Here is a 70,289-nt window from a genome sequence, read left to right as displayed (position 1 = left end):
TTCCCCTCCCCAACACCTCTGATGAGATAGGGTTTCACTACCATAGCCCAGGCTGTCCTTGAACTCCTGGGCTCAAGAGATCCTTCTGCTGGGGTTATAAACATGTGCCACCATACTCAGCACTAAATTGTGCATTTTATTTTATCTGGTATTGGAGATTGAACCCAGGGGTGCTTTACCACTGAGTTCCATCCCCAACACTTTATTTTTTATTTATTTAGAGACAGGGTTTTGCTAAGTTGCTTAGGGCCTTGCTAAGTTGCTAAGGCTGGCCTTGAATTTGTGATCCTTCTGCCTCAGCCTCTCGAGTTGCTGGGATTATAGGCATGTGCCATGGCATCCAGCTTTAAATTGCATTTTTAAACACCATGACCTTTTTTGTTTTGTTTTTGAGGCTGGGGATTGACCACAGTATTACCATACATCTACCACTGAGCTACACCCCCAGCCCTGACCTCGATTATTTTGTCCTATGTTCAAAACTAAATCTTGTCTTTCCTCTTTTCCAAGGTTTGTCCTTTTGTAATATTATTTTTATAATTTCATAAATGCAGAAATATAGTGGAATCTAAAAAAACAAAAAGGACAACATGAAAGCAGAAAGGGGATGATCAGGGAAGGGGAACAGGACTAGGGGAGAAGAAAAGAGTGAAAGTGAAATAGAGTGGGTGGATGTGATCAAAGTACATCATGTGCTCGTACGAAACTGACACAATGAAACACAGTTTTGTATAACTAATATGTACTAATAATTGTAGTAAAAAATAAATAACACACACACACATACAACTCCATATATGGCCCTGGTTTCGATCTCTGGCATTGCTGAGAAGAAATGCAGAACATACTTTAATCATTTGAAATACTTGCCAGGCACGACAGTGCACGCCTGTAATTCCAGTAACTCAGGAGGCTGAGGCAGGAGGATCTAAAGTTCAAAGTTAGCCTCATCAACTTAGTGAGTCCCTGTCTCAAAAAACAAAAGGACCTGGAGATGTGGCTCAGTGGTTAAGTGCCCCAGGGTTTAATCCCTGGTACAAAAAAAATTCATGTAATGGCAACTGTCTAGATAATGCTTTGAAGCAATACTGCATGATGCTGGAGTGCATGTAGTTTTCTTTTATTTTTTTTTCGGGTACTGGGCATTGATCAGGGGCACTCGACCACTGAGCCACATCCCTAACCTTATTTTGTATTTTATTTAGAGATAGGGTCTCACTGAGTTGCTTAGCTCCTCGCCATTGGTGAGGCTGGCTCTGAACTCTCAATCCTCCTGCCTCAGCCTCCTGAGCAGCTGGGATTACAGGTGTGCACCACTGTGCCCACACAGCTGCATGTGGTTTTCATAAGGGTGTGGACATAAATCATCAAATCCTTGGGATGAGAAGTGACCTAGATAAGATCTGGGTAAGGGGAGGGAGTGGGCCCTGAGGTGGGCATTTTGAGCCTGCTGGGATTGTAGGATGAGTGAGGAGTAGATCTCTTCCACTGTGGTGGGAATGACTAACCAGGACAGTGGTTTGAACAGGGGCCTGCCTGGATGGGCATCAGGGCCACCAGTGCCCCCTGTGATGCTTCTAGGCCTGGCACCTGTCCTGGATACTCTACTGGGGTTGAGCAAATCCTCAGAACTGGCTCCGAGGGGGCTGTACCTAGTCCTTTCCCTGGAGCCATCCATAAATCTAGGACTCCAATGATTGAAGTTCTAGAAGAAAAACCTAAGTTTTCATGTGCCGAGAGCTCTAGTTGAGGATCTCTCTTTGACCTGTCTTTGATTGGTTCAGAGCTGGGCTCTGCTCCAGGCAAGCCAGCTGGGTCTCTTGGGGAAACTCTGGGGCAGGTTAGGCATCAGCCCTTCCAGTAGGGATTCCTGCCTCTTTCCCTTGCTTTGCCCCAACCTTGCCATAGTCCTGTGGACTTGGATTTCAGGTTCCTTTCCCCAGGCTGAAGCTCCAATTTGGTGGATGTGAATCCCAGTCCTGACCACCCTAACTGACTCTGTGGCTTAATGTCTCTGTGGACTTAGCTATCCCTCTCCTGACAGAAAACCTAATTCATGCCTCCCCAACCCCATCTGCCATCACAATGGCCTGGATTTATGGGTGAATCACATTCAGCTACCAGGCAGCTTCAGGCCCCGTCTGCTCAATGTACCCTTGGTGGTTCCTCAGGCTTCTTTTACCGCGACCCAGTGGCCCTGAGAAAGGGCTTCAAGCTCCATGAAAGTGAGGGGTGGGAGGAGAATGGAGCCACCATCTGGAGATTCAGAAACATGAGACAATTCATTAAGGAATAATAAGACAGCATATACTTAAGAAGGAGACTTTGCAGGAGCTGAGTGGGTGGAGGAGTGGGAGGACAGATGGATGAGTGGGTGGTGCTGGGTGGGAGCAGAGCCTGGTTGGAAACCCCAGGCCTGTATCCTGGCAGAATTCCTTCTGGGCTAGTTTCCCCGCGTTTCCAAGGATTGCCCCCATCCCTCTCTGTGACACAATGGAGGTAGGTAAAACTGCCTTCCTTGCAGTGTGGTCTGAAGCATCAGAGGCCTCAGCTGTGGGAAGAAGGTGCTACTTGAAGCAGAAGAGGACACTCCAGAGTAATTTGGGAAGGGATAGGAGAAATCAAACAGACAAGGCTGGGAGGCCCATAGGTAAAGACAGAGTCCAGGACAGGGCTGAGGAGAGGAAGGAACACAGCAGGCCTAGGAGAGCTTTCTCCAATGAACTGGAAGGCACATGTGCTCCATTTTGGGGAGCAGTTCAGAGCAATTTAGGGGCTGTGATGCCATGGAGGCATTTTTGATGTTTTCCGTGTCCTTTTGAGGGCCAAGCTTGGCCAGGAGCACAGGAAGAGATCTCCTTGCTGACTGCTCATCTGCTTTCTGTGGTTCTTGCTGGAGAAAGGAAAGAAAGACTAAATGGCAGGAGCTACAGAGTCAGGGACTCTGAAAAGTTCAACTTTTGAAGACTCCAGGCTCAGATTCCATTAGTGGCCCTGCAGCCGGGGAGTACTTGGTGGACTACTCGGTGGACTACTCAGTGGTCTGCCCTGTCATTCCTCATTCCAAGGCTGGGAACAGTGTAGCAGATACCAGACCGAAGTCTGCCAAAGGGCTGGATGACAAAGTCCTATGAGTGGTTACATCTCAGAGTCATTTGGATTTGAAATGACAGTATTGATCCCCTGAAGGCACTGAGAAGCAACTGAAGTTGGTCTCAAAGAGCAGTTTCATGCACTCTGAGGGCCACAGCCTTGGACTCTGCACATGTGCACTGCACTGGGGCCTTTGTGGGAGTCAGCCCTTCAGGGTGTCTAGGGTACTAAATCTAGCTGTGGTGCATTTGGCTGTTTGCTGACTGGGAGGTGAGGGAGGTTATTGAAGTCTGGGCTGGATGGTTGGGGACCACATATCTGGAGCAAACTGTGGCGAGCTGGTGGGCCCTGGGATTCCCTTAAAGTCTAACAGCCTACCACTTAAAGCCTCTTGTAGGGAGGGGGCTGCCCAGGCTATATCTCCAAATCAGCCCAGCTCTCCCAAATCACTGGAGCTACCTGGCCATTCCCAGTTCCTTACCAAAACCCTGAGTCTTAGCATCACCCTCCTTTTTGCTGCTGGTTGTTCTTCCTGGATCTTTTCGTAAAAGCATTTTTCTTTTCTTTTTTTTTTTTTTTGGGATTGAACTCAAGGGCACTTGACTATTGAGTCACATACCCAGCCCTTTTTTGTATTTTATTTAGAGACAGGGTCTCACTGAGGCTGGCTTTGAACTCTTGGATCCTCCTGCCTCAGCCTCCAAAAACACTGGGATTACAGGTGTGTGCCACTGCACGCAGCTATAAAAACATTCTTGAAGTATATTCACTGAATTGAGAGAGAGAGAGAATCTTGCCCCTCAGGAACCATTAGTAGTGAAGTCTTCATGGGACTTCCTTCTGGGCTTTTCCTCTTTAGCCCCAGCTGCAAACCTGGCTCCCTACTAAGTAACCCAAGTCTGTTGACTGTGCTTCTGTCCTTGCCCTGCGTGGGAGGTCCTGCTGCAGGCATGCAGCTAGTCCTGGTGGGAGTGGCGAGGGCAGCCCTGCAATACAAAGGGTAGAGTGGCAGGCAGGCAACAGTAATGGAGGCAGAAGAAATGCTTAGTGCTTTGATTTTTCCCCTGAATATTTTAGGAGGTATTATGAAGGCATATAGCCACCTGTGGGTCCAAGTCTGACATGCTGGGATGGTCTCATCCTTGGTAGTGAAGTGCCTATGGCACTTCAGGTTCCTGGAGTCACCAGGTGCTCTTGGGACTCCCCAATGTCCTGGGCCTCAACCTTTTCCCACAACCCTTCTGCTGCTGGTGGGAGTGGTCTTGAAGCCTCGGGGATGAAAAGCAGGCTGGGTTGGCTAAAAGGGATACGTCCCAAGATTTGTAGATGATTCCCCAACACCTCAGGAGCTTTTAAACATACCCTGGATATCCACTATTAATGGTATTAAGAGATGAGAAAAGAAAGCACAACTCAGGAGACAAAGAGTCTCGGAATTCATAGTTTATTGACACTTCAGCATGGTGGGTCCCTGGGAAGAGACCACCCTTCTGGCCTTTTCACCTTGGGACTTGTCCCTAAGACCAGGGGAAACAGTCATTATGTCTTGGAACAAGACTCCCTGTCACACAAGAACACAACTCCCAGGAAGCCCCCTGAGGCGTGCACAGATAAACCCTTGGCAAGGCCCACATGGCACGTGAATGGCAAAGCTCGGCGCATTTGGCAAAGCTGTGGAGTCGGCAAAAGCACAGGACTCCAGGGGCTGCCCCCTTTGGACTACGGAGGCAGAATCAAATCAGAAACAGCTTATTTTACACAGGCCTACCTGGCTTCCATATAGTTTGGGTCAGGACCAGGCCTAGGAAAGGCCAGAGCTGTCCTTCCAGCCCTGGGAATACTGCTGAGGTAGCAGGGATGCCAAAACTTGCCACAGCAGGGGAGAGGGTGAGGACTGGGGCTGCATGCTGACCCCAGGGAGGGCAGGAGGAGCCAGACCATGGTCAATGGCAGGGGCTCATCCAAGGCTGACCTCAAATCTCAGGAAGCCTGTTATTCTCTCAGGGGGCCTGAGACTCCATTGGCTGCCCTGCCCACACTGTGTCCCTATGCTCCCTAAAATATTCCCACTTCCTATCTTGGATTTTGACCAGAACACCCTTGAGAGTGTAGCTGTGGCCTCCTGCCCTTCCTACACCTACAATCCCTGCAGGCCTCAGCTGGGAGTCAGCCTTACCTGTAAAAGCAGGGTTTGGTTTCTCCAGCTTTTGTATTCCATATAAGGCGCTGGCATCTGTAACTCGATTCTTTTCCAACCCACTTAATTTTAAGAATAGACACTAATAATACTTAATCACTGGTTCCTGCTGGCTGTGGGGGAGGGGTCCTCTGCACTGGTATCAGTGCATCTTCCCCAGGCCCACTAGGCTCACCTTGAGTAGCCCCTGAGCTTCCAGGATTCCAAAAGGTTGGAGTCATTCCAGACACTGTGCAACCCTTGTGTCTTACAAAAGGGAAACTGAGGCCCAGAGAGATGCAACAACTTGTTCAGCTCATAGAGTGAGCTGGTGGTAAAGCTGAAACTTGAGAAGGATTTAGATTTTTCAGACTAGCATCCCTCTTGGGACTAAGGCCCAAAAGGAGGTGGCCCAGGAATCTAGGAAGCTAAAGATACCTGGTGACTCCTGGTCCAGCCCCAGTCAAGATGGAAGGGCCTTCCATCGCCTAGGAGTTGGTGTAAGGCCAGTCCCTGACAGGAGAACAAAGCCTCCCTTGGTCCCAAGGTAAGGATGGAGCAGCTCTCAATGCTTACTCCAGACTTCTGCCAGGTAGGGGCTTGGACATTCCCATGGCAGGACAGCCTGGCTCAGGGTAGCAGGAGGTGCTCAGACAATCCTGGGGAAGGGGTTTCCTCTCTGTTGAGCTAAGAGGATATCTGGTAGAGACTCAGACCACAGTATGAATCATACCACCAAATGGTTGTGGTCTAAACCCCTCAAGGGAGAAACTCCACTCTTGGCAAAATGAACAGAATAAGATTATCAAAAGAATAGGGAAAAACAGAAGCAATAGCTCCCTCTTTCTGTCAAGGTCACCGCCAGGGCAGGATGCTAGCATGGATGTGGGATGCTACATCCCAGCATCTTGTTCAGCCTTGAGCTGAGAGGGCACAAGGGATTCTGGTTTCTGGCCCTCAGAAGGCAACAGGGCCTTCATGTTAAGCAATACCTGATCATTGTTGGTGACCAACCATTCTCTGAATAACAATGTTTAAGATGCTTTCTATCAGGGGACCTTGAGCAAGGCACTGACCGCATGGTTTAAGACCTTCATCCCTGCTCTGGGACTAGGGGTGAACACTGAGCTTGCAGCCGCATGCTCTACCAAGGTTGGCTCTCTTCCTTCCTGTGGACAGTAGACCTGTCTTGGGTTGGGTGACTCTTGAACCCATTCTGTGAACTGAGAGAAGGGCCAAGGCAATCTGAGCACAGCTGTGCAGACATTTCTGGGTCCCTGATGTCTTCAGGTGGACACTGATTATCACTGAAGGGACCTCACAGCCAAACCTCCTATTGCCACTTCTATAAGCATTGGCTGAACCATCCATTGCTCCTTGGACCTGCTAGCCTCTGCTGGAGCAGCCCTGCTCATCACTTATTCCTTCCCACTGAGGCTACTTCTGAAGGGCCTAAGTTGTTCAACCCTCTCTGTCCCCCTAGCGTCCCTGTACCCTGGCTTCCTTACCAGTCCTGCCACTTTTGCCCCTACACATACTATGTGAGCTCTTTTAGGCACCTAAGTATCATCACTTATGAGCCTCACTTTCCAGATGTTCTAAGGAATGTGGGAATCTCTCATGGCTGTTCAGGCTATAGGGCAAAGCCCAGCAGGGGAGGGTACCAGTCACAGAAGCCAGATGAGGAGCTATGGCTGGTGCTGTCAGAGTGCCAGCAGCATTCCCACTGCCTTCAGCCAAAGCTGGAGACCCTGGGCTGTCTCCAGGCTTGCTAGACCCTCTTAATTGTTTATACCAAAGAAACCTATGTGATTACAAATACACAAAGATATTCTGGAACATTCCAGTCAAATAGCAATAAGGTTCCTCTGCCTGTGGTTGGGGCCAGGGGGTAAGAGACAGATGTCACCCGGGATCCCCAGAGCCCTGTGGTCTGGGAGTGGTCCCACAGTAGCCGTGGCTCCTGCCAGTCACCTCAGGGAGGCTCCTAAGGGTGCTTGGCATTACAAAGAGGCAAAAGAACTCTTCCAGAAGGATGTCTAGCTGAAAATCATGACTCCCTAACAAAACAAATGCTGCTTTTGTGAGAACTTCAAAACACCTATCAAGATCCATGGCGGGATGAGCAGTTCTCATCTACCCCCAAAGCTGTTTAAGGCACTTGAATGGCTTATTAACACCACCTGGAAAAGTTTCTATTTCAATCCTGATTTAGAAAAAAATTCAGTAATACTGCAACAAAAAAGTTTCCACAAGAAAATGGTTAAAAAAAAAAAGAGTAAATACTTAAGTTTTCTAAGAAGTAAAATAAACACCAATCTCTGCTTAAATTATATGACACTGTGGGTCATCTTGGCACTGAAAAAACAAAGATAAACCTGAAATACTGCTTCTGGATCAGACTTTTCCCTGGAATAAAATCTGAACTTACACAAAAGACAAGTGTGTCATGTCGAAGGTTTTGAACTCCACCTTCTCAGGGTGCTCAAGGGAAGAGAGAGGACCTGGAAGGCCTTAGCACATCACAGGCTGCCTAACGGCTGCTGTGAACCAGAGCCCTGGTGTCCCCTTTCTTTCCAGCAAGGCCACTTTCTCTTCTTTTGGAAGCTGGCATGACCTGTGGGCCTGTCATACCCAGCCACAGCCAAGGCCATAGCCATAGCGAGAAGCCATGAGAAACCTGGGCTGGACACCCTGCCTACTGGGCCTGACCCAGGATGCTTGAAGATGTCTGAGGCTCCTGGATCTGTCTGAGGGTCCCACATGCACAGGTGCAGCCTGCTGTTCCACATACACACCCTGTGTCTTTGATTGGGCTGCCACCAGGTGCTTATGGCCTCTGGTCTTACCCCTGCTCTGATGGGAGGTGGGATAAAGAGCTGGCTCACTTCCAGGGCCATCTTCTCTTTGGTGAGGTCTTTCCCCTATGTTTCCTTCTGAGACATACCAGCTGCCTGATGCAGTTCTATGGGTGCCACCAGGACAGGCTGCAACACGCACCATGAGTGGCTCGGGGTACTGGGGGAAGTGCTGTATGGGTGGGCACCCTCTGCCCACTACCGCCTGTTGGGTCCTAAGGCCTCTAAGGGGGAGAATCACAAGGATGGAGGGGGAGGGATCAGGATGGGATGATGGGGGCCCTAGACCACCTAACTTCTCTGTGGAGTGTTGGTCTCAGGCTCCGAGAAGCCAGAGAGCAAGTTCTGGCTTCTCACATCTGCCAGGGAGTCCCCTGCACCCTGGATCTTGCTCTTCAGCAGCTCTTGGGGGTCCCTGAGGAAGACCACCATGACTGTGATGTTGTCATGGGAGCCTCGCTCCCGGGCTGCAGCCACCAGATCCTCGGCGACATGGAGCCCGCATCCCTGCTGCCTCACCAGGTGGTTGTGGACAAGGCTGGTGACTTCCTGGTGGGAGACGACATCAAAGAAGCCATCACAGGCAAGCAGCAGGTAGTCCTCAGAGCCTGTCAGCTCCCAGGAGGCTGCATCTGCCTCTCCAGACACATAGGGCTTCTGGAAGATATCTCCTGGGCAAGGGAGGAAGAGCTTTTTGTCAGAGGACCTTACTTCTTTCCTTCTGCCTAGGCCCCAACCTTATTATTGGTTACTGCCCCCAAGCCCTGAGAGTACAGAGCCCACCTGCTCTCACAAAATCTGTAGCCCCCACATGCAAACTATCCCAAGTTTTTAGCCCTCCTTGAAATCCCCTGACCATGACCTAGCCCAATCTTCCCAATTTCCACTCAGATAGGGCTTTTGTTGCTTCCTTTACCCCTGCTGGCCCTCTCCTGGTATGTCCAGAGACACAATGGTGTCAGCAGTATGAAGATGGGCTATTACCTCATCTGCCAAGGACAGGACATTTCAGGAGGGTGAGAGGGGCCAGTGGCAAATTCCAGGGAATAAGCTGGGAAGGGAATGATTTTTAAGTACCTGGAAGGGCCAGGTGTGGTCTCCAGACTGAGACCTAGCAGTGATGGGATACTGAGAATATGGGATGAGAAACTGCTGTGTTTTTCAAAAAGATAAACAGGAATCATTAGCATGAATGTGTGTGTGTAACCTCACTTAAGAATTATTTAGAGACCTTGTCTCTAAATAAAATACAAAATAGGACTGGGGATGTGGCTCAGTTGTCGAGTGCCCCTGAGTTCAATCACCAGTTCCAAAAAAAAAAAAAAAGAAATATTTAAAGGTTTCCTACTAGACTTTGGGGGGACCTATTTTAATTAAGATTTAACAATATAGGGCTGGGGTTGTGGCTCAGTGGTAGAGTGCTTGCCTAGATCATGTGAGGCACTTGGTTTGATCCTCAGCACCACATAAAAATAAATAAATAAAATAAAGGTATTGTATCCATCTATAGCTAAAACATAAATATTTACATATATATACACACACACACATAAAAGAATTAACAATACATAACTTAAAATGCAATTATGGTGGGAGATGAAAATTTCTTAGGTGTTTAGTTGTAGTTTTTAAATCTTTCCTACACCTGTCACAATCTGATAACATAAACACAGTATGGATGATCCCTGATGTATGATGGTTAAACTTATGATTTTTTTAGCTTTACAATGATGTGAAAGCAAAACAAATTAAAAAAAACCCTGCAGTTTGAATTTTTTAAATATATATTTTTTAGTTGTAGTTGAACACAATACCTTTATCTCATTTATTTATTTTTATGTGGTACAGAGGATTGAACCCAGCACCTCGCACATGCTAGATGAGCAAGCACTCTACCGCTGAATCACAACCCCAGCCCTCGCAGTTTGAATTTTGCTCCTTTTGTGGGTTAGTGATCTGTAGTCTGATTCTTTTGGTACTGCTGGCAGCAGAGAACTGCAGCTTCCAGTCAGCCCCATAATCGACAGAAAACAACTGAAATCCAACAGTAGATTGTATTGCTAAGCTAGGATGCTTGCTAAGTTAGCTGCATTAAACACATTTTTGACTTAAAATATTGTCAACTTACTCGGGATTTATTGGCAGTTAATTCTACCATAAGTCAAGGAGAATCCTTGCAAACCCTTTTTGGCATCCTCAGGCTTTCCCCTAAGAGGGGTGGTGAGCCAGCCCACCATTAGCTTATGCCCATGGAAAGATTAGTTGAGAATTGTTAGCCTTTCTCTGCTTTTAGCTCCTACATGGTTCAGCCCTCCCCAAATCCTTAATGCCACTCTATCCTAAACCACTGGGTAAGCCCTTGGCCATAGTTTCAGGTCTGGGCATCCAGCAACCTCCCTCTGCCTGTGCCCACTTCTGTATCACCCTTACCTATGGCTCTAGAGACGGCCAGGGTCCCATTGACTCTCCAGCAGTCCATGAAAGACACGAAGCCGCCCAGTGCTTCAATGCGTGCCTTCTCATCCTATAGGGAGACAATCAAGAGTTTCAAGGCCTCAGTGAGTCCTTGGGACAGGGGCCCCCCCAATGCCAATGCCTAAGCAGAGAGACTGAGCTGGTTTCTAAGACGTGTTCAAAGACCTATCACTTAAACCAAGTCAGGAGGTTCATACATGCATGCAAATTTGACATCATTAAAAAGTGAGAACTATAAATAACATGCAAGTCCTTCAATTGCAGGAATGACTAAGTATAAGGAATGGTGTAAATATAACTGGATCACCTGAGGCCAATAAGCCATTACTCTGTCCCTGAGCAGTGTTTTGGGACCAGGGAAGTGCTTAAAGCATCAGAAAGACACGAGTCCCAGATTTAAATGATAGATCTTTCAACTTAGGCCTACTGTCCTTACTTTGAAAGTTGCTGGGACAAGATGAAGCATGTGATACATATGTGCAGCCACAGGGAGGGCCCATGAAACCTAAGCCAGGCCCTAGCTGGCAGTCCTGCGCCTGCTTTGTTCTTGTCCTTTTCCCTCCACCTAAGCTCATTTCTAGGTACTCTCTCTGCTCACCAGAGGACCATGATGCTCCAGTCCAACTTCTTTCACAAGTCTCTCAAAAACTTTCTTTGGTCCTATTAGTTCCCCCAAAGAAGAGAGGTTTTCCAGATGTGGATCTGTTGCCTGAAGGCTGGTGACAATAGTTGAGTGCATCCCATGTGCCTTACTGGGAGCAAGGTATCTCACATGTCTACTGTAGGAGGGAGGATGTCCTTTATCCCTAATTTAATTGTTGGGTAAGCTGCCCGACTTTGCAACATGCCCACATAGTCTCTGGGGCACAGCACTAGCTGGACAGGCTGGGACACTGTCCTGATGCAGACACATTACAGGAGGCTGGAGGACAGTGTCTTTCGTGTGGTTGAGAGCACTGAAGACTGGGCTTTTGTGTACAGTTCCCCCATAAAGGATATCACAGTAGGAATGATAGGAACTCACTTTGTAGGCACTCTGACCCAACAGAGTGAGCTGCTATGGCCTTGTACAGTGAATGGATGGGTGCCTGGTGGGCTGAGACTCTTGGTCACTAGAAGCAGTCACCTAGTCCAGCCTAGCGTGGAATTCTTAAAATTGTGAAGGAGGCAGGACTAAGGGACCACAAAGGCTCCCAAAGTTGCCCTTGGGTCTAAGCAGGGCCAGAGAAAGTCATGAAGGCCAGAAGGAGGAAAGGAAGAATGGAGCTGAGGGTTGGGGAGAAGGGGTAAAAGAAGCATATGGACAGACATACTATACATGCAAATTCACAGGTGTTCACGCATACGTGTGTTCACACATGCACCCACAAGGAACCTGAAGACCAGCTAGGAGCTGCAGATGGGAGCAGACCTCTTATCCCCTCAGGCTTTCCCCTAAGAGGGGTGGTGAGCCCACCCTTAGCCTATGCCCATGGGAAGATATGTTGAGAATTGTTAGCCTTTCTCTGCTTTTAGCTCCTACATGGTTCAGCTCTCCCCAAATCCTTAATGCCAGGAGGTGGGGACAGTAAGTGGGGGTTACCAAAGGAGAACTATGAGATTCTCCCAGGGGTTCCCCATACGTGGAGGTACACAGCCCACATTCATCCACCTTCAACCTTGGGTTGGGTGGTGCCAAAGGACCTGGGCTTACCTACTATAGTCCCTCTTGGGAGCAGGATTTTCCCAAGGAGTCTGAAAAGCAGGGAGCCTAAGCCTTCCAAATAGTAGGACCCTCCTTCCTGAAGCCCCAGACCCCTGAGGTGGCTGTGGGGACAGGGCTGAGTTGGAGTCTGGGAGGGCCCTTGGGCCATGCTGCTCTTCTGGGCCTGTGACTCCCCATCCTGACAGCCATGCAGTTTGGAAACTAACAGGGTCCCCTGGGCCAACAGACACACTCTGTCCATGCAGGCTTCCTAGGCTTTGGGACCTAGAGCACTGTAACTGAAGCAGACCTGCCTCATCCCACTTGGTCCTGTAACCCTGGTCTTGTGTCCAGATCCCCTTCCCCTTCCATGTCTTCCACTTCCATTTGTACTAGCCACAGCAGCCTCACCACAGCCACAGGCTGGACCAGCTTGGCTTGGTCCAGGACCACAGTGTCTCCTATCTCCTTGGATACCTACCCTCTCAGCTCTCCTTTGTTCCTTCTGCCTCATCTTCCTCATCTTTCTGATCTCCCAGCTCAAACCCCATGCTGTTGGCCCAGCAGTTCCATTAATAGCCATGTTCTCCAGGGTTTACAAGGCCCTAGTGATAGCTGCCCACAGCATCATTATTTTCTTGGATGCTTATGCCCTCTCATGTCTCCATCCTTAAACCTGAGCTTTTCCTTCTGTCTCTCCTAAAGTAGATCCTTGCTGCAGCTTGTCTGCCATGACCTGTGACTGCAGATGATTCTTATAACTCTCCTGGCTTTAGTTTTTTATGACCTAGCCCTTTGGTGGTCTGAACATTTTAGAAGCTTCTAGTGATTTATTACAGAATTCTTCTTGGCCCAGGGCAGCCCTCCAGGTCAGTGTTCTTTGAGCCTGGTTCTTAATTTCTCTCTCATTTCCTGGACATTGTCATTGGCCTGCTGAGGTGGCCTGCCTTCAAGATGTGGCCCCACGGTCCACTCCCGTTCCTCTCTGCCTTGTCTTCTCCAGCACTCTGTCCATGTCCTGTACCCTCACCAGTAATTCCTTGATTTTTCATTAGACAGGGAGTTACTGGGAGACAGGTCATGGGTTCTGTGTTTTCATCTTGCCGCCTCAGCAAGGTACCTTGAACAGAGTAGGTGACAAATGTCTGCTGGCATGAACTGACTCCAGTGGCAGAAGAGGCTCTGTTTAGACAGTTATGGTTAAGGCAGCAAAATGGGTCCCCACACAATCCTCAGGACCAAGCAAGGACATCTTTCTGTGCTCTGTCATGGCACCACAATGTAGGGACTAAATGATGCTTCACATGCTGATGTAAGATGGCTCACCAGGTGCATGGTAGAGAGGAATGGGAGTAGGGCACTATTTGGAAAAGGTCCCCACTGGGCTTCAGAGGAAGTGCTGGACATTGGGCCTGCAGAGATGTGCCCAAGTGCTCTAAGCAGAGGTTTGCACCTAATCCAAACCTGGTTACATTTCACCTGTCTTGGGGAGAAGGGCCCATCAGGGAGCAGGTAACAACTCCCTCCCATGGTTGTGGTGGCAGCAGAGGGGCAGAGATTATCTACCACTTTGGCTATACGCTCTAGAAAAATGACTAAGCCTATCTAAGCCTCAGTTCTCTCTGTACAATGGGGAGAGTACATGTGTGGCCCATGTCAGAGCCTTGGTGGTTATCAATACCTGATAGTCTTTCCTATTTTCCTAATCTAGAAGCCACAAAAAGAAAAGACTGTTCAACCCCACTGCAGGAAACCCAAAACTCTTACATGGAAAAAGCCTGTAAACAGAGACAAGGGAGAAACGACAAATGCAGGAAAACTTTGCAAATCACCAGTCAAGAGCCAAACTCTGCAACATGTCTAAGGTGCCTACAAACTGTAACAAATAGGCAAAGGACGGGAACAGAGCACACAAAGGAAAGGCAATGAAAATGACCTTGAACTTTTGAAAAAAGTTTAAACTTGCTCTGTAAGATGAAAAAGCAAACTAAACAACTGCCCTTAGATATCTTTCTGACCTCTCAGATGGGTGGAATCCCACAGGTTGGAGGGACTAGTGGGTAATGGAGCCTCTCAAATGATTTGCTTAAGCACCCACCCGCTGGCTTAGCCCAAGGAGGGCAGTTGGGCAAAATCTATTAAGACTGTAGATTCTTCTATTCTGACAGAGCAATTCTACTTGAAGAAATCTGTTTTAAAAATTTACAGGGGCTGGGGTTGTGGCTCAGTGGTAGAGCACTTGCCTAGCATGCGTGAGGCACTGGGTTCGATTCTCAGCACCACATATAAAGAAATAAAATAAAGATTCATCAACAATTAAAAACATATTAAAAAAACTATATACACACTCAACAATGTGAAGTACAAAGCTACTCATTGCTGCAATGTTTTTAGCACTGGAAGATTCAAGATCTTAATACCTATCCTAAAGGGACTAAATGATGAATGAAATGCCATAGGTCTCTATGAAAGGACGGAGTGCTTTACATGCTGATGTAAGATGGCTCACCAAGTATATGCTAAGTGAAAAAAGCCAGTGCAGAGCAGTGTGTGGAAAAAACAGGGTTTGGAGTGGGACATACAGGCATTCCTTGATATCCAACATTTCCACTTTGACTTTTGGGAACAGACAGACATTTGTGAAATATGGTCTGGGGCCGGGGTGGTGGCTCAGTGGTAGAGTGCTGGCCTCATATGTGTGAGGCACTGAGTTCGATTCTCAGCACCACATATAAATAAATAAAAAGAAAGTCCACTGAAAAACTAAAAAAATATATTTAAAAAAAAATATGGTCTGAGCAGGAGCATGATCCTAATGTCCAGGTAATGACCTTGAGGTTCAAATAGGTGAGTGATCTCAGAATCCCAGGATCCCAGTGTAGCCTGTAACTAATACAGTCCTATGCCTGTTCCTCCCAGTCCCAGTACAGTGTCACCTCTTTGCCCCTAGCCCATGGTCAGCCATTCCTTGTTCATGTGCTTTATAGGACTCTATAATAGGATAAGTTGATCCCACTTGTTGTTGAGGGAGAGGGCCCAGCTCTTGCCGGGACCTCTGGGCTCCATGTCACTGTGACCTACAGAACTTGGGGCTCCCTGGCCACTCAAGTGAGGCAGAAGAGTCCTCCCTCTGCAGGAGAACCAGTAGTTTCTAGGGCCCTTTATACTTTATTATCTGCCCCAACAATACCTTGCTGTTCTTCTGGAATTCTGTTTCCCTTTGAGGTTCCCTACACAGGGAACTTGAGTCCCCTACACAGACACAAGCATGATGGGTGTTTGGAAATGTCCTGGGCTTAGACAGAGGGAACCCTTTACCTGTCGCTCAGGTTTGTGTGGTTCCATCAGCTTCACTACTTGTCCCTGTTGCACCAGGATGACCTGGGAGTCCCCGAGCCATGCGACGTGCAAAGTCGTTCCTGTGATAAGTGCACACACGCCTGTGGTGCCACTCTGCAGCCGCTGCAAGAGAGGGGACCCAATTGGGTGAGGTATGACCTGGAGCCTGCATGGCAAGCACATGCTGAATGAGACAGAACCGCTGCTGGAACAGCACCCGGTGAAAAAGAGGACTACAGAACCCACAGTAGCAAAGATGAATTGAATTGTGTAATGATTACACCACATGGAAGGAGAACACACCTTATGGAACCCCACTGATAACAAACTCTGGAACACCAAGCTTGTCTGTAGCGGCAGGATACAGAAGAGCAAGTCTGATGAGTGGGCACAGAGGGCAGAAAGAGGACAGGGATGACATAGGGCAAGAAAAATTTTGGGATGTGATGAATATGTCCATTACTGAGGTGGGGATTTTATGGGTATACATATATGCCAAAGTTTATCCAATTGCATATTTTAAATATATGTGATTTATTATTGTCAGTTATATTTCAATAAAGCTGTTTAAAGAAAATAATGGAGGCTGGAGGTATAGTACGTGTGAGGCCCTGGGTTCCCTCTGAGCACTGCCAAAAAATAAAAAAGAAAAATAAAATAAACACCTGTTTCAGAGACTCTGTTCTATACGCTGAGAAACAGTACTAAGCTCAGAGGCCTGTTTTACCTACTGAAGGCAGAGTGGCCAGGAGAAAAGACTTATCAGTTTCCCATTAGGCTCCCCCTTATGATTTTAGGTGCTCTACAGTTATTTGTTAAGATGCAAAATCCAGCTCAGCTCCACTGAATTCCACTAAGGTATGTGGTCAGAGTGTGATGACAGGGTGGCTCCTCACTGAGGCAGGACTTTTAAGCAATCTGAATCTTAGTTTCCCATTGTCTAAAATAGGCCCAATAGTAGAATGGCCCTCACAGGGTTGGGAGAGCACAGTGAAGTTAGGGCCAGTGGGGATACTGCACTGTTTCTTCTTTCAGAACCAACGGCCTCATTCACACACATGGATAAAACTCTTGAGAGCAAAGTGTGCTCTAGGTAGACATCAGCAGCCTATTGAGACCTTGCCCAGAAGAGCAAGGGGAGGTGGGATGTTTATTGTTTTACATTTTCTGTATTTTATGATGGGCTGATATCTTAGAGCCTTTTTGATCCTAGAGAGACTGTCCTCACAGCTAGCTAATTCCTAGAGACAGCATACACCTGGCCTGTAAGTGCACCTTTCATGGCTAAGCCAGCTGATATTGAGTTCATGTTCCCCTAAACCCCCTTCCTTACCTACCAAGCAAAGTTCACCCTGCCCTGGATGGCTTCAGAGCCTGATACTGGAAGGCTGGGGGCCAACCTATGTATAAAACTGACTGAGGTTATTCAAACCATCCAATTCTGAGCTTGCTGGAACTTGCCTGCCTGGCCTCATTGGTGTCTTCCTTGGAGGCCATATTGGCCTCACTCCCTATGCTTCCTGACCCACCCTGGTGCTTCCCTGGGTGGTCCTTATGACATGGTATGCCTCCTCCTTTTGGAAGCTGGAAGTAATAAACTCTTCTGCCAAGTCACTTGTTGCCTTACCATGTTTGATTAAAACAAAACCCTGAGTACATTTGAAAACAGTCTGCCTTTCCTCCCATGGTCTATAGACCACTGCAGGCTTACATTGTTGAGGGCTGAGCAAGCTGAGTCAGGGGTAGTATGGCTTGGAGATTGCTCTAGTGTTTCCCAAAGCTTCAGGTGTTCAAAATTTAATTCCCTTCTCAGGTATTAAGGGGGCAGAAACTTAACTATAGTGTTTATAGGTGGGGCCTTTGGGAGGCAATGGATTAGATAAGGTCATCGGTGGTGGGGTCACAATGGTTGAATCCTGGTGACAAGGAAAGGGAGGAAGGCTGGAAGATACAGCCTTGACATCCTGTCTCTTGACATCTGATGCTCTGAGGGAATTTGCCAGCAAGACTATTAACAAATGAAGCTTCTTGACCTTGTACTTCCAGAATCATAAGTCAAAATAAATCTCTTATCTTCATAAAGTTATATAGCCCCAGGTTATTTTGTTAGAATAATGAAAAATAGCCTAATACAAGGGGCAAGCTTTGTGCTGCTTCCACTCAAATGAGCAATGATGCCCTGTCCTATAAGAATGAAATGACATGACTGCCAGCAGCATTCAGTGAGGATCTTCCTGCACCATCAATCACTTTGGTTTCTTTCCCTCTGAAGAGGCAGGACTCTTTGATGTTACTATCCCCCAAACCACAATTGAGATCCAGTTGCTGGTTCCTACCTCTCGCTTGGCTTTCCAGAGAAACATTTCATCTGTGCGCCGGAAAGCTTCTTTGAGGGCTCCTGCAGGGTCTGTGGGCAGCTCTGGCTGGTGGGCAGCATTAGTATGCACATGAACAGCAGCATACCTTGCGGCATCCACACCTCCATGACCATCAAACACAGCGAAGTAGGCGCGGTCTACGGGGTCCTGGTGGTGAATGCAGTAGGAGTCACAGACTTGCTGGCTTTGCGCCTGGCTGGGGCCCCTGGCCAGCTGCTCTCATCTGGGGAGAATGCAGCCCAGGCAGTGACTAGTAGCGCTAAGGTTTCAATGTTTGCTACTCCCCCCACCCCCAGAATTCATGGGTTGGAAATATAATCCCCCAAATCTTGTTTATTTTATGGTACTAGGGATTGAACTCAGGGCCTTGCACATGTTAAGCACTCTACCATTGAGCTACATCCCCACTCCCAAAGTCTTATGGTATTTGGAGATAGGACCTTTGGTAGGTAATTGGAATTAATCCATTCAGGGATTAATGGATAAATGGTTTTCAAGGGAGTGGCTTTGTTATAAAGCAAGTCCTTTTTGGCAAACTTGTTCTATCTCACCATGTGTTTCCCTGTGCTGCCCCAGGACTCTGCAGAAGGCCTTCATCAAATGCAGCCCTTGACCTTGTACCTCCCAGTCTGCAGAACTATAAGAAATAAATTTCCTTTATTTATAAATTACCCAGTCTTGAGTATTGTATTGTTGAAATAGAACAGACTGAGACAGGCAGTATCTGGAAGAATCAACATGATCTTTACCATCAGAAGGATAAACCTGTCTCATGCACTTATGAATTGGGAGATTTGGAAGGGGGAAGCCTTTGAAGCCTTAGTTTCACCATCTGTACTGGGCTGCTAAGATGTACCAGGGTGTTCTTAGTGCTGGGGTAAATGTGGCACCGGGGCCTACTCTTACAATAGATATAGGCCAACTGTTGCCTTTTTTGGTTCTTCCCTGGGAAAGCAGGGTACCTGGCAACTTGGCCCAAAGTTGCTGGAACTATTAATTAGGGCTTCTAGATTCTCCCTAGGAAGTGCCTTTAGAGCTGCCCAGCACTTCAGTCTTGAGATTACAGCCAAGAGATGTTCTTCCTGGCTTAACTGGCATCTCTTCTTAGTACCCAAGGTCCCCACCTCTGCTCTAGTTTTTCTATACTGGTGTAGGACCACCTGCCCCTGGACCCTGCAGGTGGAACACTTACAGAGAAACCGAAGAGCTGGTTGAATGTGGGAAGGAACACATGCCGGTCCTCCATCTTGCGGCGAGTGTTCCGGATGGCATGGATGGAGACCAGCCACTGCCGCTGTGGGGTCCAGGCAGTCAACGGCACCTGCTTCTGCCACTGGCCACATACTTCCCAGAGCTGGTTAAAGAAACTCCGTGCCAGGCCTTTGGCATCTAGCACTGATGGGCACGATGAAGGAATTGTTAGGGAAGCCAAACCATGCCTACTGAGGCTTTACTGGCTCTCTATTCCCCTTTCTTGTCATTTCCCTTGGTATTCCAGATAGTACCCACCACTAGTCTTCATGGACCCCACAAGCCAATCACCTACCAGCACATGCTGAGAACACCAATCTAATAACCTATGCATGACAGTGTGTTGTCAGCAATCAGAAATGTCCAATAAGTAACAAAAAGTCTCTGATCCCATGATGGGGTAACTCCACTCACTGGAACTTGCCATAAGTAAATATGGGACATGCAAAAATAATTTAAGGACAAAGTACAAAATCATTTTATAATTGTCCATTAATTAGAAACAATATATATCTACTGACAGATGAATGATCAAGTAAATTCTGGTCTATTTTCTCTTTTTGTTTTGTTTTTGAGACAGGATCTCATTAAGTTGCTCAAGCTGGTTCTGAACTCATAATCCTTCTGCTTTACCCTCCTGAATAGCTGGGATTACAGGCACATTCCACCACGACCAGGCGTTGGCTTATTCTTTTGATGAAGAATTAAGTTGCTATTTATTAAAAATGATTTTCATGACTAAAGCATATACTATCATATGACCCAGCAATTGTATTCCTGAGCACTTACGCCAGAAAAATAAAGATTGTTCACACAAAAACTTATACACAAATGTTCACAGTGACTTTAATTATAATAGCCCAAATCTGGAATTAGCCTAGTTGTTCAACATGTAAATGTTGCTGAGTGTGGTGGCACAAGCCTGTAATCCCAGTGACTTGGGAGGCTGAGGCAGGAGGATTGCAAGTTTGAGCCTGGCCTTAGCAACTAATGAGGCCCTAAGCAACTTAGCAAGACTCTGTCTCAAAATAAAAAATAAAAGGCTGGGGATATGTCTTAGTGGTTAAGCAACCCTGGGTTTAATATCCTACCCAGTACCAAAACCAAACCAAAACCCCAAAAAACCAAAATAAAAAACCCAAACCAAAAAACATGTAAATGGTTAAGCAAACTGTGGTTCATCCATACCTTGGGATACTACTCAGTAAAAGAACTACCAATATATCAGAATGAACTACCAACATATGGAACAATCTGGGTTGATCTCCAGTGAAATAAGCCAATCCCCCAAAGCTATACATTGTATGATCCCATTGTGTAGATTCTTAAAAATCACAATTTGTATCATTTAATCATGAATACATGAAAAAACACCTGGACCCAGAAAAAAAGGGCGGAAATGGCACACAACCAAGATGTTGTCACAGAGTAGGTGCCTACTGGGGCAGGTTCTATGGGTGATTTTTTTCCCCTCCTTATTTTACACTTGTTTTAATATTTTCTCAATTTTCTGTTAAAGTGTTTGCTTCATGTGATGACTTTAAAATACATTCATCAACTCTTTGAAGTTGGTGATTTGTTTCTGATAAATGGATTAATATGGAAGAGATCATGTGTGGTTTCTAAGAGGTACTATGGCTTCCAGCTTGCATGCATGTTTTCTTCTCTGTGACTGAATCATTTTGGAAGTGGATTCCCCTGTCCAGTGGCACTGTATGACCACAACCTCATGAGAACCTGGGCAAAATCACCTTCCTAAGCTTCTCCCAAATTCCAGGCCCATGGAAACTATGGGAAGATAAGTACCTGTTGTTTTGAGCCACTAAATTTGGGGGTAATCTATTAAGTAGCAATAAATAATACAACTTATAATACTCATTTTAAAAGGAAAAAAGGAAAAAAAAACATACTTAAGTCTAGCTTCTAAAGAAAAGATCAATAAGGCCCAGGTCCAAAGGAGACTTTGGGGTCAATGCCTTCAGGGACTCACTTCAGTTTTAGTGTACAAACCCCTCCCAGGACTCCTGCCAGTCCAGGTGAATATGGTAAATAAAGATGAGTCAGAGCTGGTTACCTAAGAGGAGAGTTCAAGGTCAAGTAACTGAAAACAGGCCACACTCAAACAACTTGAGGAATTGGGGAAGAAACAAAAACAAAAACAAAACAAAACTCTCCCAGCCAGAGAAGGAACCATGAGCTGGCAGACCTGCAAGCACAGAGAGCCACAGAAGGATAAGTTTGAGGGGAATCATATAACAAGGCAGGGATGTGTATATGTGTAGTGGGCTCTAGTGGGCTGCTACCACCACACCCAGGACAGAATTCCAATCAAACATTTGACAAGAACTGTGGGACTAGCAGGGCCAGGTTGAGGGTCATGAGCCAGAGAACCATCATGGGAAGGCCTATAAGGACAGTAGCTCTAAGTGCATTTGGCCTAGCAGCTCTCCTGCTGACCAAGGGAGACTTCCTCCTTCAGCCAGTCCTCATGGTGCCACCTCCCTTGCCTTCCTCTTTCTCCTCTGTAGAAGATTGTAGTCAGAAAACCACTTAAACTGCTACAGGTTCCTTCTCACTCTTGGAAACTGCTGGCGCTCATCAGGCCTAAAGCACACAGGAGGAACCCAGGCCTAAGCTGCCTGTTTCTTTCTTGCATTAGGCATAATGCAGCTATTTCCACCCACGTGTGTTGTTTGAATCTTGCTCAAGCAAAAGGCACTAACAGAAGAGGGCAAAAAGCCACAACAGTGATGCCCAGCCTGCAGGCTCCTGATGCCTTGGCCTACTCCTCTGGTCAAGGGTGAGTGCCTTCAGAAATTGCTCCAGTTTTGTTTTAAGAACAATCACTGGGGAGAGTTGGTTGCTTTAGTCACATCTTTGCCCTTTAGTGGTGATTCTCACAATGCCTGCCCTGATGTAATTTTGCAAGAATGGCTGAGAGATGACAGACTTTTTGATGTTCTGCTGCCATGAGTGATAAAAGCCTCTAGCCCAGGCCCCATGAAGTTGCTCTGGGACAGACAGGGAAGGCAGAGGCAGGTTGCTATTTCCTTCTGGTTAGGCAGGGTCCCTCATTTCCAGATGCCAGGTATAAGGCTCCGCCTTGCTAGCTATAGCAGTTCTCCTAGCCACCAGCAGGTGACACTGTATTCTGCCTGAAAGGGCAGAGAAACCAGCAGGGGGTGGGGGGTGGGGGTGCTCCCTTTGTGGAGCTGTGCAGTGGCAGCTGCTACCAGCAGGAAGCCTGCTGGCTTTGCAGAGAACAATGGCTGCCTGTCACTGAGGACAGCTGTCTCCCAGGCAGGAACACAAGGCTGTGCTCTGTGCTCTGATGGAAGGTGGGCAAAGAGCCAAGGAAAAGAGGACTAGAAAGAGGAGGAGAGAAATAGCCTGGCAATCACTGATGCTAGAGACTTCATGTATTTTTTTTTCTCTTTCCCTCCACATTGTTCCTTCCTTTTCCTTCCATGTACGCACTAATGTTGAGTTTAAAATAACACAGAAAGGAAATGGCAAAGGAAGGGAAAATCTGCTTTCCATTGCCTGTACAGAGAGGAAATTCTAGCTCGTAAATGGACCACAGAGGCCCCAGGTGGCACCTCCCCAGCAGCCTGCCATCCTTCCTCTCTCTACTTCTCTGGTCCAACATGAACCAACACTGATGAAATACAATAAAAAGTAATTACTAGGAAGAAGAAAGTCAGAATAAGAGCTCTCTATTTTTAGTAGATTATTTATCAAACGGCTCTCAAAAGTCCCAATTTCTGGATTCCTCTGGCTGTACCATGCTGTCTGTAGCCTGGATCCACTGATGGCTGTCTTAAGGGCAGGCTGATAGAGAAGCCTCCATCACCACCTCCCCAGAAAGCTCAGGGACAGGCAGGAAAAGGTATTTCCATCTTGAGGCAAGGGCCCATGCTCCGCCTTGCTACCATCTGGACCATGATGCCTCCAACAGAGCAATGTTGCTTGGTTTGCTCATGCAACACCCTGCTGACCCTGACTTCATGTTGCTGAGAGAGGGAGGGACAAATGCATTTGAAGTTGGCCACCTGACTTTGGCACTTTGAATTTCTCAAGTGTAAAATGTGACAAGCATCATTTATTTCCAAGGGCTTTCCTGAAACTTAAGGGAGATGGGACACAGAAGGGGGCCTGGTGTCCACTGAATACTTTGTCTTGGCTGACTTTGAGCAGGACCCTGATGGCCATACTCCCCTTGCTGGGTTTGTGCTGCAGTGTTACATTTTGTCTGCACCTGGATCCTGCCACCTTATCATGGATGAGTGACCCAGTGCCAACTCTTTTGCAGCTCTGATCAATATGTTTCTCACAATATCAACCTAAATTCTGTCACCTGCTAAGCAGCTCTGGGGTCACCTGAGAGGAAAGAGAACTCACAGGTCATCGGAACCTTCTCTTCTTCCTCCTCCTCATCTTCTTCCTCCTGGCTGGGCACTTTCTTAAATTCAGAAAGGTCTGTCTTTAGCAGATGGGAAATTGCCTCATGGGTCAGAGCTGCAGCAAGTGATGGTGGAGCATTCCTTGGGACAAGAAATAAAAGGTAAAGCTAGGGCAGCTCACCAACAGAAGCCCATGAACTTGCATTCCCCAACCCAGAGCTTCCAGAGGTAGAGATGACGGTTTGCACCCTGCTGTGGGGTCACAATAAGCATAGGGACCTGTGTCCTTGGGGAGTTGGGAAGGGATGTTCACACAACAAGCAGATCATCTACTGGAACCTGTGTGAACCGAATGCAGTGCTGAGGCTGGTGAGGAAAAGGTGTCGCTGAGATGTGTGGCCTTGATGGTGGGGAAAACTTCCTGACATTCGAGCAGATGATGGCTCCTGGTCTATATACCACAGGAGGGGAGAGGGAGTAACCGAAACCAGCTGAGGACACCAGGGGTTAGGGCATGTTATGAGTTGAATTTGGTCCCCTTCTCCATTCATATGTTGAAATCCTAACCCCCAGTAACTCAGAATGGGACTTTATTTGAAAATAGGACCTTATTTGCAAATGGAATTAGTTAACATGAGGTCATATAGGATTAGAAGGGGCTCTTACTTCAATATAGTTGATGTCTATAAAAAAGAGAAACTTTGGGCATAGATATGCACACATGAATAAAGCTGTGTGAACATGAACCAGAGATATGGATAATAAAACTATAAGTTAAGGAATTCTAGGGATTCTTCACAAATCACCAGAAGGAACCAGCCCTGCTGTTACCTTCATCTCAGACTCCTAGCCTCCAGAATTGTTAAGACAATAAATCTCCATTGTTTAGGCTGCATTCTGTGGTGCTTTTTTTTTTTTTTTTACCAAGCAGCTCAGGAACCTGATTGATGGAGTGTGGGACCTGGGTGCTGCATTTGAAAGATGAGTCTGGTGGAAGCAGTGGCTATGCATAGCTCACAGGGTCCCTGGACGGATGGGGTAGGACACAGACAAATGGGGATGATCACAGAGGTGTCTCCTCTGGGACCATGGAGGAATAATTCTGAGAAGCAAGTCTTGGGTTGACTGCTTTGAAGGTCACAGAACAGAGCCGGAGTCAAGTAGGTGTAGGTGGGATGGAAAGGGAAGTCACGGCAGGCTGAAGGCAAGTGGAGGGGAGGAAATGTCAACCTCAAGCCAGGGGCTTTAATAGGAGGCAGTACATAAGGGGGACGAATGGCAAACCAAGGGAGGAGTTTTGGGGAGGGAGACTGAAGCCAGCTATGGTCAAGGAAGAGGGCAGTGGGGAAGACAGCCTGAAATTCTGCATTAGTGCACCTTTCCATGCCTGCCACACTTCTCTATGTGGGCTCTGCATCTTGGGGACCCTGTTCAAACTCCATGTCTATTGAAGCCCTCCCTGGCTTTCTAGGCAGAAGTCACTCCTCCTGGGGGGGCATGACTGGGACAGTGGGTGATTGCTTGCTGGGCTAACACTCCAGCTCTCTTTCCTTTTATTTGGCGGGAGTGGGGGGTTAACCAGGGAATGAACCCAGGGCCTTAGACATGCTAGGCAAGTGCTTTACCACTGGGTTACATATTTAGCTCTTTTAATTTTATTTTTTAGTGGTACTAGGGAGTAAATTCAGGGGCACTCTTCCATTGAACTACTTTCTCAGCCTTTTAGAAATTTTTAAATTTTTAAGTAGCTGAGGCTAGCCTCAAGCTTGCAATTATTTATCTCCAAAGTAGCTGGGATTACAGACACACACTACCGTGCCTGGCTGCCACTCCAGCTTTAGCCAGAGAACAAGGACCTTCTAATACCCTGACTGATGTATCACATCCTGTGGGGGCTGGGTGCATTTACTGCTGGTCTCTGTAATCTAGTGGGATGAATTCTTGATTTAAGAAAAAAAAAAAATGAGAGCATGAATCAGGGCAAAGCCTCTGGAACTACCTTTGATAAACATTCAGCTTGGTTAGGGGGATAGTTCAGTGATAGAGCACTTGCCTAGCATGTATGAAGCCTGGTTTTGATCCCTAACATGTTTTTTTAAAAAAAAGACAAGGAAAACAAACAAACAAACCAGTTAAGATATGAGAAATGAATTCCTCCACCATTTGGGGATTTCCTGCCAACTTCTGGATTTTCCCTTTTCAAGGCAGGCAGGAGGGCGCGGGTTCTCCTTGGTCCTGGTGAGGTCATGCTTCAGCTTCCTGCCTGCCCACTGCTGTCGCTGCTGGGGGCAGGAAGGCAGCTTCCGGCTATGGGGACCCAGACAATGCCTGGCCACTGGCCACAAGCATCTCCTTCCCGGACACCCCTCCCACCCATATGCCCTGGAGGCAATGGTCCCACCCATATGCCCTGGAGGCCCTCAGTCCTGAGTCTGTTACAACATGAAAGTCAACCCTAATTCTGGTCCCTGCGGGGTGGGATTCCTAATCTAGGTTGGAAGATGCTTCAGAGAATGGACCCAGATACCAAGAAACCCTAGTCCCACCACTTTGGGTGGTTACAAGTAGTTTCCAGTCCAGCAGTAGAGATGTGTTTCTAAATAACTAAAGTATAAGGTATGTATTGCTTGGGGCCCCAAATATGTGACAATGAAATTGCTACTAATAAGGGAAGACAGGACATAAAATTAGCACACCCAAGTGCTCAGGGATCTGACTTCTGGATGGTCTCAGAAAGGATGTCATTTACAATCTGAAAAACAGTCTGTTGACTAATATATTGGAAGCCCTTCATGCCCAAGAGACTAAACTTTGGCTGTGGAGATGGGAAACAGAGCACAAAGGAGGTCTATGAGGTATGAGTAACCATATGTAAGCATGTTTGTGTGTAATGACTACACCTAAGAACATTCATGTCTGTATATGAGAAAATACTAGAGAAGAACAAAGAATAACTTAAACTCATGAAGGTGGTTGGAAAACATATGATTTTACAATACTACATTTTATGATATGCTTTAAGGTATATTAAGGTGAATATATGGTTGGGGGGGTGGTTTCTAAGAGGCCCCCAGGGAACTGTGTGCCACCAGACCTGAGGGGCCTTTGGTTCCTTACCCCATCACTAGCCATTAACATCCACCTCAAACAAGTCCTGATCCTTTCTCCTCATATCTGAAACCCTCTGACCCAAGATTCTGCACCCCAACTCAGCCATTCCCTGGCCAGGCCGCTTGCTGCCTGCTGGTTGCTGCCACTGTCCACCTCACTGTGGTAAGCAAAACCAGTCCCCTCTATCTAGATTCCCCCTGCTCCACTAGTCCCTCCTCTGTACTCTATTAACTCTCACTTGGGAATCATAGGCTCACACCAGAGTCCCTTCTAGGCCCTGCTGCTGTGGTTTGGCCCTCTCCTGCACCTGTGCCCCAGCTTGAAGACCCTGTGAGCCCCGGGGTCCTACCTTATCACCAGCTCAGGCCATGTGGCAGCAGGCACCATGCTGAATTCAATCCCCCTGGGCTGGCTTCCTCCCTGCCATCCCTGAGCCTCCCAAGAAAGCAAAGTTTCCTTGTTATCTCCATAGAAGGCCCAGTGGCTGTTGTCCCTCAGAACTCTCTCTACTTCCCTGCTCCCGAGTGCTGCTGTTGTGCTCCTACCTCTCCTATTGAGGAGGCAGAACTTAGGGGCCCTTCCCTCACCTCCTACATTCAGCTCCACCCCTGGGGGCTCATTCACTTTATGCCACCTGTCTCTAAAATACTTCCCCCAAACCAGCCAACAACAGACTGCACATGCTTCACTCCTTGTGGAACATGGTCATGAAGAATTGCCTCCTAAGCTATGGGGCTGTGGATTTGCAGGGTAGGTGTGGCCCTGGTGTACATATGCTCAGCAACACCCACTACCATACTGCACAGGGTAAGCATGTCATCTACTGTGCTGGAATCCTAGCAAACAGGCTATCATAGGTGGGCAGGGATGAAGGAAGCAAAGGTCTGAAAATATTAAATAAAAAATTGCAGAAATAAATGAACTCATAACTTTCAAACTATGTACTACTTTGAGTAGCATGATGAAATCTTCCCATCCTGCTCTGTTGCTCCCTGGAATGCAAATTATCCCTTTTTTTCAGTGTACCCACTACCTGCTAGTCACTTGGTGGCTGTATTGGTTATGAGATCGACTTTCTTGGTATTGCAGTGCAATTGTTCAAATAATCCTTATTTTACTTAACAATAGCCCCAAAGCAAAGAGTAGTGATGCTGGCAATTTTAAAACACCAAAGATAATCCATAAAGTGCCATATGTGAAAAGGTAGAAGTTCCTAACTTAAAAGAAAAAAAAAAATCACCTGCTGAGATCGCTAAAATATATATGTGTGTGTGTATGTGTGTGTGTGTGTGTGTGTGTGTGTATATATATATATATATATATATATATATATATATATATGAAAGAATCTTCTATCTATGGAACTGTGAAAGAGGAAAAAGAAATTTATGCTAGTTTTGTTGTTGCATCTCAAATTGTAAGTTATAGTCACAGTATGTGATAAGTGCTTAGTTAAAAGAAGACAGCATTAAATCATAGAATTCAGTATTATCTGTGGTTTCAGGCATTTACTGAGGGTCTTGGAATGTATCCCCTGTGGATAAGGCGGGAAAACCCTGCACTGCTGTCATAGGGTTTAGGTAGGGTTAAGGTCAGCATATAGCAGACATGCTGTGCCCCTCTTCCTTGTCCTGACCAGTCTCCATGTGCTCGCTTCGGCAGCACATATACTAAAACTGACCAGTCTCCTGAGGTCACATAGGCCTACCTGCTGCCCAGGAAGCCCATGGCCAGCTCAGCCAGCTCGGCCTCCACCTCCTCCTGGCTGAGTGTTGTCCCTGGGGCCTTCCATGGCAAAGGGCTCTCTGGGCTCAGTGGGGCTGGGAAGTCTTGGAGGAGTGCGTCCAGGAAGCCCAGGATCTCTGCACCACAGGCCATCTGGCTGTTGTTCTGTGGGGCTCCAGAGGCCATGCCCAGAGCATCCCGGGTAGGTGCTTAGAGCTAGGTGTGGAGTGAGATGGTCTCCAGTCAGTCTTCACTCTGGGGAGAAATGTCAGAGTCAGCAAAATTACAGGACAACAGGTGCCTTACAATGCAGAGTGCAAGTGCCCTGCTGTGTCTCCTCTACTTGTGACCAATGTGTGGCAGGGATTTCATCAAGCCCTGTGCCTCACAGTTCAGAAACACAAGTGGAGCAAACAAACCCAACTGGCATTCTGATGTGGGTGGGGACACATGGGTGCCCAGAGAAGGGGACTCAGGAGATGATGCCAGCTGATGCTGTATGGACACCTTGAAGAAGTGACAGAGAAAGAAGGCATGTTCCCAGCAGAGTGTGCCTAGCAATGGCCAGAGTAGGCAAAAGAGGGATGCCAAGCTTAGGCTATCTAGGCAGGTAAATGGGGTTAACCTGATCCTGGGACACCAGCAGCTGGAGGGATCTGAGGTAAGGAAAGTGATATCATCAGGTCCATGTGCTTGAAGTGGTGAACTGCTAGGGCTACAGAGATGAACTGGGGAAGGGAAGAGCCAACAAGTAGGATAAGTCAGTCCAGTGCTATTTGGGAAATGGACCATGGTAGGAGCAGGAAGGAGCTGCTCTTCAGAGGCTACTGGGCTTGTCCAAGGTATGGGCAAGAGAGAAGCAGAGGGTTAATAACTCAGGACAGATGAGGGTACTTTGGGAGGTGATTAAATCTATTCAATGATATCTAATAGGCTCAGGCCTCCGAATCCCTAGCTAGGAGAGGCACACAAAAAGATGGGTGGATTGTGGGTGAGGGCCCTAAAACCAGATTAAATATCTGATCAATTCAGGATCTGGGATGCAAAGGATGAAGTGAGGGGCTGGGGTTGTGGCTTAGTTGTAGAGCACTTGCCTAGCATGTGTGAGGCACTAGGTTTGATCCTCAGCACCACATGGAAATAAAATGGGGGTATTGTGTCTACCTACAACTAAAAAATAAATGTTAAAAAATAATTAAAAAAAAAAAAAAGAAAAAGGGTGAATCGAGGTAAATTAAAATAACATAAAACCAAGCCAGGCAGTGGTACACATATGTAATAGGGAGGCTGAGGTAGGAGGATTGCTAGTTGGAAGATACCCTATGCAACTTAGTGAGAGACTGCTTTTAAAAAACAAAACAGGCTGGGGATGTAGCTCAGTAGTACAGTGTTTACCCATCATGCTTGAGGCTCTGGCTTCACTGCAGTACTGCAGAAAACAAACAAAAAACACAACCAGAAAAAAAATAAAATAAAATAAACCCCCAAACAAACAAAAACTAAATACCCCCTACCACAACAAAACAAAACCCCCATAAATCTTCTCGCTTCTTTTAGAGATAGGAATTGAAAGTTAATTTGTTTTGAATATATAGAAAGAATGCAGAAATAGGGGTACTTATTGAAGGTTATGAGGATAGACTTAAATTCACTGTCAATCTTCACAGTTACTCCCAATAAAATGTAGTCCAGGTTACAAAAGGCAAGCAGGTAAAAAGAAAAAGAATGTAAAGCAAAGAAAGAAAAATCAGGATGGGAATAGGACATTTTCATTCTAACCACAAAGGTAAGGTTTTGTGAAATGGAGAACTGAGTGCAGGCTGGGAGCTCTGGTAGGGGTGAAGAAGAGGGTGGAATTAAGAGGGTCCATGGGGGTCTGCCAGCTGGGTTCAGTGGAGCTGCAGGAAAGCCCAGAAGACAAGATGATAGGAATTTCCCAGCAAGCTTAGCATCCTTGAGCAGAAGAGGCCAAGTCCCCCTCCTCTGCCTGTGAATTGCTCTGGCCTCCTGGGAGAGAATGTGCATAATGCAGAGCTGCCCCAAGCAACTGCCAGTGTTGTTATAGGCCTGGCTCCCTTGAAATGCTTAGTGATCTAGGGGCCCTGAAATCTCCAGCTAAGTTAAATGTGCTTATGTAAATTTATGATTAGCATCAAAATGAAAAGACAGCATGATCATACCCCATAAATTCAGGAGGCCCCAGATGGAAAAATCCTGTGGACAAGAAGAACAGAATTCAAGACCCCTCCACGTTCCACCTCATATGCAGATGATGTCTGCCAGACATTCTGGAATGCAGGTGCCTTTCTAGCCTCCAGGCCCCCTCCTCTCTGCACTGCAGCACTACAGATTCCAACTCCACCAAGTTCATCATATGCCTGGCCACCTGCCTGCTCTTTGTGCCCATGTGCCCACTGTCCTGAGCACAGGGCCTAGCATGAACCTCAACAACCATGCATGCTGAGTGGGGCTTGGGGAAGGGGACAGCAGAGTGTGACAAGATGATGCTCATGTATAAAGCTCTGCCAGTATGTGCACAGGATGGGCTGGCTTACTCTCAGGCCCCGCACTAATGATCTACTTTTGCTAGAAAGACAGAGTGCCCAAAGTCATCCTGCTTGCTGGGACCACCCAGATTTGTTTCTGTATTGTTGGATTTTGGAGGTAAGGATAACAACCAGGCCACAGTTTGCCTTCCCTGGGCCCAGCTGGAATAAAGGACAAGAAGAAATTTCCTTCCTTGTCCTTCCTTTTCCCAATAAATCTCAAATCTGATGGATGCCATATGGTTAGGTGCAATAAATATATCCCTGCCCTCGAAGCCCACAACCTAGAGAGAAGGCACAGACAGTGATGGGAGGGAGAAATTGTTAACTCAAAGGGGAACTAGGGGCAGCCCTGAAAGTCACCAGACAGGCAGGAGACAGTGCCAGGGCTCCGAGCTCCTTCAGGATCACTGGAGGAGACAGTCTCAGAAGGGTGGTGGCCAGCTGGCAGGCAGCAGCAGGATAACAGAGTGTGGGGAGAAGGTGGGACTGGGGATAGGCCCAAGAGATTTGGGGCCGAGTGTGATTGTCCTGACTTCACTGGTATCCTCACAATTCACAAATGGCAAATAATAAAGGGCTCACAGTGAGAGGGATATGTTAAGAGTCTGTGCAAGTCACCAAGGGCCTTTGGTGGGCATGAGAGGGACACTGAGCTCCCAACCCCCACCCCCCCAGTGCCATCTGCCTCAATCAGTCTGGCCAGACATAACTCTCTGGCTCCAGATCAGAATCTTCTGCATTTCTCATCAGGTGGCAGCCACACTGATGAGCCTGAAGGGTGTTCCCAACTGACATCCACCAGCACTCTGGGGCACTGTGTCTCTGAGTGTTGTGTTATCCCTTCTAAACTCCTAACAACCTTGCTGTGATTATCTCTACTTTACAGGTGTGGGCAAAAAGGTCTGTGACGTGCCCAAACTCTCTGGTTGAGATTCATGCTGGGTAACCTGGTCCCCAGTCACTGTGATTAAAATGCTAGGAAATTGTTCTGACTCCTTCCTGATCCTGGTGCACTCCTCATTGGTCACCAACCCTGGAATTAAGTTCTCTGTGGCTCCTCCTTTCATTTCCGTGTCTACATCCCTAAGGTAGCCCCCTACCTCCTTGCCCTAAATCAATAACAGTCTCTTTGCTCTTTGTGTTGGTTTGCCCCCACTCTGCCAAGATCTCTCTGACTTTACAAAGCTCTGCTGACATCTTCCCCACCCAGGGGTCTAGCATGTTGTCTTCCATGGCTCTGACTTATAAAAAGTATTTTTTTATTTTAAATTTGAAGTTTTTCTCTTGCCAGTTTTGACTCATAGGCTCAACTAATGTATATTTGTACAAATGCATTTTTTTTTTTCTAGGTGGTACAGACAAAGTACTTGTTGAGTCTTGCTTAATTTCTGAACCTAGGTAAGGGAAAAAATAGTGACACTTAGAAAAGGAAATTGCACCACTATTGTTATGACAGTGTTGTTAGTATTATTCTCTGACAATGAAGAATCTTATTTCTTTATTCATAAATAACCACTGAGAATAGTTTGATGTAAATCCTTCCACACCTTTTCCTACATATATATTTTATTGTGATAAAATAAACATAATGTAAAATTTATCATTTATCATTATAACTTTTTTTTTTCTCTTGGTGCTGGGGATTGAATCCAGGGCTTAAGTACAGCTCTCCTGCTGAGCTACACTCCTAGTTCCTATTTTAACCATTTTTGATTACACTTTTGTGGCATTAAGCACATTCATGCTATTGTGCAACCATCACTTTTCTTTTAAACTTGACTTTCTTGATAGATAAACTCCCTATGGTCAGGGAGCCCACCCTGGTCCTTTCTGCTCAGCAGGTGATGTGATGGTAGAGAGAAGAGTGAACAGCCATCCTGGCCTGAGATATGCATGCAGCCTTAGGCCTGGTACCTTTAAAGAGGAAACTAAAATACTCCCAGCACAGTGGGCAGCAGACAAGTCTTAAAGACAGGGTTGGTATCGGGTTATATCACAAAGGAATTCTACAAATGAACCTGTGTGGAGCTTTCAAAGTAGTATTTAAAGTGGGGGCTGGGGATGTGGCTCAAGCGGTAGCGCGCTCGCCTGGCATGCGTGCGGCCCAGGTTCGATCCTCCTCAGCACCACATACAAACAAAGATGTTGTGTCCACCGAAAACTTAAAAATAAATAAATAAAATATTAAAAAAAAAAATAAAGTGGGACTCATTTTGTTTACCCTCTTATAACTATGCTGACAAGTACATACTGTCAGGTCATGCTGCATACAACAAAATAGGCTCTCGGAGAGTAAGCACCCATCTAAGGTCACACAGGTGGGAAGTTGCAATGCAGGACTCAATTTGGGCCTTCTCATGCCTGGTGACTTTGCCATTTCCACCTCAATGAGTTACAAGAGGAAAAGAGTAAAATTTGATAATAGGATGGATATGGACATAAAAGCCAGATATGAGCTAAAGATGGCCTGAGGGTCAGACAGCCTCACATTTTATTCCCCATAGTGGGAGCACAGCTTAGCCCACAGAACTTGCCTCAGGGAATGCCATGAGGGGACACACACACCATATATATATATCTACCTGTCTACCTATCTATCTAACTGTCTATCTCACTCAGAGGACTGTAGGGCAAAAGGCTTTGGTGGAGTCCATTCTCATCCACTGGGCCTCATTATGTATTAGATCCTGTGCAAAAATCCCTACAGTCAGGTGCCATTTCTCTCTATTGCATAGAGAGGTTAAGGGGCTTGCCTGAGATCATCAAGCTGCAGCGGTGGAGCTCAAAGCCTCCATGCCTGAAGTTGTATCTTACACAATCAGGTTAGAGCGGCTGCAGCCCAAGCAATACATCAACTGAAACACTCACCTTAAATACACTTGGGGAGCCGGGGGTAGGGGCCTTCAGGCAGAAACGTGGTCCAACGAAGGTGTCTGAGCTGGTGGGGTAGGGGCAGGGCAGTGGGCCTGGCCTTCATGTTTTTGGTGGGTGGGATGGGCTGGGGGAAGGGCTGGATCCTTAAAAATGGGGGCGTGCCTTCTTTTTGCACCTCATTCTGCCTCACAGCCCTGGATCCTCACCTGGCCCTTGACTTGGCCACACCTCCGCCGGCCCAAAGGGCCCCCAGTTCCAAGCCTTTGGCTCCCCAGCCCCCTGATTCCTCGCCTCGGGTTCTTCAGGTCCCCAGCTTCTCCCTTTACTCTGTATCCCATTTGACTCCTATATACCTCTTGGGTCCCTCCATTCGATCCTCATCTTGGCCTCCTTGTCTTCCCAGACCCTGTATCCTCCCCTCATATTCCTCAGCCCCAATTCACCCTTGTGCACCTTGGGCGCCCACCTGACCCTCATTCCAGCTCTGTCGGGCCCAAAATCGCACCCTTGGGCTTTCTCACCCTCAGGTCCCCGCCAGCCTCACCTGCCATCCCGCGGATCGGCGCCCAGGGCCCAGCGTCCCGCGAGCGGCTTTGGGCCGGCCCCGCCCACTTCCCGTCCCCGGGCCGCCTCGGGCTCCGCGCAGGCGCAATCGGGCCTATGGGCGGGCGGGGTCAGGCCTCTGCCGCCCCCTGGCGGTATTGCGCCCAGTGACTGCGGCTTTTTCACCCTAGGCGAGCACCTGCGCGTCACTCACAGCGGAGTTGCAACACTTTTCTAGCCTTGTGTGGATGACACGGGAAAGTAATCCTTACTTTTTAGTGTCCAGAAGTTAATACATTTATATGATCAATTAGTGGTATGTGGCAGAGCAGGGATGCAAACCCAGACTGCCCAGGACTGACCCAACCATGAGAGGCAGGAGCACAATGCCTGGGAGCCACTGTACTTTTAGAGGCCATGTTAGTTTCCACAAAACAAAAGGCTTAAAACAGCACAGATTTATTATCTTACAGTTCTGGCAGTCAGAAGTCCCCATGGTCTCAAATGAGCTGAGAGCAGGTGTTAACAGTGTATGTTCCTTTCTGGGGGCTCTAGGGAGAGTCACTTCCATTGCCTTTTCTAGCTTTTAGACTACCCACATTCCTTGGCTTGGGGTCCTTTCCCCCATCTTCAAAGCCAGTAAGGGCCACTCAAGCCCTTATCTTGCTGCCATCTCTCTGATGATTTCCTCTGCTACTTCTAAAGACCCTTGTGATAACATTGTGCCCATCCAGATAATTCAGGATAATTTCCCTATTTCATTTCAGTACTGGGGACAGAATCCAGGGGTGCTTTATGACTAAGCCCATCCCAACTCCTTTAAAAAAATTTTAAATTTTGGTACAAGTCCTTGCTCAGTGCCCAGTTGGCTTGAACTTGTGATCCTTCCTGCTTCAGCCTCATGAGATGCTGGGATTACAGGTATGCACCACTGCGCTTGGCCTGAGCTACCTCTTTTAACCTGTGACTTCAGGCATATTTCTTAGCTCACCTGATCCCGTTTCCTTACCATAAAAGTGGGGACAACAGCAACCAACCTATTGTCTTAGGGTTGTTCTGAGACCCTGGGCCAGTATTGATCAGTATGCCCAAATTACCGATGTCAGAATAGCTGTAGTGTGAAGTTTGAAAATCTCAGGCAAGGCAGTGTGTGAGACAGGCCTTACCACACTGTAAAGTGTGGTGCCTGTGAAAGCTGATATACCTGCAGGCTTCCTTAGTGGGTGCCATATTGGCCTCTTAGGCACTGATTCCACTTGAGGTTGGCAGATAAGAGAGGATGGCAAAGCTACACCTCAGAAACTTGCTCCATTGGGCTCTAGGCCAGGAACATGCTTGTGAGATTACTTGTGCCCTGTGGCTTCTGTCAACGCCTCACTGTCTGCATTCCATCACGCCTCAGCTTCTGGCTCTTGGCTTTCACCCTTGTGAAAGGAATCTCTCAATATCACCCACCCCAACTGGATACCAAGGTCATAATTTTCTGCTTTTTCAGCAAGGCTATGCCCCTGGCTAGGTGGGTTAGATAGGGGCTCCTGGAATGCTGAGCCCTGGGTCTTCCTCCCACTTCTGCCTGAACTCTTTCCTTGTTTCCAAGTTTCCCCTGTGTTGAATGCCTGCTCTGAATACTTTGCTCCTGCCACATGAGGACTTCAGCCACCACAAGTACCTTCCTTCATCTCTTCACACCACACATAAGGCAAGACTCATTTTAGAGACAGGATTAGGTCACTTGTAGACTTTCAAATTATGGATGATACACATAACCTCAGGAGAGTCCTCATTTCTGACTTTGCAGGCTCTTTGCAATGGGATGCTCACCTGGTGCTTTTTTTTTGGTACCAGGAATTGAACTCAGAGGCACTCGACCACTGAGCCACATCCCCCACCCCTATTTTGTATTTTATTTAGAGACAGGGTCTCACCATTGCTTAGTGCCTCACCATTGCTGAGGCTGGCTTTGAGCTCATGATCCTACTGTCTTAGCCTCCTGAGCTGCTGGCATTACAGGTGTGCGCCAACCTGTGCCTGGGTGGTGCTGCCTTTGAAAGGGGGCCTTTGGATCTCCCTTAGCTGCTGGTTTCTTCATGGGGAATGAAACAAGAGAGGCTTTTTAGTTGCAGGTCAGTGGTGTCTTCTGCCCCATAGCCTTGGAAGGATGCTACACTCAATGAAACACACATGCATAGGGCACTTAGTGCCAATGTGAACCGTGATCTCAAGGGGACAAAGATGGGGTCTACAAAGGGCAATAGTCTTTGACAAGACAAATCAGCTGGACAACCAGGCCCAGCCATTGTAAGCCAGGTACAAAGACAGAGAAGCCTGGTCTGCAAGATCCTGCCTCTTTCAGAAAGGCTGCCCTGCAGCTACTGACTTCTGTGGTGGTCTCACAGAACAGGGCTACTTAGAAGACAGTTCTGACCTTAAACAGGCCTCATTCCTTCCTTGTGTCCATTGTTCCTAGAGGCCAGGTTTGCAGTGATAGTAGGGTTGGATGTCACTGTATAAGGTGAAGGAACCAGGAATGCAGAATCCAGCTTCAAAAGCCAAGAGATCCCCTTGATGGAGATTCATGCACAGGGACAATTGCAGAGAAAAAAAAAAAATAGAGACACTTCATCAGCCCTGTTTGTGACTGAAATGTTAGTTGCACAACTGTGGTAAGGATGGCAAGGGAGGTTTGGGTTTAAGGACTACAGAACAGTTCCCTCTCAAAGTCCAAGCTAATCCTAGACAGAGCTCCTGGAGGGGTCTCCCTGGAAGGGTCCTAGGTTGCTCTCCTATAGAGAAAAGGCCCTGGATTATGTGACAGGGACATGTAGGTGGAAACGCAATCAAAACTGCAAGTCAGGGACCCTGCGCACCAAGAGATGTGGCCTTTTCAGGGCTCTGGAATCTGACTACAGTGGATGGGGACAAAAGCAGAGGCTTTGAGTGTAGATGCATTATCCCCACCATTGCTGCACAGCTTCCCAGGGAGCTGCCCTATGGGGCAGCCTTCCCAAAGTGACACCTCTCCCTCTCATTGCATATTTTCTTTCATCTTTTCAAGTGTTTTCTCAAACTGTCTTCCAGGGAACCAAAATGTTGGCTCATTGGGGCCTGGGGTGGAGGTGTCCCAGTAGGGGTTGTGACTATGTGGACTGTTGAGCGAACTATGGATTTTTCTTTTTTTCTTTTAGTACAGGGGATTGAACCCAGGGGCATGCTACCACAAGGTATATCTCTAGTACCCCCGCCTCTTTTGAATTTTGAGATAGGTTCTAATTAGATTGTGGAAGCAGACCTGAAACTAGTGATCATCCTGTCTCAATCTCCTGAGTAGCTGGGTTACAGGCATGTGCCACCTGTGCCTGGTTGAACTATGGGTTCTTAAAGAGTTTTTTCAGTCTTATCTATTCTAGTATGACTATGAATCTACTACAGAGGACGGTGGTTCACATGGGAAGCATTTCTGGCCTGTCCCTTGAACAAATATTCCAGATTAGTCTGGAAAGCCATTTGGGCTAAGTTTTTGCTACTACATGGTGAGGCATAATCAAGAGGGTGGAAGGTTTCCCCACACAACAAAACTAATATAGGAGCCCCTCCTTGTGGCTGGACAGGAGAGCACAGGAAGGAGCCAGTCAAGAGAGCTGTCTGGCCTGAAGCCCACACCTGTCTGCCACGAGGTACTGACTTACAGGGTATTTTTTAAGCCTGGTATGCAATTAGTTTCAATGGAGTGCCCAGTTGCTTCTGAGACAACAAAGGCTCATTATCAGAATGAATGGGAATCAGAACAGGCCCCAAGAAGCTGGTGGAGTCACACAAAAAACGTGCTGAACTTGGGAGTCACAAGCATACAAGTGTGTGGGGGCTGGAGCCAAGGCCAAGGGGATTTGTGAGCCAGGCCCAGAGAGGATGTCTATCAGGCCTGCCTGCTCCATTAAGCCTTTTGCCTAGGACACCTGCAGGACTGATGGGTTGTTGATCCCCATCTTCTTCATGGCATCAGGCTATCTCTTGCTTGTGCACATAGCTAGCATTATTATACATGTACTGAGATGGGGTGTGAATTCCGACTGGGTCTATTCTCTGCAGCTCCGGTCTTGGAGGCACAGCCAGGGTGGGGGCAAAGTGGGGAACACTTTGGCATACATAGGAGGAAGAGGTAGGTGTGGGGGGAGGAAGGAAGCCCCACTGGTTCCTAGGGCACAGTAATCCTCTGATGTCGCTGCAACAGCAAAAGGCTCCAGGCCTCTTGCTCTGGAGAAGGCAAAATGCATTTTAATGGTTTCAGTGACTGGAGTCTGGGTAAGGGAGGACAGGGATGTCATACAAAGTAGGCAGCCAGGGCTGACATCTTGTCCTTTGGCCGCTTGGGATTGGGCTTCCCTGGGGGTCGCCGGCCCCGGCCCCGCCCTCGGCCCTGCCTCCTCCCAGGCCCACCACGGTGCATGGGGTGGCAAGAGGCTGCATGCTTCAGCTCCACCAGCTCCTGGAATATGGGGTCGCAGAAGACACAGCCTATGTGCTGTGTCTCATCTCCTGGGAGTGGGGACTTGGCTTTGTTGAAGTCCACGTCGAGCAGGGCAGCCTCGCAGGTATTGCAGGTGTCGGCAGACACTCGAACACGGTGGGCGTTCTCAAAGCAGTGAGCTACCACGTTGCACTTGTTGCAGGCCACTTTCCACTTAGGGCCTGAGGTGGGGTCCAGCACCAGGACCCCACTCTCACACTCTACACACTGGCCGATGCCCAGCATGCTCAGTGAGTGCTGGCAGGTGGGGTGTGTGCACTCATTGCAGCCCATGCCTGTGGGTAGAGGGGAAGCTTGTGATGCACCTCTGCTATGCTCACCTATCCCTACAGCCCCCTGGGCCTGCTCTCAGTGTCTCAAATTCCTGGACCCCTTGTCCTGGCACAAAGTGCTCCTTTTGATCTTGCTCATGGGGATAATCTTGCTTTTATAGATCCTGGATTCCTGAATTTTCCCAGCTGCCATCACTCCCTGTTTTCTGCTTATTTAAAAACTCCTCAATCTTGAAGGCCCTCCAGCCTAGTGTCTTTTTGGCAGATCCTAGCCAAATCCATCCCTAACCTTCTCTTTGCTTTCACAGCTCATCACTGGCAACTCCATGTGGTCCTTGTATCACTGGGCCACATAGGACTGTCTTTTGGACAGCCGGAGGGCTAAGATGGGGCCTCATTACTCTAGCAGTCTGGATGCAGGTGGGGATGAATCTGGATGAGTCTGTGAGGGCTCCTTCCAGATCCCCAGGTTAACATGGGTAGATGTCTCACTCCCACTGGTTCCTAGTCTATAGTAGGGGATGGTGACACCTGAGAGGCTGTGCAGGATGTAAAGAACACAGCATGGGTGAGTGTGATGGTTTCTGGGTCCCCTCTGACTCTTGGCTCAGTTCTCTCTACCCTGCCTGGATACATGCTCTCCTTTTTCTAGTAACAAGTATATGAGAACAGAGTATAGCAGTGGGTACTGCTTGCTGAGTGGCCTCCACATGCTGCAGATTCTCATTCCCCCAGCCCAGGAGGAATCATAGCTCACCCCTTGCCCAGATCCCCAGTGACCCAGCAGCATGGAGTAGCCTGCCCACTCAGGCAGAGTGGCAGATAGGCTGACTGGTGGCTGAGCAGTGCCCCAGATATACTTCAGATCTTCCATCTTAGCACCAGTCAGTGTGGGAAGGGCTGGGGTGAGGGATCTCCTTGGAGCCTGGTGTGATGAGGCTGGGACTGGTGCTAAAAAGAGACTATAGCTACCCAGTGGGGACAAAGGGCAGCCAGGACTTGGGGTGCTTAACTCACCTTTCTTCATGTCTCGGAAGGGTGGGTGGTTGTAACAGTAGGGACATAGTGGGTAGCTCTTGCCCCGGGAACCTGATGACCACAGAACCAGCTCGAAGTCATCCAGTGGGCACCGCAGTTCCTTGTAGAGTTTGATGGTGCCATTTTGAGGGAGGGTGTAGGTCTCATCACAGTGGGAGCAGTGCAAGCGGCTTGGCTTGGCCTACAGCAATGCCAAGAGGGAATACAAGGGCTTCCAGGGCCATTGACTTTCCTGCCTGCCCTCCTTTCCCTCAAAATATAGAATACACAACAAGTATGTAATATAGAATACATAACATGTTAATATAGAATATAATACATTGCCATCAAGGACCTTCAACCAAAAACTATAAGCCTTAGTACATTCTACACATGAATGAAGGTAGTTCTAAAGTCCTGGCATAGGGCTACAGTTGTAGCTCAGTGGAAGAGCGCTTGCCTAGCATGCATGAGGCACTGGGTTTGATTCTCAGCACCATATAAAAATAAATTTAAAAAAATAAAGGTATTGTCCATCTACAACTAAAAAAAAAAAAAAAAAAAGTCCTGGCATGTAGGTTAATACCCACCCATGATAGCAAGAAACATGTGTTAGGAAATAATGGACAATGTGTGTTCACATGGCTTAATGGCTGATGTGTTTATGGGGTCTGGGGGACATTGGAGGTATTTGTTGGTACTGACTTAGGTCTTTCAATTACTCTGTGTGAAACCCAAAGCAAAATACATTATTTCTGTATGACTAATGATAAAGCAGAGGCCTAAGAAGTGACATGATTTGCCTGAATTAGTGCAGAAGGGTGCTATGGGCAGGAAGGGCAGTTACAGCCCTTCAACCCTTCTTACCTGGATATACTTCATGAACCGGTGACACTTCCCACAGCGTGAGAGGGGTTTGCCTGTGGCTGCCAGGGGTGAAAAAGACACCTCCATCAACTCATCCATACCTGAAAGCAAGCATAGTATAGGACAGAGTCACATCCTTTCTAGTCTCTGGCAGCCTACCCTCCAGTATGTGGCTTGGTGTAAATGGGTGGGCTGGAGTGGGGGTTACCACACATGGTTGATGTCCTTAGTGTGAACACATCCTTGCAGGTGGTGGGGTTTCTACTGTTGGTGATGGAATGGCAGAGCAGTAGCCCCATTTGTCAGGTGTGTGTGTTCCTGGCAATGTGTGTGTTGTTAATCCATCTGCTATTTAATCTCAATAATAACCAGTGAGGAGGCATCATTTCCTTAGCCTGCAGAGGCCTGGAGTTCAGATCTGGTAATGGGCTTCATATGGGTGCCCTTAGTTCTCTAAGTACTGCCAGCCCTGATTGGTAGTGGTGATGGTGGGTATCCTTTGGTGGCGGGGGAAGGGAAAAGGTGGAGCTTACCAGCGATGGAGTCAACAAAGTAGTGGAACTTCCTCTTGAAGACATCCAAGGTGTGGCCTAGGACCTGGCGGTAGTCAGCCTTGCCTTGGGCAATCAGGTTCAACTGCTTCTCCACAGCACTTCGGATGGTGGGAAGCACAAGCTCTGCATCTGTGAGCAGATGGGTGGAAACTGCTGCAAGCACTTGTACCCAAGGCCCTGCCATCCCCACTGCCTGCTTGTCCCTCCAAATCCAGCTTGCCTCCTGGTCTCTCCCTGGGCTGTTCAGCCAGAATTTGATGGCACCAGGCTGACTCCTATACCCATAGGCCTTTCCCAATTTCCCACAGGGAAATCTTGCACAGAGTGGGTGAGAACATCTTGTCTAGGATCATATTACAGATATGGCTGTCCTCAGGCCACATCTGTGCTGTGGTTCTGCATTCCCAGAGGCCTAGGACATCTCTACAGGAGAGAGCTGATGGGCTCCTTAGCGAGCTATCCTTACCTATCCTAGGGCTTGTCTGTGGAAAAGAGCCCCTTACTTTCCATTTTAGATCTTTCAAGCATGCCTGTAGGTCCTGGGCAGCACTCCTGCAGTGGGAGTTGGGGGAGTACATGAGGGGGTAGGGGCTCAATGCAGGGCCAGGACCCATCTTGAGGAGACAGCAGAGTCACCACTCAGGGAGAAGCTGGGGAGTCCACAGGCTCTAGGATACAGGACCAGGGGACTCACCAATCTTATAGTAGCCATGCACCAGGACAATGCCAAGGTTGGTGGGCTTGAGTCGGCGGCCACTCTCCACAGTGACATAGTTGCGCTGACAGATATTGTTGATGTGCACAGGGATGCTGGCATCAGTCCCTAAAACACATAGCAAGGCCCTGGGTTTTCCTTAGCCTGCAGCCAACAGTACCCACTGGACTGTGCACTTGAGCTTTATCCCCACCTGTTGTTGGGACCCTCCATCTCAGTGCCTCCCAACCACCAACAGGAGGGAGGACTGCATGCCTGTGGTTCCCTCTACACGGGGCTGGGCACCACACTAAGTGCCTTTCCTATTTTGTCTTGTGAATCCAAGGACAACCACTCATAGGGTACTTATTTTAGCTTTATAATTGAGGCCAGAGGCTCAGAGAGGTTAAGTGACTCTGTCAAGGTCACAGAATTTACTCTGCAACCATTAAATGTAACCTCCTTGGCTTCTATTACCTGGAAACTATAGCAAGCAACCCTTCCTGGAGGAAGAGCCTCAGTACCTTCCAAGGGGAGCTTACAAGTTCACTGTTGAACCCTGCTGGTTTTACCCATTTCCTATCTCCCTCTTTCTCCATCTTTCTAGAGTTCTTCATGATCCCCAAGGCAGGTTCCCAGTTCCAGGGATGTAACTCCCTCAGCCTTGAGGAGCCTACTTGGTAGAGAAGGCAGCTGAAAGTAAGGCATTCTGAGTGTGGTGTGCGTTGGTCAAGAGAAGGAAAAAGGAAATTCATGCTGACGGCACACCTGCCAGTGCTAGTGGGTGACAGGCAACTCAATGAAGGAGAATTTTCCATGTGAAGAAATGGGTACCTGGAGTCTAAGAAGCATGCTGAAGTTCCAGAGCTCACAGACCCTGTGGATTAGGATAGGAGTGGTTCTGTGCCCATGTAGGGCTCTGAATCCCCAGTATGTTCTTGCCATAGCCTTGAATGGCAGCTCTGCTCAGGCTCCCCGGCCCATTTTCCTTTTGGCAGTACTGGGGACTGAATTCAAGTCCTCATGTATGCTAGGCAAATGCTTTACCACTGAGTTATACCCCCAGCCCTTTAAAAAATTTTGTTTTGAGACAAGGTCTTGCTAAACTGCCTAGGCTGGCCTCAAACTTGGGATCCTCCTACCTCAGCCTCCAGAGTAGCTGCGATTACAGGTGTATGCTGCTGGGCATACAGTGGGCTTGACCAGACCCTTTTTACACAGCCCTGTGGGCCTCCACCAACAAGGCTACCCTTGCCCACTTTCCTGTTTTGAAGGTCACCTAAAAGCCCTCTTCGCTGTAACAAATGTAGCTTGTTTTAGTCACTGGGTCCAGATCCCTTTTTCATGTATGGCTGCTAGAAGTCATGACTTGGAAAAGGGTTCCTAAGCCAGAGAGGGGCTGTTCTGTTAATGGGAAGGAGCTAAGAGTACTTGGGGAGCAGCACCCATACTCCATAGCAGGCTGAGGGCTGCTCCATTGGGACTTACCACAGGTGCCCCAGGCCCCTAAGCGAAGCAAGACCAGAACCTGATTCCAGGAAAGGCATGATCAGTTATGTAGACTTGGGAGGCTGCTGATCTGACTTATGAATCTTTTGGCATTGTGGGTCAACTCTCAGCGCTGTGTGTGCTAGTTAGTACATGACCCCACAGTGCATGAGAATGTATCCTGGCCTTCACAAAGAAGGCTAGGTCCTGATGTGACAGTGTTGTGAGTTGCTTCCCACTGTGGATCTGCCAGGATCAACTATTCTACAGGGTGCCACCAGTTATCAGATACTGGTCCACAGATTGGTGCTGGGCTGGGTGTGTAGGGGTTACTGGGCAGCTTTGCTGGTATATCCTTTTGGCCCCAGTCCTGGGGAAGGGAACCCTGGGTCTAGTAACTGGGTAGATGCACCCACCGATGCCATGCTTCTCCATGAGTGTGATGAGCTCAGCCTCAGTAAGGTAATCAGGTGGGCTTGTCTGCTTCTCCAGCATCTTCACCTCACCCACAGCAAAGGTATCACCCCTCTGGCAGGTGGGTAGGCTCTCTTCCAGGGGCACGCTCTGCCAGGGCATAATCTCTGTGAAGCCTAAAGAGAGACAGCACCACCATTTAGGGTCCCCATCCTGGGCAACCCAGGCCTCAGACCCTAGGCCTACCATCTCTGGATCCAAAATCTGTGAAGGAGGATTCCTAGGACTCACAGTTTTACCTGGTGAGATGACAGTCTTCCCTGAGCAGGTAAAGAGCTCAGGACCAATCCTGAAGGAGATGGTGCTCTGGAGGTACTTGCAGTCATGGCTAACAGTGGCAATGAAGTGCCTGGTGATATACTCATAGAGCCGCCATGCATCACCCCCTGCAAAAGGCCCACAGTCAGTCACTCTGGTGGCCTGGCCAGGTTTTAAGGACCCCTAGCACTTTCCCTCCAGCCTTGGCATGGTTGCCAGGGATGGCCTGCTCCAAAGTCCAAAAAAGAAGGAAGGAAAACACACAGCAAGGGAAAGCCAGTCTCCTATGTTTAGTGGTATCTTCATAGCCATGGCTCCCACCTCTCTACACAGCCTCTACCTGTTTCTCTGGGGCTGCTCTTTAGGCTCCAGCCTGTCCTACTGTCTAGTGACATGCCACCTCACTTCAAACTCCAGTGTGTGTAGTAGCTCCTGTTTCCACTTGGACTGTTCTCTCTTCCCCATCTGCCTTTTCCTGGCATGAGATCCATGTAGGAGGTGCAGCCTATCATTGAGCCCTGTCACTCTCTGCCTGGATCCCATTCCATTTCCTCTGATGTTGTCTGCTCACTGACTTCTCCCTGATCAGTTGCCACAACTTCACTACTAACCTCAGTCCATGGTAATGAAGCAAAGCTTTCAGGTGAACCCCTCACCAAGCCAGGGAAAGAGGAGCATATTGCCAATAGGGCCTGACTCTGTCTAATGGTGCTGTGTAGCTATGGTGTCTTGCCCTTTTCCCTGCCCCGCCAGAAGCTTGAGAAGTGTGTGGGGAAGCGGGCGGGGCATCTGGTACCTAATTCTGCTTCTGTGGCAGACCTCATGGGTGTAATAGGAGGATGATCTCCAGCATCGTGGCCTTTCCGTGGGCGGTTGATACCTTCTGATAACAACCGCTTCACCTGAGGAAGAGAGCACAGAGTGGAACTGAGTCTGGGCATGGCTGCCTCCTACTAGTCCTGGGTTTGACCAAAGTGCCTGAGCCTGTTCTGAGACCTGAGTGAGCAAAAGCAAGGTCCACTCCACTTACCGTGTCTGCCCAGTAGGGGTGGTTGGCCTGCTGCCGCAGAGAACCCTTCAGGTCAAAGTTCTCAGGATAGTGGGTGGTCTCTGTCCGTGGGTAGCTGATGTAACCCTGTGTATACAGCCGCTCAGCTGTTTGCATGGCATGCTGTGGTCCCATGCCTGTGAGAGACAGGAGACTCAGGAGCCTGGAATGTGGGGATAGCCGGTGTGCTGACCCTCACATGCTTTATTGTCCAAGAAGAAATTTACCTGCAGCCCTGCCTGGCTTAAGTGGACAGGATATCTTACATTCCTCAGCAAACTACCTGTTATCTGCAGGAGAAATACAGGCCTGAAGTAATGTTGATAAGAGGAACTCCAGTTATGCTGAAGGAGGAAGGGAGACTTTTGTGACCCTTTTCACAGACTACATCCCAAAACTCAGAGAGATAAGGATAATTCCTATTAACCATAAAATCTGTAAGAATTTATGGTTAAGAATACAATTAGAACTGGTCAGCATGGGCCAAGGTAACCTAGAGTTGTCATGGCAGTGGGGACTTGAAAGTTTGATGTCATCCTGCTATCAGTCAAAAGTCAAGAGGTAGACCTGAGTGAGACTTTCTAGAAACTTCTCTGGGATCCCAATAAAACTGGAGTGCAGGGGCTGGGACTGTAGCTCAGTAGAAGAGTGCTTGCTTAGCACATATGAGGCACTGGGTTTGATCCTTAGCACCACATAAAAATAAATATAATAAAGGCATTCTGTCCAACTATAACTACAAAAAAAAATTTAAAAACAAAATAAAACTGGAGTGCAGGAGAGGCATACTGTCCTTCTCCTCTTTGAGAGGACCCACTCTCTCCCCTGAGAGTGTCTCCTTTCCCTTTTCCTATCCCTTCAATAAACTCATCCCTGTTATTCTCAGTAATGTCTTTAATATTTCTAATTTGATCACAAGAATGGGGCTTAAAGGGGGGGTATCTTTATGAGGCCTCAGTTTCCCAGAAAGCCTAGCTCTGTAACAATATCACATGCATGTTACTCATGGCTATGGTGATGATGGAGCACCTCTCTTATACACATATAGCTATAGGGCTATAACCATAGTGGCTATTGAGCCTACTATGATAACAAAGAGCACAATCACAGTTCTGAGCCATTGTGGTGTTTTATCCTTCTCAATATACTGAGGTAGGGTTCATCCTGCTGCTCCCTGACCAACAGAGGCCAGCACTCAGCTAATGATCACTTAATGATATCACTGTCCTCCTGAGACTCTGGAGGCACTGATCCGCAAGGACATAGCCCATGGCTCCCCATGGCTGGGCCACCAAAGCCTAGAGACTGCTAGCTGTTAGAAACTGCCAGGTTTCCAGCCCAACCTCTTTATGATTGAGTAGGAAGCTCAGAGATGAAGTTTACATCTATTTCTAGTTGGCTGAGGCCTCTCCCTTGTGCTAGTGAAGCTGCTTGAGAATTCTAATGTTAGGTTGTCCCTCTCAAGTAGTGGCCAATATTATCATTGCTATTTTAAAAGATGCTATTTCCCATAATTTAGTCTTTATAGCAAACCAAAGACACAGGTAATATTGTTGCCCCATTTTCTCAGGGGATAAGAAACTGAGGCTTGGGCTAAGAAAGGAAGTGGTTAAGTTGAGTTTGGACCAGAGTTTGGCTCTGGTGATGGATCTCCAGAGTAAAAGGCCTCTGAGGGATTCTGCTGACCCAGGGCCCTGCATTGAAGGTAGCCTCCATGTGTTTTATCCTGACAGCAACTACTGAATCACTGAATACTATGAGACACTATTCTCTCGTTTACATTGACTTATTCCTACTCTGGAACTTAAAGAGAAATGAAATTGGCCCCCACATACCCAGAGCAGAGCTAGCCACACGCAGCATCTCCACAGTGTTCAGGGCCAGTGGCCTCTGCTTGGCCTTTTCTTTCTTACTTGTGGTCTCCACCTAGAAGAAGGGATATTTTGAGTAATTTTTGGAAGGGAGAAGAGCCCATAACAGAGGGAATCCAGATGTGTGGGCAATGGATTTGGTTTCATTCATTTGGTCTTCCTGCTTCTGATTTCACTCTTTCCAGTAGTATGAAGACTGGATTGAATATTCAGGACCAGGAAAGGAAAAATAATGAAAATTCTTTTCTAGAAAAAGAGAAAACATGGAGGTATGGGGAGGAGTCAGGGTAAGGGACAGCAAATACAAATCCCATAGAGGCCAATGTTATGGGATGGTACATGGGTCTGTTCTAGGGACGGTGGCTGTTGTTTGCTGTGCATGGGAATTGCTGACTGGGCCACAAGCATTGCTACAAAATTTTCTAATTTTTCAAGGGAAGCTGCAAGTCCGTATTGTTATGTGATTTTTTGTAAAAGGCCATGCAGGTTAAATGGAAACATCAGTGGGTTGTGCTTGGTTGGTGAGCTACAACTTCCTACCTCTGGACCACACACTTGTTGGAAGAGATGATTCTTTGTTTTGTCTTCTGCAAATACAACCAGAATAACTCAAACTCTGCCCTTTGCCCTTGCCAATCCCTTGTAGACTGGCTAGGGTGGCACATTCTGAATTCCAAACTGACAAATGTGGGTGCTAATGCTGACGCCAATTGTTTATGTGTAGCAAAGGAGACTAGGGTCACTCAGGGTGAGACCTGGAGGTGGAGATGGCGTCTCCGTAGGAATGTCATTGTTGCTATAGGCATGGAACCGCTCTAAAAGAAGTCTAAGAAATCTGAGACAACGGAAGCCTGGGCAAAATGGCATGCAAGGAAACCTTAAGAAAGACAAGAAGAAGGCAACTGAAGAAAGCCAAGTTGTATTTCACTGACTTTGGGAGTTATCGGAGCTGCAGGGCATTGATCTGCTGTGATGGCAGTGACTTTCCCCCACTTCCTGTAGCCAGCCCCTTGCCAGGCTGCTCTTCCTAACAGCCAAGCAGTATGTCCTTCTATCTATCTATCTATCTATCTATCTATCTATCTATCTATCTATCTAACTATAAGTAAGAAATACAACTCTACAGAGTTGTGAAAGTTGACTGAGGATCCCAGGTCTATACCCTGCTAGCTGAATGATCTTGGGCAAGTGTGTCCATGTGCACATAGGTCCCTCTATAGTTGTTAGCTTTCAATATCATAAAAAAGGGACATCTGTGTGAAATGAAGGCCTGACAAAGGAGATCAGTTATGTATGGTGGAAAGGGGAGAATTAAGAGATCTGGCAGGGCCACAGGTGTGTGTAGTGTCTGGTAGGGAGTAGATACTCAGAACTTTGGAGCTACCACACTGGCAGAAGTATCTAGGAGTGTATGTGTGAGTAACTATTCCTCTTTCCAAAAAGATATCTGTTTCAGAAAGGGGAAGAAAGATGTGACCCATGGTTATAGACTGTACCTCTGGCCAGAGGTTTCTTTTTTCTCTTTCTTTTTAAAAATTTTTTTAGCTGTAGATGGACACAATACCTTTATCTTATTTATTTACTTCTATGTGGTGCTGAATATTGAACCCAGTGCCCCACACATGCCAGGCAAGTGCTCTACCACTGAGCTATAACCGCAGCCCCTGGCCAGAGTTTTCTGGAGTTCTACATCCACAAAAGGCAAATATGATAGATATGGGAGTAGGAGGCATACCTGAGCTTCCTTCTCCAGTTTTGTCATGTTTAAAAACATTTGTGCAATCTCCCTGTCAAATACTCTCACTCGGTCCCAGTCCAAAAGGAGAGATTTGTCTTTATCTGTATTAACCTGTAGAAAGGACAAAAAGTGAACACACAAGAAGTATCCAGCTGAGCTTTCTCAGGGAAGGGAATCAGGGGAAGTTGATCTTTGTACGGGAGCAAAATGGTCTCCATTCTGATTTCTCCTAACTGTAGTTGTTTAGCTTACAGATATGCAGGCTGGCATCTAATCCTCCCTACTCCCCTGCCAGCAATTGGGTGGGTGGTCTCAAGAGGGTGGCCTGGAGTTGAGGCTGATGTGTCATTAAGAAAGTGTCTGAGCCTTTATCTCTCACTCCATCCCTGCCTAGCCTCAATGCCTGGCTAGTCTAGGTGCCTAGGTATGCCCGTACCAAAGATCACCAGCCCTGTGTCAATCAGAACAACTCTGCTATGCTTTTTTTTTGGGTACTGGAGATTGAACTCAAAGGCACTCAACCACTGAGCCACACCCCAAGCCCTATTTTGTATTGTGTTTAGAGACAGGGTCTCACTGAGTTGCTTAGTGCCTCGCTTTTGCTGAAGCTGGCTATGAACTTGTAATCTTCCAGCCTCAGCGTTCCGAGCCACTTGGATTACAGGTGTGTGCCACTGTGCCCAGCTTTGTTATGCTTTAAATCAAGCTTAAAGAGGCTTTTATTCAAAGAAAAGTTCTAAGCACTTTCAAAAAGTTTGAAAGCCCATGGCCTCAATCCAGTTCTTGGATCTGACCACCACAGTTGCTGGTCCCTTAGGGGGTTGACTTCACCCTGTACCACTAGAGTGAAATTCATTCTTACTTATCCAAATTCAATATATTCAAGTCCAACCCAGCCCCACTACCCCCCATGAAGGCAGGGAACCTCTTTTTTGGGGCACAGAAAACCATTCTCATTTACAGCTATTCACATTTGTGTCCTTAGCCAGGGGACTGCAGGATAATAAAAATGATGGTGGTGGAGGAAAACTCTGAGAATCCACTCACCAAACCTGGAACAACAGAGAAGGAATACAGAAGGGGGGAAAAAATACCTTGGCCTGCAGCACCCAGTAGGTCTCTGGTTTGAATGATTGGATTTTATCATGTCTCTCCACACAAAATCCCAGGGTAGGAGTCTGACATGGCCCAAAGGAGATGAGAGAGCTATCTAAATCACCGTATTTCCCTTGGAAATATTTTGTCTGGAACCTAGGGGGAGTGGTGGGGTAAAGAGAAAGACAGTTGATTAAGAATTCACTTAAGACATTATCATTAAACCCCTGTGTGAGTCTAGCCTGGGGCTTGGGGTGTAAGTTGGGAAGTGGTACAAGTAAGCTGCTATTAGTTTGAAGTCAGTGTAACAGAGTGTGTCATGCAGGAATCATGTGTACATATGATGGACAAGTGAGTGAGACCCAGGGAGTCTCCTATTATTTTGAGTGAGGGGTCCTTCTATTATACTCTATCCATCCATTGCATTCTTCTTAGGACTCTTGAGTAAGGATACCCTCTGTTTATCAAGTGGCAGTTTGTGTGATGTGTATGCCAACCATATATGTAATTTTCTTCATGTTTTTTTTTTTTTTGATGTAGATGGACACAATACCTTTATTTTATTTATTCATTTTTATGTGGTGCTGGGGATCAAACCCAGTGCCTCACATGTGCCAGGCAAGTGCTCTCCACTGAGCCACAACCCCAGACCTTTCTTTAAGATTTTTAAAATGTGAAAATTGCCTGTTGCTGATCTGGGCTCCAAGAGGCTCTGCGGTTGCAGATGGGGACCAGCAAAGGCAGGTACCTAGGGTAAAGGGAGGGAAGGGGTATGCTTGGGCCCAAAGTACATGTGTATGTCTGGGTGGGGGACAGCACCTGGTGAAAGCACAGCCAATACGCAGGTCCAGTTCCTGGCGGGCATCCACTGAGAGTGCCTCATTGTGGTCTGGCTCACCCAGGCGGGCCATGGCGTTACAGATGTCTGTGTCAGTAATGGAGCTGAACCTAGCCCGGAACACGGTCTTCTCATTGCTGTGGGCTTTATTCATGACAGGCAGAACAGCATCAAGGACCTGGGGGGAAGGAGGCCTGGCTGTGATTGTCCCCAGGCTATCTACCTCCACACCTCTGCAGTTGGGCCTGGCTCTTTCCAGTGCTGAACCTTTTGTGTGGGACACCTTCTTTCACCCCTGCCAGACCCTTCTCCATCTCTCTGCCTTTTCGGAAGCTTTGGTCTCTCCACAAAACCTTTGTCACATGGCTCCCTTTCCTTCCAACTATAAATATGCCTGGACACTCCCCTACTTACTATTACTCTGCAACTGCCACCTTTCTTGTCTTCTGCTCCCAGTTAGTAAATGCTACTGCCAAGCATACAAGGGACACCAAATCTACCCCACTTGATCTGTTTCCCCTTTTCCTGGAGGAGAGTGTGCTTAGAAGGGTAAGTGAAACTTTCAGATGACTGGAGGAAAGTCGGGGAAAGAAAAAGGAAGGAAGAGGAAATGGGCAAAAGTGGCAAGACCACAGGTGGGTTCAGCTTGTGGGTGGGGGTTGGGCACAGCAGGTCCTAGAGTTGAGATGCACTATGAAGGCTGTGCAGAGTGACGGGAGTGTCCTTATTGGGGAGAAGTGGTTTTATTTCTGAAGGAAGAAAGCTAATGAGCTGCTATCATTCTCCACCCCCAGATGCAAAGGTCCCTGGAAGTGGGTGGGGAGGGGGTAGAAGGATATCTAAGAAGGGAGTATGCAATTGGGTTGGTTGAGGGTATTTGCACTAGAATTCCAGGTGCCCTGAGAACCCCATCTCACTGGAATCATCTCCTGAACCCAAAGGCATATCAGACCATAGGTGAAAGCTGAGGGTACAGGGACACAGGGTGACTTGTATGGAGCTATAGCCTGAGAGGCATGAGTGAGACTGGCAGTTATAATAAGCATGAGGGTACTATGACTTAAGTAAGCACAAGAAAGGGATACATGGGAAGAGAGGGAAGCCCTCCTTCTCTACAGGGTGGGCTGTGTGACTGGGGGTGACTGGGAGGTGGGAGGGCATTCTGAATGAAGCAGAGGATGTGTAAAGGTGGGAGATGAGAAGAATGAGGTCTCAGAAAGGTGTTCTGGTGCTGAGGTGATCAATCACATCAACTGAAGGTCCCAAGGCACTGAGCTGGGTCTGGGACCCTGAAAACTAACTTACTACATTTTGAAATCTGCATCTCCCTAGATAATTCTGCCCCCTTTTAAGCCAGCTCCTACCATGTGTCATTAGAAAGCAAAGTAACACTAGGGTCTATTCATTTTAAAGTGTTTATAGAATTTCCCAAATAAAGGGTGGGGAAGGCATTTTAAAGCTGCTGTAGATAACCCCTTACTTCAGCTTCAGGAATAATGGGGCTGAGGGTGTTAGATTATTGGAAAAGTTAAAAGTGAACCAAAGTGGGCACTATACTTACCTCAAAGCAAATGTTCTCCCCTTCCTTGTCACAGTCTAGCCATAGCACAATGTAATCGCAGCCTCTGCCCTCCACCTGTCCAAAAGCACACATTAACATGCATCTGTCACAGGCCCAGGCCCTGTGATACTCCCCTCTGGGGACAACAGGTAGAGACTGGGCCCTGGGGACTAAGTCTTGGTTATGAGGACTAATGCCTAAGCTGAGCAAGGAGCTGGCTACAGTGAGGCTGGCTCAGCTTCTCAGAAAATAATTTATCTCAGAAGGGTTGTTTTTTGGATCAAAAAATGATAATTATAATATGGTCTTTATCCCCAAAATTGAAATATTAAAAGTCCTGAAATGAAATAACCCTTATTAGTAATGGTGGTTGTCTTGGGTCATGTGGTTAGAAATAATTTTTTTCTTTCTGCTCATCTATAATTTCCAAAATAAATATGTATTTATTTTAAAATTGGAGGAAAAAAACTCAACTAAACCAAAAGCAGAATGTCTACTCTTCAGGATTGAGTGATAGGAATGACTAGGATGGGGGAACCAGGCCTGAAGGTGCCTTGTGGGCCAGCAGGAGATGCCCACAGAAAGGGCAGAAAGGAGGCCCAGGGCAGCCATCAAAGGTTTCTGTGTCTAAGATGAAGATGAGGATGAGGACTCAACTAATGGCAGGCAAAGACGGCTGGAGTCACCTGGTGAGTTCCTGTCCCTGTACGTACCTGCAGGAACTTCACCATGTTCAGCTTGGGATTAGCTTCCTTCTTCTCTGTTGGAGCTTGGCTGAACAGCTCTGCAGGGTCCACCTTGTCCCACTTGTTGTACTTTCCTATAAACCACAGTCTCGGTGAAACTGAGTCACACTGCACAGCTCACAAAGGCTTGGCCTCCACAACTTTCATAACCCCAGGGAGACAGTCTCTTCTCATTAATGAAGAGGAGGAGGCTTGGATGAAGACTGGCCCGAGGTCACTTGACAGTCAGAGGCAGCAGGGCTGATATGTGGATTCAGGTCTTTGGGTAACCCCACCCACCAGGCCTTCCTTTCCCTGGGCTGTTAAGCTGATGATACCCTGACCTGGCCACTCTTGGGAACCAAACAAGCAAACTCTCAGCAGGGTTGCTATTCTAGCCTTTCTTCTGGTATTTTCCCTATAGTGGAAAGCACCATTTCTGGGTTGGTTCACTTTGCCAGGGCCCTGAACTCATGTGTCATCTTCTCTTCAAAATCAAAGGATTTTGTAAACCTTTCCCACCACACAGCATTTCATAGGGTATACGACAGGGGCCCAGATGTTCCCTGTGGAAGGTCACCCTCTCTTGGCCTCATGTCTGGTACCTCCACCTACTTCTCTACTTATGGTCTGGCTCTTGCAAGCTTGGACTTCTGGCTTTATTTTAGGCCCCATTCTTGCTGCCTGGGAGTACATGGTCAGATGGAGTTCTAATCCTTGCTCTCTATGTGCCTTTTGGAGAATAAAGCCTGGGGCCCCAAAGCTTGGCTACACCACTTCATCGCCTTTGTTGTTATTGGTATGGTTATGGAGCAAGAAAAACTACTGAGGCTTTAGTGCTTTTGATACCTTCACTATCACATAACAATGAGTTCCTCTTGGGAATGGGAGGAGGACATTGTTGTACATTTCACAAATGAGAAATGGCAACTTAGTCTGAGGAAGTAGCTCAGTGGTACAGCGCTTGCTTAGCAAACCTGGGTTCGATTCCCAGCCAAAAAAAAAAAAGGCAGGGTGAGAGGGAGAAAGAGAGAGAGAGAGAAATGGCAACTCAGAGATGTCTAATCATTGCCCTACTCCAGCTGGTGGCATAGTACAGAAGCTATGGTCTGAGAGTCCCCCAAGGGTTCATGTGCTAGAAGCTTGATTCCTAGTGTGGTAGTATTGGAGGTATAAAACTTTTAAGAGGCTGGGCCTAATGAGAGGTCTTTAGGTCACTTAGGGCACTGCTGTCAGAAAGGATTAAGGTAGCAAGTTGTTTTAAGAGCAAGCCTGACCCTAAATCTTTCTCTGGTTTCCTGCTTTACCATGTGATCTCTCCCTCTTGCATATGCTACTAGGTCCAGATGACACTGTGATATGCCATGATGTCTTTGCTAGAACTGGCACTATGCTGTTTGGATTTTCAGCCTCCAAAACTATTGAATTAAATAAACTTATTTTCTTTAGAAAGTTATTTTACCTCATGCATTCTGTTGTAGTATAAAATAGACTAATATGGCAGGTCAGAGCTTGGGTTGGACTTATGTTAACCACATGGTTCTGCACATAGACCCAGGTAGTCACTAATTCTGGCCTTATCAAGGAAATGGATAACAGTAATGATACAAGACAATGGCAGTCACCCAATGACCAACAGACAATAGTTAACTCAGCAGGAGCAACAGCCCTCTCTCAAACATGTGCAAGGGCCAGGCACTTCATGAGATAGATATCACCACCTCATCTGCACAGGAAGGTGTACAGGGCATAAGGTGCCTAAAGGGAACTACTGGGACAGGAACTCTGAGATGCTGAGCTCTACAGCCTGAGTTCTGGGCATCTCACTCAGTGGCCCCTAGTCACTAGTCCATGACCTCTGGATGTAGGCTGTAACTGGACCTTTAGCAGTGTTGTGCAGGGCTCCCCTCAATAGGATGAAGGTGGGTCGGGGTGCTCACCCAGGAAATCCAGGGTCATCACATGACCACAGACAGATGTCATCTTGAAGCGGACTGGTTGGCCAGCAAAGGTTCCTGTGTATTCATGGACTGAGCAGGCCCCGTTCAGCCCTTTGTGTGAGGCCATGTTCCCTGAAAAGAAGAAGCATAGAGAGATGGAGCTGTGGATACTATGAAGACCCTGGGCCCAGATGTCATCTCTTGGAAGGCCAGAGTCCTCCTTCCCCAGAGAGGTCAGTTTTAATATTCTTTAGGCCACTGTGGGTAATTTGGTACTGGGAGATTTAATAATAATGAGAGACAATAGCATCTGTAAATGACCTAGTACAATGCACTCACAACACAGAACCCATTGACTGGGAGCAAGAGGCAGACCCTCTTGGGCTTTTTATCTGCAATTCTGTTTCCACTTTTCAATTTGATTTTTGCCTTACTATATTTGAACTTTAAGTTCACCAGGGATTAGGTCAAATTATCAAATTCTATGGTGTCTTTTTCATCCTGTCTACTGATGGTTCCGCAGGCCAACTTTCTCAGCCTCTGAGGGTGAGATGCCATTTCTTGAACCCCTTTAGACTATAAATGCTCAGGTGTACTATGACCTCTTCTTTCCTAAACTGCTGGATCAAGGGTAGATTCCTGCCACTGCTGGGTACCCAGCATCCAAATATCCTTCATATTTAGAGGGAATTAAAAGAAGGAAGGGAAATGGCACTCCACCAGGCAGCCACCCTAGTGTGTTCAGAGGTAGGCATGAGAGGCAGACGTTATCTTTCCAGTTCCCTGGTCTCAGGAAAACTGGAACTTGGCCCATGGTCAAGGCTCCCCCATAGGCTCCTCTTGAATGATGTGAAGTGCAAAGTATGTGAGGCATTGGTGAATTTCCAGAGATGACAATGGCCATGGCATAGATATGGGAGGGGGTCCTGGCTGTCTTGTGTACCTCCTTCCAGTTTACTACTTGTGTCCAATGCCCCTGACTGGCTCAGAACTCTAACAACGAATGCACCTTCCACCTGACTGTGAACTATGTCTTTTTCTTTCTTAAGAGTCCCAGCCCTGGTACACACCAGGTGTGGAAGTAAACACATCCAGGGTGACTACTGTCCAGATGCTTCATTAATGCCTTCTGATCTGAACCAAATCTACCCTGACAGAGGTAGAATCACACTTTGGAAAAAAAGAGAAACATTCTGAATAGTAAAAATAACAATGCTTACAGACCAAAGCAATACAGAAAAATTAATGTTGGTCTTTCCTACCTCGAGAAAGGATTTTGGCGATGGACTGTGCCAGGGATGGCTTCTCTGCAACCATGAGAACCGTCTTCATTTTGGCTCAGGACTGTCAGGGTCCTCAGCCCTAAACACCCCAGTTTCAGAACAACAGTAATGCAAAAGTTCAGAAATTGCTCTTCTGTGGCTCAACACAATTGTCAATGCTAATGCCTAAGGAGAAGAAAAGAAACTCAGGAAATAGCAATTCTTTCAAGGGAACTATGTAACTAACAAGGAAATTCACTTAAAAACAAAACAAAACAAACAAAAAACCCAAGACAAGAGAAAGAAAAATTAGGGAAACTGGAAGGCATTTGGCATATAGATAATGCTCAGGTCAACTGAAGTGGGAATTTGGCTTCATTTGGGGGAAGATGAGGTGACCTGAATGATATCAGATCAATTTTGTCACTAAATCTGTGCCTAGGAAGAAGCTGGGGTATACAGACCTGGATTCAGAGGTTGGGGCAGTGTGGTGCCTGGTCCTTCCCCCTGGGCTAGCTCTTTCACTTGTCAGTGGATTCATCTCTTGGAGGGGAGAGGAACAATCGCAGCCTTTCCTGCACATCAATTCTGTTTGCTCCCAGGCTGAGTGGCATAGCCATCTTGGCTCAGCACTGGGTTACCATGGGATGCTTTACAGAATGCATACGGTCGGCCAGTGCTCCCTAGGTCCTACAGTTGGGTCTGAAGCCCATTGGTCCAGTACTCAGAGGAGCTCAGAAAGCCCTTCATATCTACCTACCTTACTCTACCTGTTGCTTTGCAGGCCATCCTCCAGCCAAATTAAATTGAATACCATCATTTAAAGTAAAAAAAAAAAAAAATCCATTTAAAGCCTACTTTCTTGCCTGGCAACATCCATCAAACCTGGAGAATGCAGCTTGGCTAACTGCAGGCCCAGCCCAAAGTGAACTCTTCTTTATATTTTAGTACTAGAGATTTAACCCATGATAAGCAGTGCTCTATTATCCCCATCTCACTGAACTTTTCTTTACAGAGTTCTCCTAGCACCCACTGGCAGGATGAATCACTTCCTCCTGTGTCCAATGTCTCTTGGGCAAAGTCTCCATCTCAGCCCACTGCACATAGTGCCACTGTCAGTTACTGCCTCATCTCCCCAAGAGGAAACACTGTTGGCATTTGCTACAGCTTTCTGGGCCTCCTACATCACTTAACAACTGCTGCTGAGAAGAAAAAAACCTCATACAAACCCTTACTGTCTTTTTTTTTTTTGCAGTGCTGGGGATTGAATCCAGGGTTTCATGCATACTGGGTAGCTCCGTTCCCAGCTCCCTTTCTGTATTTTTATTGTATGTATAGCATTGTATTTAAAAAAAAAAAACAACACAAAGACCTGTATTGAGACAACTGGATAACCATCTGGGGAAAAAAATATAAAATCACACTTCTACTTCTTAACCTCCACCAAAACAGATAACAGAGCCAGCAAGATTTAATAAAAAATTAAAACCAGAAAAATACCAGAACAGAAAAATGAACTTAGTAATATGAAATGATGTCCAAACATTCAACAAAGAAAATTACAGCTAAAATGAGTTTGTACTTATCTCATTAGCAAAGACCCAAAGTCCAAGCATGCAATCCAGAGGGGTATGGGGGAAGTAAAATTGAATTGACATCTATATGAAGTGATTTGACAATACTTTTGAAAATTACAAGTGCACAGCCTCAGCAATTCCACTTCTAGGAGAGAATTCAATTATTTCAGTTTTTTACTGAGCACCTACTATAAGCTTAGCTTAGTTTTAGTGCAGGTCCTGTCCTGGAACTCACATAGCAGGGCTGAGGAGTTCATAGTTGGGAGGGGACTGGGTGGCATCTGGAGAACAGTTCAGACAGAAGGACAAGGCCCTTATGAGAGATGGCTTGGTGGAGAATTAGGGGGTCAATGAGGAGGTCAGTGGGCTGAGGAGTTGGGTTTGCTCTGGGGGAGCTGAAAGGAAGAGGAGGGTTTGCACAGGAATGGGATGATCTGACCTCAAGTGTTAAAGGGACTCTGTTTGCCATGCAGAAGGGAGTGGGCCCTGGTGGTGGTGGGGGAGAGGAGTCAGTCTGTTCAAGACTGAGATGGGCAGGACATGATATGGGGAAGAGCAAGGATGACTCCCAGGTTTTTGGCTCATACAACTAAAGGAAGAGTGGGGGAAATACCCAGGAGAGAGCAGGTCAGGGCTGGAACTCAGGAGCAGCATTTCAGGTGTGTTAAATGTGTTCCATTAGCTAGATAGCCAAAGTGATTGTGGAGAAGGCAGCAGTTGTGAGATATTGTGGTGCATGGAAGGAGCCCAGGATGGGGGTCAGGGAGATGAGGAGGAGCTAGCAGACTATGGTAGGAGAGGTGGGGCCCCAAAAGCCAAGGGAAAAAGCATTTCAGGGGGAGTCATTGACATGTCAAAGGCAGGCTGTGCAATGTGGCAGCAGAGACCTGACCATGGGGTACGGCAATTTGAATGACGCCAGTAACCCTGATGGGAGCTATCAGGGCTCCCTGATTTTTGAATGACAGAGGCAAAAGCTGAGCAGTGTAAGCTCAAGAAAGCTGGGAAAAGGGGAGGGGATGTTGTACTTTTTCCATTTTAAGATGAACAACATATCAGCATGTTTGTACACTGATGTACTCCAGGAGAGAAGGAAAGAGAGGAGATGCAATCGAGAGTAGGGAATTGCTGGAGTGATGCTGGGATGGGTGAAGGGCTCAGGCAGCAGGCAGCTAAGACCATGGAGAAGAGGAGGAGTCCAGTCAGTCATCTGTTAGTGGAGGAGGAAGCCAAAAAAGGATAGGAGGTAGTGCTGGAGTAGGCTCCTAGAAGGGGAGCCTGGGATTTAGACAGGATCTTCCAAATAAGTATGAGGCAAAGACATGCCAGGGTTTGAGGGATGTGATCATGATGACAGACTTGACTCCAAGAAGGATGATGAGAGAGATAAGGGGATGGGAAGGTTCCACACAGCCTATACACTGTGGCCTCCAAGAACTGTAGGAAATGAGGCATTAGGGTAGAGAGGGAGTCAGAGGAAGCAATTCTCAGGGGGCAGAAATGCTTGAGTGGGAATTACTCAGGAGCTCGGCAGTGAAAAGTTGACTTGGGGAGGGAAAGGGGCCTGAAGTGGGTGAAGGGTGAAGCTGCAAGGAGAGAAGTGACAGAAGTAAGTGGTGGGCACTACTGAAGACTGCTCATGGGAGTTCCTGAGAGGCAGGATAGGACTGGGGTGGAGTGACTAATAAAGGTGGACATGGCACCACCTATGACAAAACACACCACTTGAGGAATTCTCTGCAGCATTATCATTCATGAGAGTTTAGAAATGACCTAGAGTATGTTAACAGGGAATCGGTTAAGTAAGTATGACATATCTATACAATGGAATACCCACAGAAGTTAAAAAGGAATCAATCCGCTTGCTAAACATAAAAGTGAATCAGATTGCAGACACATTTCATCAAGAAAGGTAGGCATTTGGGCTGGGTTGTGGCTCAGTGGTAGAGCGGTCGCCTAACACTTTCGAGGCCCTGGATTCGATTCTCAGCACCACATAAAAATAAGTAAATAAAATCAATGTATTGTGTCCAACTACAATTAAAAAATAAATATTTTTTTAAAAAAGAAAGGTAGGCATTTAAGTGGTATGTAGAGAGTGCTGCCATCTGTGATCAAACACACGTGAGCATGCATGTGCTTTACTCGTTTACAAAGAGCAGATGTGTCTGGGTAGAACTCAGAAGCAGTTGCTCTGAGTGGGATGTTAGTGCGGGGGTCCTGTTTTCTGGCTACCGTCCCTTCTGTACCTTTTGCATTTGATGCCATGGATATATGTGACTGGTCAAAAATAAAAAGATAATAAATTTAAAAGTAAAGAAGAAATAAAATAAAATCAGAAAACTGAAAGACAAAAAGATGTTGACAAAACCCCCTTCACTAACGGGGTCTCTGTTTCCTAATAATGCCCAGGAGAAGTGGTCCAAGGATTGACCTGGGCTGTCAATTCTGGCCCTTACTGTAGGACAAAAATGAAGCTAAGAGTATTTATGAGAAAGTTTCCCCAAATAAAAAAACAATTTAATTTGGTCCCTTCAATTAAGTACTTGGATGTTCCTCCTAAATATACAATCGTCTGTGAGGGGTAGAATTCAAGATCTCTGAGAGTGATGACCTTGGCAGTTTGCAGGTGAGCTCACCAGCTCATATCCTACCAATCTCTCACTGCCCTGCTGTAACCCCCACCCTGTAATTATGGCTGTTTTTGCCTTCAGGCCTCCACCTAGATCACTTTTCCCCATTAGTCCCTGGGACTAATGCTCTGATCCCCTGCCTCTCCCCTCCTGAAAACTGCACCTGGTGTTGCAGATATTTCTCCCATAGACTGAGTCATTTGCTGCTATATTTCTGGTATCCCGTGCACACCGAATGTTTGGTGGATGAATAAATGAATGAACAACTGTAGCTCTGCTCTCTGCTCTGGGGGAGTTTTGGTTCTAGCAAAGACAGAAGCTCAGAGTGAGGTTTAAGGAGACCCAAAGACTCCCTTTTTCCCACCTAGAGAAGTCAGAAGCCAGAAGGGAAAACTGGCAGCAGAGGGAGACTGTTCCCAATCTATTCCAAAACAGAAAAACGTTTGGTCCTAAAACATTCCTTCAGACTTTTTCATTTCTGTTAGAGTAGCCAGCAGTTATGGTGTAGTGACAATATGCCAGGTACTAGGCAGTCTTGCCATTGTACTGTTGTCCTACAGTGGGAATGTAGGGACAGAGACCAGAAACCCACTTGCAGGACTTGGATTTGAACCTGGATTAGTTTGTCTCTAGAACCTGCACTCTAAACCTTTATCTTGTCCTGCTTCTATGAGGATCCTGAAATACAACAGCAGCCCTGTTTTACTTCCCTATAGTGTTAACTAAACCTGATATGGTCTCCATCTATTTATTTGGTTCTTGTTTTGCAGCCCCTAGAACAACAGTATGTGCCAAGAGAGTAGGGGTTTTGTCTTATTCATTTTAATGATAAGTATTAGATGGTAAGCAAATATATATGACTGAATATATAAAGCAGTGATTTTACCTGTAAGATGAATAATAAAAATGCTGCATCTCTAAAATTAAAAAACTGATTTTAAGAGCATTGTAAACACTTCTGCTTCTTAATGTTCTTTTATTCCTATGGTGTCAAAGTTCCAGAAATTTCGCCTTTCTACTACTTCTCTTTCCACATAAGATCCTAGGTTTTCAATACATAATTAACAGTTTGAGAAGTCCCTTCAGAGAGAAACATTTTTCCTCAGCATCTTAAAGGGGATTACCTCATTTACCTAGCAAAAGGGATAAAATTGGGCAGTATGCACAAAGGCATGTGATTTCAGACTGCTTGTCCACCTGGCAGAAAGTGTAATTGCTATTTATGTTTGATATTCATCTGTCTTCCGTAGCTTTGGCATTAAAGAAATACAAGTTCTAGTTCAACATTTTAAACTTAAGTACTATATGAGGACTTTGTAACATTCTTAGTGTCACTATTTTGTTGAAAAAAACCCAAAACACTGCTTCCTTTAAGGGGATGGGATCATGGACTTCTGGGGTAAGGGTCCTTGGTTGTCATATGGTACAACTATAGCAAAGAAGAACCAACTAAGTCTCAGAGTGATTTACCAAAGTTCACCTGGGAATAGTGTCAAGTTGGGCCTGCCTCTTTACTTTCAGTCCAGTACACTTTTCTTTAATTATATTTCTGCAGTCTTAATGGTGATTAATTTTCTGTGATTAATCTTGGGGCCTCTCTAGTTTCCCATTATGGGACATCTCTCATGGAAACCAAAGAGAAAACCTGAGAGCAATGGTTTGCAAACTTAAACATCATCTTCACACTTTTGCCTTACAAACATCATTACTCATTCTAGTTTTTGCTTTTTAAAAGGCTTAAGTATATAAAAATGGCCAGAAATAGGTTCTTTATGATATACCTACATGGTATATCAATTCAATCTTATTGACCATCAAAGCTCTAAGCCTGCAATTTGTATTATTCCAAAAAGAGACAAGCAAGTGCTTAACCGGGTGGTTGACAGCAAACACCCGAACTAGGATTGTATAGTAGGACTGAGGTGAATTAATATGAGTAAGCAGGTTAGTTTGTTAGTATCCTGTCAACTCTCACCAGCAATACCATCACTGGTATGTGTCCTTTAGAAGATACTAAACACAGAAATTTCTTTCCATGTGTCTATGAACCAGTGGATTTTAGCTCGGGAGTGAGAGTGGAGGTCTAACAGAATTGAGAGTCTAGGATTTCCCACTTCAGCAACTTTAGCAAATACCTACTGAATCGGGAAAAGAAACCTACATTTCTTAAGCTCTTCCACTGCACTAAATATTCCATAACTATAAACACTATTTAGTCTACCAACAATCTAAAAGACAGGCATTGTAACTTTTAAAACCACGAGTAAACTTAAGTTCAGAACAAATCAGACTATCATCAGTTGACCTCGATAAAGGAATCCCAGTGCTCTCTGGCCATCAAGTCCAAGATGAGCTGGTTTCTCACAACCCTGTTCCCAAAGGCGAGAGGGACAGAGGCAAGACAAGGCCATCATTTTCCCTTTCACCTCTGTAAGAAATTACTGTCCCTGGATTCTAAGTAATTTATTCACAAAAGTTTGCTCCCTCTACTACCGAGATCGCGTCTGAGAGCCAGGGTACCCTCAAGACCGAGCCAGGGCCCAAAAGGCTAAGTGTGCAGACTGCACGGACCTGGACCTCTGACGGTCGCACTGCCTCCCGGAGCCTGTTTCCCTACCTCTGAGACCTGGGAAACAGACCTCACCTCAAAGAGTTGTGAGAGGGTTTGGTGAAGAAGAGTACTAATCGCAGCGCGTCCTCCCTTCAGACAAGGGGCTATACGCGCTGACCCACACCACTTCCCTGAACTCCCACAGCAAGCTCGGGAAAAGGATCACCGACAGCGAAAAAAAGAGGAGAGAAGGTAGAGCCCACCCGGGACCCTCTCCCAAGTCCGCGCCCCAGCCCGAGGTGTGCGTTCAGCTAGCACTCAGGAAACAAAAAATTCCCAAGCTTTCCGCTTCCCTGCGCAGCCCGCCACGGCGATCGCCGCCCACCGCTCACCGGTAGCCCTATCGCGGCTCTTGCTCTGGCCGCAGCTCCCGGGGCGCCACCGGCCACCCCTACTTCCGGTCCGGCCGCTTCGGGAGTCGCCGCGTCTGGCGTATCACCGTATATCCTCCGATGCCCGCACGTCCGTGTTCGCGAGTACCGCAACTTGTGCGTTCCGGAAGCGGGTCCCGGAGTTGCTCTTTTAATTTGCAATAGGCTGGGAATCCCAGACTTTCCCTACTGAGCCCTGTGTTTCTTACCGTTGGGGGGTCCCTAAGCCTTAGGCATGACCCCTCCCCTCTACAGTCCGTAAGCAATCCCCAAGCCTTCCTTCTAGATTATTCCCTGGCCAGAGAGAAAATAATTACAATTAGCATTACAACGATTATGAAAACACGCACGAAAACATATATGCTTTTAATTAAAATAAAAACTACAGAACTGTGTACAACAGGCTTCTTTCAATGCTATAAACTTTGCAGAATGTGTTGTTATATCTGGAATATGAATCAAAAAATTTTTTGTGTTAGAGCATTAGGATTATGGAAGGTTTAAAATAATTTCATGACTTTATTTGAATATATAATACACATTTTTAATTTTTTTAGACTGCTCTCACTGTGTTACTCAGGGTGACCTCAAACTCACCGGCTCAAGTGATCCTTCCCAAGTAGCTTAGCCTTAGTCTTCCAAGTAGCTGGATAACCTTTTAAATAATACAACATACACATTTCCTTGGTCTCCTGTAGACACTTTTCCTAAGCTGTCTTTACTGGAATACCATTCTCGAAAAATGGAAAAAGAAGATTTCTATTAGCAAATTAAGGTTGAGAAAGGCCACAAATTAAGAGTCCCAGTTAGATTTCACTTTCAAAACAGGACTCCTGATTACAAATCTACTCCTTGGCAGGTGTTATGGTTTGGATGTGAGGTGTCTCCCCAAAAGCTCATGTGTGAGACAATGTGAGAATGGAGGAGAAATGATTGGGTTGTGAGAGTCTTAACCCAACCCCCTGATAGGAATTAACTGAATGGTAACTGAAGGGGGTGGAATGTGGCAGGAAAAGGTGGGCTTTGGGACCAGTGGCTTTGGGGACCAATGGCCTTGGGGGGTATATATTTTGTATCGGGCAAGTGGAGTCTTTCTCTCTGCTGCATGATCATCATGTGAGCTGCCTCCCTCTGCTACATTCTTCTGCCATGATGTTTGCCTTACTTCAAGCCCCAAGGAATAGAGCTGTCTGTCTACAAACTGAGACCTCCAAAACTGTAAGCCCCCAAATAAACTTTTTCTCTTCTATAGTTGTTCTGGTTGGTTCTTTTAGTCACAGCAGTGAAAAAAGCTGAATAAAACAACAGGTTCGTTCTCTATCTTTAGAATGGCAACTCCATCTTCCTGGATCATCAAGCCCAATGCCTCAGAAGCATCCTTGACGCTTCTCTTTCATTATTTATTCACAGATCCTGTATTCAAAATATTCTAGAGATCTACTCAATCCTCCCTGCCTGTGATGCCTGATTTAAGCCCTGCCATCTCCCTCCAAGGTCTACTGGCTTCCATCTTGGAGCCCTTTAGTCTTTTTTCCACTCAGTTCTCTGTTGCAGCATCAGAGCTACAAGGTTGGATCTCAGGGATGTGACTAGTTGGTAGAAAGGCAGGCAAAACCTGAGCTTCTGTTTAATCCAGCTCCAAGGTTCATCCCAGAGCTGGGGAAAGGACTTGAAGCCTGGATCCACCAGGGGGCGCTGAGTGATCAGCTCTGGAGGCTGAATGTCTCAGGATGTTCTTTGTTTCACCCGAGAAACTGTGCTGCTGACCTGGGAGAGCCCAGCATCTGAGCCTTCTCCCAAGACCTCCTGGGTCAGGCCCTTAGGTTGACAGATCACCCTAATTTAGAGGAATACTCCCAGTGTGGATCATATCCACTGCCCCCCCCCCCCCACCTTCAGTTACATTCTGACCATTGGCCTGTTTTTTTTCTCCTTGTTGTATACAAAGTATAGTCACACCATTTGTGTCTTTCTATATGTACTTTAGGGTAATGATGTCCATCTCATTCCACCATCTTTTTCACCCCCTTGCCTCCTCTCTTCCCCTCCCTGATTCATTCTACTATCTTTTCTATTCCCATCCCCCTCCCTTCTGTCATTTCCCTTTGTCTAATCCAATGAACGTCTACTCTTCCCCCCTGCCTTTATTGTGTGATAGCATCCACATATCAGAAGGAACGTTCTTTTTTTGGGATTGGCTTATTTCATTAGAATGATAGTCTCCAGTTCCATCCATTTACTGGCAAATCTCGTAATTGCCTTCTTCTTTATGGCTGAGGAATATGCCATGGTGTATATATACCACATTTATTTATCCATTCATCTGTTTAAGGACACCTGGGTTGAATCCATAGCCTAGCTATTGCGAATTAAGTTGATATAAACATTGATGTGGCTGCATCACAGTAGTATGATGATTTTAAGTCCTTTGGGCATAAACTGAGGAGTGGGATAAGTGGGTCAAATGGTGGTTCCATTCCAAGTTTTCTGAGGAATCTCCATACTGCTTTCTGGAGTGGTTGCACCAATTTGCAGTCCCACTACTGGCTTCTTTTTGTATGTGGGCAGCACCAATGCCCCGACACACTGTTGGAAAGCCATGACACCAGAAGGAACCTTCAGCAGATGGAGAAAATTTATCTCTTATACTTTTGATAATAACACGTAGAACAGCTACAATTATGAGCCTGCGTGTCTATATCAGAGAAGTTGTGAGGGATCAGAGGCTCTTTCCCTTACACTATAAATTATCAGTTTTTTTTCCCATCCTTGGTGACTGTGTGCCCAACTGGGAGCTGCAACTCACTGCTGCTGCCCCGTCTCTACAGGGAGGTATCATCTTGCATATTGTGCTATGGAAAAAAATCAAACTTCAAAATTCAAAATATGGTTTCTACTGAAAGCATATTTCTTTCATTTTAAAACTATTGTGAAGTTAAAAAATTAAACCATCATAAATTGGGGACTGTCTGTGTAATTGAGGTTTGAGGAAGCATTTGAATTCTCAGCACTGGAAGGAATTCCAACAGTGTCATGTCCCCCATCTGTTTTTTTTTCTGTTCCTCCTTTGCCTGGAGGTTTGCCCATTCAGGCCTCTGCCCAAATGCCCATGCAGGTCAGGTTCTTGCCACCCAGATTCAGCTTCTCCATTCAGAGAGATGTTTGATCACAAGCCTTTCCTTTTCCCTTTCTTTTTTTTCCTCTTCTCATCAGCAAGCCCTGCTCCCTAAGACTTGACCCTCTCCTCATCCTGAAATAATACCATTTGGTTGCCACCCAGGGCAAGGACTTATTATTTTTAGCTTTACCTTCTACCCTTGCAAAAGTACTCGTCAGGGCTGGAGATGTAGCTCAGTGGTTGATAGCTTGCCTAGCATGTGCAAATAAACAAAAATAAAAACAGATGTACCTTGTCATTGTGCAGGCATTTGGCAGGCACTTGTTAAATAAATGAATGATGTGAAAACCATACTCCACTTGGAGACCTTTGGAGATGAATGCTGGCACACAAACACAGGGCGGGTACACAAGGACTGCCACTAATATGTCTCAAGCATAGTGTCTCTCTTACCCTGTGTAGGATTCCTGTGAGGAAGTTACCAGGCATTATTAACAACCTGGGGTCAGGAAGCCAGGGAAGGGCTAAGCCTGCTGCAAGATGGCTCATGAAAGGAGGAGTGCTTCCTCCTCCAGGCAGAACATTTATTGAGAACCTTTGTAAAAATGTGTCTTTCTTATCTATCTTTGGTTTGAAAGTGGGGGTTGCATGGATAGGGTCAGAACACCTAAGATGGGTCTTAATCAAGGACAGGATGTAGAAGGTAACAAGCAGGCTAGCAGAGCAGACTGACAATCCGTTCCTTTCCAGCTTACTGGGAACAGGCCATGTAGTCCTCTGGATGTTCTGTAAATCTTCTGCACTTGTGATCAAACATCTTTCTGAATGGAGAATCTGGATCTGGGTAGCAAGAATCTGTCCTGCATGGGCCATCACCCTCTGGCTTTCTCTGGCCCTGCATATCCATTTGATCTAGGTTTTCCCAGTGCAGCCTTTGCATGTATCTTGGCCATTTGTAGGTTCTCTGGCCTCCTCATTTTTTCTATCTTTATCAGCTTTGACTACATTCTATGCATGTGATGCTAGGAACCTGGGCCTATGGATCTCCAATCTCATTTCATGACCCTCACCCTCAGTCCTTTTGATCAAGCTCAGATCTGTAGCTCAGCAATTGTGCTTTTCTGCTTTTTCCCCAGGGAGGCTTGCTCCATGTCTCTTCATTAGATGCAGGTCATGGCCCATATGTCTCCTTCCAGAGGTAACTTCTGTAACCTGCTTGGATAGTCACTCCTGGTTCCTCTCTGACTTTGCCCTGTCGCAGGGACTTCCTTAATGGTCATGGCCTTGATCTTAGTGTGAGTTGTGTCTTGGGCCTTCTGTATGCCCAGACTGAGAACAGCAGTGACACATGTGCTCCAGGAAGCCCAGCTAATTAGTTGTGTGTTCTGTGAATGCAAGAGTGCTTGTGTGAATTTCCTTCCAGTCTCCCAATGTCCCCTTAAGGTTCTCAGATCTCCAGAAGGAGATGATGACCAGAAGATGGAGAAGTCAACTAAGGCCCTGTTTCATTTTATCCAGAAGCAAAAGACAAGAAAGAAAAACAGAAGAGTAGTCAGAAGAGTGACCCAAGTTAAGTGAGTTCCTGCTCAGGAAGGCCAAACTTCTGATATCTTTCCATCCCTGGCAGCTGACCATAAAGCCACCTTGATAACATGTGTGGATTGAATGAACATTTGAAGGAGTCTAGGCTTTGGACCGAGGAAGGGAGTGATGTAGAAGAGAAGAAAGCACTGGACAGTTCTTGTGGAAGTTTCCTTTATATTCCTTGCTAAAAACATGTGCCTGTCAGGAAGTTGTTGGCCCTGGATGTTTTTCCTGCTGCCTACTCTGATCACAGTCTCCAGTCCCTCACTTGAGCTGCACCAGCCTCATGGGCAAGGGCTAGGGCAGTGGGGCCTCCATTGCATGTCGGCTCTCTGCACAGCCTGCAACAGATTCTGTATCTCAGCCTGCACCTGGTACATCTTGTCTTTGTTGACAGGACCCCAGGAGAGGCCATGCAGGTATGTGCAGCACTCGACTGGGATGGGGTACAGCACCTGTTTCAACTCCATCAGCCCTGCTGTGTGTTCCAGTAGGCTCAGGAGGCTGGCTTGGGATATGGGATTGTCAGACAGGCCCAAGTAATGGAGCCAGGAGCAGTGGCGCAGGGCTGGCAGGATGGCATTGAGGTGGGCATCCTTTAGCTGGCAGTGGTTCAGGTTCAGATGCTGGAGTGTCCCTGAGATCTTCTCTAGCAGGGTCTCTAAGGAACCAGGGACCATATAGGAAAGGTCGTTGCCACTCAGATCCAACTTCTTCAGGCAGGTGACATGAAGGCTCTGGGATAAGTAGATGATGTCGGTGTTCAGAAGTGTGCAGGAGCAAATCTCCAGAGCATGCAGTGGGGACTGCAGGCAGCTGAGGAGAGAAGGTGCAATAACTCAGGTGAGGGCCCAGGGCTTCCTCCCTGGGTATCTGCTTGCCCACAGAGGAGGCTAGCCCTAAGGCTACTTCCTCATCTGGGAAGACATTTACCAGGAGGTTTAGAATCATATGTCCTTTGATGTCCCAAGGCCTGGCTGTGTCTCAACATAACTATGAGGTCCTCCACCAACCCCTTTATTATGGTTTGGATCTTAAGTGCCTTCCCCCTCTAAAGCCCATATGCTAAAGGCTTGGGACCAGCCTGTGGACCTATATGGAAGTGGTAGAACCTTTGGAATGGGGGAACAAGTGGAAGGAAATTAGGTCATTGGGGGCATGACCTTAAAGGGGGATATTGGGGCCTTGGCTCATTCCCTTCTCTCTCTTTGCTTCCCAACAGCTGAGGTGAGCAGGTCTGCTACACCACATACTCTCTGCCACAATGTACTGCCTCCTTACAGGCCCCAAAGTGATAGGAACAACAAGATGTAGACTGAAACATCCAAAACTGTGAACCAAAATAAATCTTTCCTTTAAGTTGATTATCAGATATTTTGTCACAACAGTGGAAAGCTAACATACTCTCCAACTCTTTCTTTTTGGTGAACTCGTGACCTACATGTTACATGTGTCCAACATGACTGCTGAGAGGAGTGGTTTGGAAAGAGCTTCTTTGATGATTAGGAATTCATTGGATGGGCCCATCAGTACTCTGGTTTGGGTCTGGGGAAGCTGCTACTCAGTCTCCTATTTAATGCCCCATTGGGAAGTTTTTAGAAAATTTTCATAGAATAAGACAATTTCCTTGCACAATTGTCCTGCAGGGCCCTGCATCTATCTGCCTGGGCAGCACATGCTCCAAGAGGAGAGTCCTGACCTGTGTTGTC

At 46.9% G+C, this 70,289-nt stretch overlaps 3 protein-coding genes across 5 annotated transcripts in view; all 3 read right to left on the bottom strand.

Moving 5' to 3' along the window:
- Positions 1–4,521: 4,521 nt before the first annotated feature.
- On the bottom strand, positions 4,522–34,560 carry Ppm1f (protein phosphatase, Mg2+/Mn2+ dependent 1F). Of its 2 annotated transcripts, XM_015500344.2 has the most exons (9): positions 34,461–34,534; positions 33,911–33,980; positions 28,477–28,748; positions 23,656–23,798; positions 19,196–19,398; positions 17,962–18,150; positions 15,605–15,748; positions 10,558–10,651; positions 4,522–8,798 (listed from the first exon to the last, which is right to left on the bottom strand). In XM_015500344.2, exons 3-9 carry the CDS (start codon positions 28,677–28,679, stop codon positions 8,419–8,421), a joined length of 1,356 nt encoding a protein of 451 aa, XP_015355830.1. In that variant the 5' UTR covers positions 28,680–28,748; positions 33,911–33,980; positions 34,461–34,534; the 3' UTR covers positions 4,522–8,418. The 2 variants fall into 2 exon arrangements, with proteins under 2 accessions (XP_015355830.1, XP_015355829.1); XM_015500343.2 differs by lacking the exon at positions 33,911–33,980 and having other exon boundaries at positions 34,461–34,560.
- Positions 34,561–38,709: 4,149 nt separating this feature from the next.
- Positions 38,710–63,938, bottom strand: Top3b (DNA topoisomerase III beta). 2 transcript variants are annotated; one of them, XM_015500342.2, is made up of 18 exons: positions 63,840–63,938; positions 56,687–56,872; positions 55,425–55,556; positions 53,473–53,579; positions 52,760–52,834; positions 51,180–51,376; positions 50,360–50,516; positions 49,263–49,376; positions 47,492–47,582; positions 45,639–45,793; positions 45,405–45,510; positions 44,590–44,736; positions 44,293–44,466; positions 42,389–42,517; positions 41,674–41,823; positions 41,141–41,241; positions 40,274–40,475; positions 38,710–39,259 (listed from the first exon to the last, which is right to left on the bottom strand). In XM_015500342.2, the coding sequence occupies exons 2-18, from the start codon at positions 56,754–56,756 to the stop codon at positions 38,778–38,780; spliced, it is 2,589 nt and encodes an 862-aa protein (XP_015355828.1). In that variant the 5' UTR covers positions 56,757–56,872; positions 63,840–63,938; the 3' UTR covers positions 38,710–38,777. The 2 variants fall into 2 exon arrangements, with proteins under 2 accessions (XP_015355828.1, XP_048641029.1); XM_048785072.1 differs by lacking the exon at positions 63,840–63,938 and having other exon boundaries at positions 56,687–56,878.
- A 4,926-nt stretch (positions 63,939–68,864) lies between these two features.
- Prame (PRAME nuclear receptor transcriptional regulator) overlaps positions 68,865–70,289 on the bottom strand; it is a 3,430-nt gene continuing 2,005 nt past the window's right edge. The window contains exon 3 of the mRNA XM_015500171.1: positions 68,865–69,396. Within this exon, the coding sequence (XP_015355657.1) occupies positions 68,865–69,396 (532 nt within the window). The remainder of the gene's footprint in view (positions 69,397–70,289) is intronic.

Source organism: Marmota marmota, unplaced genomic scaffold (genome assembly GCF_001458135.2).
Source record: "Marmota marmota marmota unplaced genomic scaffold, marMar, whole genome shotgun sequence".
Lineage (NCBI taxonomy): Eukaryota > Metazoa > Chordata > Mammalia > Rodentia > Sciuridae > Marmota > Marmota marmota.
This window is presented reverse-complemented; position numbering and strand designations above follow the sequence as displayed.

Coding starts and splice junctions, on each gene's coding strand:
- Ppm1f (XM_015500343.2), bottom strand. CDS start 28,679: ATGGCCTCTGGAGCCCCACAGAACAACAGCCAGATGGCCTGTGGTGCA. Junction 18,151..19,195: donor ACCAGCTCTTCGGTTTCTCT/GTAAGTGTTCCA, acceptor ATTCACCACCAG/GACCCCGTAGACCGCGCCTA. Junction 10,652..15,604: donor CACACAAACCTGAGCGACAG/GTAAAGGGTTCC, acceptor GTCTCCCTATAG/GATGAGAAGGCACGCATTGA.
- Top3b (XM_015500342.2), bottom strand. CDS start 56,756: ATGAAGACGGTTCTCATGGTTGCAGAGAAGCCATCCCTGGCACAGTCC. Junction 53,580..55,424: donor GATGACCCTGGATTTCCTGG/GTGAGCACCCCG, acceptor TGTGGTTTATAG/GAAAGTACAACAAGTGGGAC. Junction 44,737..45,404: donor TGCCACAGAAGCAGAATTAG/GTACCAGATGCC, acceptor GGCCTTTTGCAG/GGGGTGATGCATGGCGGCTC.